Source organism: Momordica charantia, assembly GCF_013281855.1.
Source record: "Momordica charantia cultivar OHB3-1 chromosome 11 unlocalized genomic scaffold, Mcharantia_2.0 BLBB01000011.1, whole genome shotgun sequence".
Classification (NCBI taxonomy): domain Eukaryota; kingdom Viridiplantae; phylum Streptophyta; class Magnoliopsida; order Cucurbitales; family Cucurbitaceae; genus Momordica; species Momordica charantia.
Genome location: NW_028275159.1, coordinates 19,324,706 through 19,396,794, shown reverse-complemented (window position 1 = coordinate 19,396,794; position 72,089 = coordinate 19,324,706). Strand labels below are relative to the sequence as shown.

At 33.7% G+C, this 72,089-nt stretch overlaps 2 protein-coding genes and 1 pseudogene across 4 annotated transcripts; 1 reads left to right on the top strand and 2 right to left on the bottom strand.

Annotated features, from left to right (window-relative positions):
* Positions 1-44,038: 44,038 nt before the first annotated feature.
* Positions 44,039-49,995, top strand: PUM24 (pumilio 24). Its single transcript, XM_022300330.2, has 17 exons — positions 44,039-44,426; positions 44,572-44,625; positions 45,269-45,330; positions 45,426-45,507; positions 45,600-45,723; positions 45,832-45,915; positions 46,334-46,448; positions 46,527-46,677; positions 46,802-46,915; positions 47,007-47,078; positions 47,534-47,584; positions 47,675-47,725; positions 47,831-47,938; positions 48,037-48,210; positions 48,749-48,823; positions 48,911-49,164; positions 49,438-49,995. The coding sequence occupies exons 1-17, from the start codon at positions 44,157-44,159 to the stop codon at positions 49,571-49,573; spliced, it is 1,977 nt and encodes a 658-aa protein (XP_022156022.1). The 5' UTR covers positions 44,039-44,156; the 3' UTR covers positions 49,574-49,995.
* A 5,831-nt stretch (positions 49,996-55,826) lies between these two features.
* On the bottom strand, positions 55,827-60,478 carry LOC111022992 (sugar transport protein 12-like; annotated as a pseudogene).
* Positions 60,479-63,386: 2,908 nt separating this feature from the next.
* On the bottom strand, positions 63,387-68,938 carry LOC111022989 (transducin family protein / WD-40 repeat family protein). Of its 3 annotated transcripts, XM_022300327.2 has the most exons (13): positions 68,742-68,938; positions 68,206-68,299; positions 67,262-67,405; positions 67,041-67,156; positions 66,674-66,828; positions 66,180-66,268; positions 65,541-66,084; positions 65,215-65,367; positions 64,701-64,858; positions 64,527-64,606; positions 64,307-64,418; positions 63,804-63,878; positions 63,387-63,695 (listed from the first exon to the last, which is right to left on the bottom strand). In XM_022300327.2, exons 2-13 carry the CDS (start codon positions 68,293-68,295, stop codon positions 63,540-63,542), a joined length of 1,872 nt encoding a protein of 623 aa, XP_022156019.2. In that variant the 5' UTR covers positions 68,296-68,299; positions 68,742-68,938; the 3' UTR covers positions 63,387-63,539. The 3 variants fall into 3 exon arrangements, with proteins under 3 accessions (XP_022156019.2, XP_022156018.2, XP_087976224.1); XM_022300326.2 differs by having other exon boundaries at positions 68,206-68,938; XM_088120098.1 differs by having other exon boundaries at positions 67,041-67,176; positions 68,206-68,937.
* Positions 68,939-72,089: the final 3,151 nt, after the last annotated feature.

Sequence of the window (72,089 nt, the reverse complement as noted above, 5' to 3'; positions counted from 1 at the left end):
GCAACCTCCATGATTCTGATGACATTCCATAGTCACCGACACATGCATCAAAGTCGAGAGAGGAGAGAGTAGAGAGAAGAGAGAGAGGGACGGAGGGAGAGAGCGAGAGGGACAAAGGGAGAGGGGGAAAGAGAGATCGAGGGGGGAGAGAGAGCTTGTTCGATCTCTCTTTCGCTCCCTCTGTCCCTCTCGCTTTCTCCCTCCGTCCCTCTCTCTTTCTTCTCTCCCCTATCTTCTCTCCCCTCTCTTCTCTCTTGGTTTATTTCGATAGATTATATCCTTCCCTTTTCCTCTCCTAAACCTTCTTCTCCAACGAACGACCTCTCTCGTCGGCTTTGATGCATGTGTCAGCGACTATTGAATGCCACTGAAATCATGGAAGCTGCTAGTTAAAAAAAAAGGAAAGAGAAATCCGAAGAAAATTTTAGAGAGAATGAAAGAAAAATACTCATAGTTTTTCAAAAGAGAGAGAAAGAGATAAGAATGACAAAAGAGAAGAAAATAAGGAAGAGAAAACAAAGAAATAGGTTAATGGAAAATGAGAGAAAGAAAAAAAAATCTAGAAAAAGAGAGAGAGGGAATAAGAGAGAGAAATCTGGAAAAATAGACAAAGGAAAATAAAAGGAGAAATCTAAAAAAACTAATGGAATGACAGCAAGAGTTATTTTGTATATAAGTGATGTAGCGAAAGATTAGAAAACATGAGTTTTGATCAAAGTAAGTAAAAATCAATCGTTGTGGAAATGGTTATTCAGTCCAAAACCCTTTATTTATTCGAGATATTTTGTGGAAAATCTTTATTAAAAAATGATGTAAAATCTTTAGTTTCCCAAATGAAAAAAAAAATAAGTTAATTATTATTTTACAAAATTTTTTATTTTCATGAAAGAGATATTGAGTTTTATTTTAAAATTATAAAATATATTTCACTCAAAATATTTTTAGCAAGAAAGTAATTACTTTAGACTGCTAATTTTTAAATTTCTATTCAACTTTTAGTTTTTGAAAAAGAAAAATTACCTGTGATTTTTAATTTTTTTATGACTACTTATTTTCAAAGATTATCTTCTATTATATTTTAAAATTGTTAGTAATATTTTATTTAGTTAAAGAAATATATTAAACAAATTGAGAAAAAAAAATAATGATATTATAAAATTTTATCATTATAAATTTTAGGAAAAATAAATCATATGGACATTATACAAACATTTTCTAAAAAAAATGTTTGACCTAATGACATTGTTGTAGAATTAATATCTATTAAAATCTATAAAGGCAAAGTCTAAGCATGCTATGTAAAGACAATACCTCACGTTACAGAGGTTGATTACACAGTAGCCATGGTAGTCTTCGAAGCAATAAAAGTGGCAAAAGACTTGGGTCTATGCTCGATCCAAGTTGCATGTTTTTCACCTCATCATTTCGAAAGAAGAGATCCTTAACAAAATTGGGGACCTCGTGAAAAAGATTAGATAATGAATTGAAGATTTTGTAGTAGTATGTTTCAAACATACAAATCGTGATGGAAATATGGCGCCACATCTTCACATGCAATCATGGTTCTTGTAAACACTAGGGTTTGAGAAAATTCAATATAGTCTATTCTCACTAGTGAAGTCTATGTATAGACAAATATACAAGGTTGACCTAATCCTGTAAAAGAAATGGTAAATGACAAATTAATACGTATTAATACAATAATATAAAATATACTAATATAGACTCTAACACTCCCCCTCAAGTTGGTGCATATATGTTAATCATGTCCAGCTTGTCAAAGAGACAATCTATTCGTGCTTCATTCAATGCATTTGTAAAGATATCTCCTAAATGCTCTCAAGTCTTCATATTTCCTGTAGCCACCAATCCTTGCTATATTTTCTCACGTACATAATGACAATTGACTTCGATGTGTTTGGTTCATTCATGAAATACTGGATTAGATGCAATATGGAGAGTTGTTTGATTATCACACTAAAGTTTCATTGGAGTGGTAATGTCAAATCCTAATTCAGTAAAAAGTTGATATATCCATACTAATTCACATACCGACTGTGTCATAGCTCTATATTCTGATTCAGCATTCAAACGCGACACCACATTGTATTTCTTACTTTTCCAAGAAACTAAATTATCTCCGACAAATACACAATATCCTGAGGTTGATTTTCTATCTTCCTTAGAATTTGCCTAATCAGCATCTGAAAAACATTCAAAAGATGACCGTGATCTTTATATAACAAACCACGTCCAGGAGCACCTTTCAAATAACATAGAATATGTTATCCAATGCGGCCAAAGGTTTGTCATAGGATAACTCATAAACTAACTCATAATACTAACTGGATAAGCTATGTATGGCCTAGTAACTGTAAGGTAATTCAGCTTCCCTACTAACCTCATATACTTCTTAGGATCTTTCAACAACTCTCCTTCCTTTGTAAGTTGTGAATTAGGTATCATTGGGGTACTACGTGGCTTAGCAACTAACTTTCATGTTTTTGTTAATAGGTCAAGTACATATTTTCTCTTTGATAAGAGAATCTCATTTTTGCTCCTTATTACCTCAATTCCTAAGAAGTATTTCAACACTCCCAAATCCTTAGAATGGAGTTGACTATGAAGAAAAGTTTTGAGTGATAGGATGTTTGATGAATCATTACCAATAATCACAATATCATCAACATATACAACTAGTAAGATAACATCATACTCATATTGTTTATAGAAAACAGAATGGTCCAACTTACTCTTCTTCATTCCAAATTCCTCAATCATCTGACTGAATTTTCCAAACCATGCTCACGGACTTTGTTTCAACCCATATAAGGATTTACGAAGACGACATACCTTTCCATTATCCCCTGAGCAACAAAACCTCGTGGTTGCTCCATGCACACTTCTTCTTGAAGAACACAATGGAGGAATGCATTTTTAATATCAATCTGATGCAAGAGCCAACGGTGAATAGATGTCAAGGAAATGAATAACCTGACAAAAGCCAATTTAACAACCGAAGAAAAAGTATTAGAATAATCAATTCTATAAGTATGCGCATATCTTTTAGCAACAAGACAAGCTTTCAAACAGGCAATTGATCCATCAGGATGAACTTTAACAGCAAACACTCATTTACAACCGATAGGTTTCTTTCCTATAGGAAGAGACACTAAATCCCAAGTACCATTGTCATCAAGGCAGTCATCTCCTCCAACATGGCAACCCGTCAACCAGGATGAGACAAAGCATCATGAACAGTTTTAGGAACAAATACAGACTCAAGGGAATCAATAAACGAGCAATTAGGCGATGACAAATGGTTATATGAAACAAAAGAAGAAACAGGATAAGTACACTTACGCTTACCTTTTTTAAGAGCAAGGAAGATCAACACTCGTTCCTAGATCCACTGACGATAAAGCTGCTAGTATAGAGCATGAGTTCGAAGGAGGTTGCCGTCAAGAATAAACTTGAGTAATAGGTGGGAGAGAAGGATCAGGCACAATGAGAGATGTATCGCTAGGAAGTATATCAGTAGAAGTGGAGACAATGGAATAGACAAGAAAGTCATCATCATCTTGTGAATGCTCCCCCTGACTGGTACTTGAGGATGTTTAAAAATGAGTATCTTCAAAGAACGTAACGTCAGGAAAAACAAGACATCTATTTAGATCGAGATAATAACATCGAAACCCTTTTTGAACACGAGAATAACCAAGGAAAATGCATTTCAACGACTTAGGATCCAATTTGGTGAGCTAGAGGCGAACATACTGAACGAAACAAGTGCAACCAAAGATTTTAGGTTTAAGAGAAAATAAAGGTTGCGTATGACATAAAGTACAATAAGATATCTCACCCTTAAGAACTAATGAAGACATGCGATTAATCAAGAAGCAAGCCATCGAAACAGCATGGGCACACCAATATTTTGGAACATGCATTTCAAACATTAAGACCCTTGTTGTTTCAAGAAGATGTCTATTTTTTCTTTCTGCAACTCCATTTTGAGACAAAGTATCAACACAAGAGGATTGGTGAAGACTACCATATTTACTAAAATAGGGGCCAAGAGCACCAGAAAAATATTCTTTAGCATTATCACTTCGTAAAACTTTAAGAGAGCCAACAAATTGAGTTCGAACTTCAGCATGAAAGTTACGAAAATGAGAAAGTAACTCATAACGATGTTTCATTAAATATAACCAAGTTACACGAGAAAAATCATCGACAAAGGTAACAAAATACCAAAACCCACTTTTGGACTCAATAGGACAAGGACCCCAAATATCATAATGAACTAATTCAAAAAGAGTAGTAGCTCGTTTATTGACTCTAGGATACGAACTGAGACGATGAAACTTAGCAAATTGACATGACCCACAATCTAAAGAATGCAAACTATGAAATTGAAGATGAAGACTCTTTAACACGGAAAGAGATGGATGACCAAACGACAATGTTCTTCGAAAGGAGATAGTACTCGAGTGCAAGCAGTAGCTGTAGGTATTTGTGCATCAAAGGTGTAAAAGTCATTGGATTCACGCCCTTGACCAATAGTCTTCTTCATCGAAAGATCCTGAAATAAGCAATAATCAGGGAAGAATAAGACACAACAATTGAGATCACGAGTAAGTTTACTGACAGAGATCAAATTAAAAGAGAATTGTGATAAATTTAAAATAGAGGTCAATGAAAGAGATTTGGAAAGATGAACTGTACCAGAGCCAAGAACAGGAGAAATGATGTCATCTGCTATGGTAACATCAGGCAAAGATGTAGATGAGGAGAAATTAGCAATTAAATTAGGGTTACCTGACATATGATTTGTCGCACCAAAGTCAATGACCAATTTTGACGTAGAGGAAATAAGATATTTACTGGTGTTACCTAACTCAGTGATAACGGTAATCGGATTAGAAGATGATGCCGTCAATAACTATTGATACTGTTGGAACTTAGCAAACTCTTCCGTAGGAATCGTAACTAACTTGCCAGCATTATTAGGAGTATATACAACATGTGTAGACTGTATTCTCTTACCTTTATTCAACTTTCTACATTCTCGCTTTGTATGACCAGGCTTATGACAATAATTACATATAATGATATCTCCTGAATTTGATTTTGGAGCACTAGAATTCCATTGTTGAACGTTCAAAGTCGTGGAATTCCCTTGGTAGGTATTACATCGGTATACATTTGTACTACGTCCAACCAAACCACTGTTAGACTGAGATGACATGACGCGTTATGACTTCTCTACGCGAAGTACTCGAGTGTATGCCTTCTCTAAAGATGAAATTTCTAAACCAGAGAATAATTGGTCTTTGGCCACATCAAATCTAGATGGAAGACCAAGAAGAAAACTCATAAACTTCTAGCTAGTTGTTCGCGTTGGGCAAGCCGAATTTGCATCAGTACTATCTCGAAGTAATAATGCATTAAACTCTACATAAATTCTTTTATGTTCCATAAAGTAACTTGTAAGCGATTGGCCACCAAACTCAGGTTGGTAGAAGCTATTGTAGATTTCAAACATTCGACTAACATTTCCTTTAACAGAATCAAGGAATTCCAAGTATTGAGCAACTCTTTAACAAATTCACACTCGTTGACCATGCCAATAATGTCACCCTCGATCGAATTCTTGATCTATAGAATCAGTCGAGCATCGTCCTGCAAACAAGCTTTCTGGCTCTCATCCTTAGGAGGATCTTTAGTTATGTGATTGTCCATATCAATACTGAACAAAAAATGACGAACATTGATTCTCCATGAAGAATAGTTTGATCCATTCAATTTACGTTCCGTGATTTTTTGTAGCATAAGGATCATCTCAGATGCTACAATTGACTTCTTCTCAGCCATAACAAACAAACGACAGATTCAAACCAAGCCAAATAAGCAGAACCAGTTGAACCAGACCAAACTGAAAAGGTTGAACCGAACCAAACCGAACTAAACCAAATCGGTTGAACCAAACCACACCAGTTGAACCAAACCAAACAATGTTTCTGAAATGGAGAAACCCTAATAACTAAAAAGAAACCCACGATGTAGGGGTGCATAACGAAATCGATGAAACCGACAAAACCGAGTCGAATTTTCAGTTTGGCGGTTTAACAGTTCGGTTCGATTAAGCAAAATAGTAAAACCGAATTTTTCGGTTCGGTTTCGATTTTAATAAGTACAATTGAGTAGTAAACCGAACCGAACCTCATCCATTATTTTTGTTTAATTTTACATATTTAGTTACATATATAATTAAAGATTAAAAAAGAAAAAAACTGGCCTTATGATGTGACTACTGACGCATGTGGCAGTTGCAGTGCACACTGCACAGTGCAGTGAATGCACTGCACGACAGCTATCAATTTATATATATATTTTTTATAATACTTGTTTAATTTTAAATAATATTTCAATTTTTGATTTCATTTGTTAATTCTTTTATCTTTTTTATTTGTTTTCTTTCTTTCTTTCTATGAAATGAATTATGTTTTATTTATAATTTATATTTTATTTTTACAAAGTGATAACTATTGAATTTGAAAATAGGGTTGGTAAGTTGTCTTATTTCTCTTCCATTCTCTTCCTCTCCTCTTCCACACTCTTCCTCTTCTCTTCCATTCTTTCTCTTCTAATCTTAGACCTAACTTTCTTTCTCTATTCCAATCGCAAATTTCACCACCACATTGGCTCCACTTCTACCCTTATCTGCTTGCCACCATCCACCCACGCCACTGCCTTCGCCGGACTGCCACTACCTTTGCTGGACCATCGCTGCCACTACCTATTATCGTGAGAGCACTTCAACTTCAAAGGTAAAATCAATCTCCTACGATCAAAATCCCAAACCGCAGGAACCGAACCACACCGAACCAAATTGTCGGTTCGGTTAAGCTACACACTTCGGTTCTAGAAATTTTCTTTTTTAAAAATCGGTTTCGGTTTCGGTTCAATCCTCAAATCAAACCCAACCGAACTGTGAACACCCCTACCACGATGAGCAAAGGGGAGAAAAACACAGAGACAGATGGCGACGACGGGCGGTGACGGACGATGAACAACAACGACGATTGCGACGATGAAGGCGACAAGCGGACCCACAATTCACGAACACGAATCAGAGACGACACTGGGTGCAACAGCAGCGAAGGTGGATAGTGGCGGCGACGACAATAGTAGCAGCGACGCAAATGTTTAGGGCGAGGGTGTTTCAACAAACCCTAATGGGCACAAAACCTAGTGCTTACATGGTATCAGAGCCTTAGGTTTTTTTTTTAACCTTAGGATTTTGTGCCTAGGGTTTGAGAGAATCGAATATAGTCTATTCTCATTAGTGAAGTCTATATATAGACAAATATATAAAGTTGACCTGATCCTATAAAAAGAATGTAAAAGACAAATTAATACATATTAATATAATAATATAAAATATAAAATATACTAATCTATACTCTAACATCGACATTTCCATCGACATGTCCATATTTTCATGAATGCGACATCGACATGAGGAGTAAATCGACATTTCCATCATAGTACAAAAAAATCGACAAAATTAAATATGAAAAATATCAACACAATGTCACTAATATATACATAATATCAATATTAATTATTTTTTAACTTGTTCAGAAATATGAAAGTGTTTATTTGTTTATTTATATATTTTTTAGGATTTTTTTTAATTTTTATAACATTTACAGAAAAATCCATCGAAATTGACATTTTATTGATATTTCCATGAAATTGAGACATCGACATTTCCATTGACATCTACATTTAAAACCTTGCATGCAATCGAGTTAAATATGGAGGAAGTGCTAGTATGGATTGAAGAATGGGGGATTTGTGTTGATCAAATTGTGAGAATGGAAATAAAGGCTAACAAACATGAGTTAAGGTTGAGAGCAAATGAAAATACAAAAACAGATTTTGTGGCGGAGAGAAATAGAGGGAGGTTTAGTGGTGAGTTGGCCTCCACTGGGTTATTTGACCACAGTGGTGATTGTATCCCTCCAACTTTTATTTAATGCAATTGATTTTCTAATGTCAAATACAAAATATATATCTATTAAAATCTAGAAATATACATATGATTTTAAAATTAAAAAAAGTTCAATATAGATCCAATAATAATAAGTTAGTTTGAAATTAAAAAGAAAAAATTTGGAAACTTGTTGGTACGAAAAAATTAAGAGGTTGTTGAAGATAATAGAAGGAAAATTAATTAAAAAGATAAATTATAAAATTTCAAAAGAATAAATTAAAGAATACAAATGATCGAAGACTTACTTTTCATATAATCTCGCATTTTTGTTGATATTTTTATCAACGAGATTGGTAGGACTTTCAGTTTGTGTTGATTTTCGTGTAAGAATATGATAAGATCTCAGGCTTTGGGTGATTTTTCTTCTAGAAGATGATTTAATTTTCCTTTTTTTTTTGTTGGTTTTAGTACCAATTACACCTAAATATGATCATAGTACACAAATTGTTAGTCAGAACTGTCACATCAGTTTAGAAACTCAAGTTAATTAATAAAAAAAATATTCTAAAAAAGAATAAAAAAAGTATAAATATTACATAAATAGAATCCATAAGTAGTTAAAACCACCGATAGAGAGCCATATTATAATAAATACCAACATTCAAAGTAAAATATAACATGAATATTTTATAATTTAAAACTTAAAAATAACAGTAACTAAATATGAAAGCTTGAAGATAAGATGAAATAAATCTATGGATTCTCAAATCTTCATTTGACACAATTTTCCTCGCTAATTTTCATTATTTTGGAATGATATGAATTATTAGATCAAAGAAAAGAACTTTCATAGACATTCTCGACGAAAAAAAAACAGTTTTTATGTATGACCACTTTTAGTTTTCTTTTAATTTATAAATGGTTTGCAATAATACCTATATGGGAATGGACGCATCACCTCTATTGTATTAACTTCTCATTTGAATGTGTGAAAGGATGTGTAACACAATTCTCTAATATTCATCACACCTATATGCAAATAGGCATAACTCTACAATCTTATTCGCACCGTTTCTCTCATTAGACACCTAGATCCAAATAGTCGCATCTCATAGAAGTCTGAAGGGCAAAATAGACATTTGTAAGACATACATATTAAATCAACCAATTTCATCCCTTAAAAGTTTGAAGGGCAAAATATGTATATATTAAAAAATTGAGGACAAAATAGGTATATATTAAAAATTTGAGGGCAAAATTGATAGAGAAAGATTCTCGTCTGATATGAACAAAATTACCAACAAGAAATGGACCTCACAAGAACTCCCTCACATGTTTCCACTCGGTAATGAATTTCACTTGTGTTTAACACTCAAACAATGAATCGCTCTCTCACAAACGCTCAATCTCACCCTCTCAGCAAAGTACACTCCAATATTGAAAGGTAAGTCGATGAGCAAGACTGCAACTCAAGTGATTAGATAAGACACACAAAGAAAACACTCAAATAACTTGATATAGAAGTAAATTCAAAACTCAAATCAGAAACAAGCTTAAGAAAGAAAATGACCAGAATAATTAAGATGGAACAAGATGAAAATGTAAAAGACCAGAAAATGTAACTCTTGAACAATTAAGGATACTAAGAGATTTTATGGAGTTTAATTCAGCTTTTTATAACAGATATGAGTTACACAAGAAAAACATCTTGAGCATTTGAACAACAAATTGCTGGAAATTAATTGAGACAATTGTAACCGCCAAAAATTTAATGAGTGACGGTTAGTTGTGGAAATAAATCAAAACATAATTGATATGGTTTATTACCAATAGCTAGATTAACAAAAATAGGCAATTTCAACAGCACAACTTAGATCTCGTTATGGGTCCTTGAGGCATGACAATGGTGCTTCCTTGGTTCACATCATCGAAGATGTTGGAGAATCCTATGTCCAAGTTGACAACAAATCGGAGTTGCATTAAATGCACTCTAGTTTCATTTATGGCCAACTCAAGTTGCATTCATGGAAGTCAAAGTTGAACTCAAGATGCATTCATGGAAGTCAAAATTGAACTCAAGTTGCATTCAATGAACTTAAGTGCATCCCAAGCTTCATTTATTGCAAGTCATACATCAATTAATGGAACTACACTTCAAACTACTTCGAGTGAAGTTTCATTTACAATCGGGAGGTTATAAAGACTTTAAAGGGTGACCAAGACTTCAATTCTCGGATTTAAACCTATTTTTATTATATTTTCAGTTTTAAACATTTCATTTATGTGTTTTAAGTTACATTTTAGCTAGTGGATATTATGACCATCATGTAATTTAGAGTTACAACCTTTCAAATGCCTTTAGGTTACTTTTAGGGTGGTTTTGGAGGCTATAAATAGCCTAGCTTGTTTCCTTTGAAATACAAAGATTTTATGATTGAATGAAAGTTGCTATTTTGCTTCAAAAGCCTAGAGCTTGTTTTTCTTTGCAATTCTTGGGTGTTAGATTTGCATGCTAGAATCATTCAAGTAGTCTTGATCAAGCTATCTTGTGAAGTGGTTCGAACCTTGAGTTTAGAAACAAGTTTTCTCTACTCTTGATATTGATCATCAAGGTAAATTCATTCTAACTTCTTCCTTGGGTTGACATTATCTCGATTTGAGGGTTTTAGCATTTGTGATCTAGGGGTTTGCATAACCATAAGGGTTTTTAGATCCAATTGGCTATTGTTTTCTTATCATCGTCTATAACCTCATTTATATATAATATATAGATAATATAGATTTAAATTTTGTGAAATTACACGTAGCCCCAAATTACCTTCTTTTCCTAAGCTACACTCTGTTGTGTTCTCTCTTCCCGACCCAACTCAACCCAAAAAAACCAATTTCTCCGTTGAGAGTTTAGCAAGACTAACTCTTTTACCGAGGCAAAAATCATTTTTGCCCTACTTTTTAAAACTCAAAATTTGTATTCTTTTGCTTACGTTAGTTTATGTGAAATTATGTATTTGTCCTTTCTAAATATTTTTCTTTTCCAATTTCTCTACTCTCTCTCCTCTTTCTCTTTCTTCCTATTCTTCGTATTCTCTCTCCTCTCTTTTCCACTTCTCATCTTCCCTATTTCTTTTTATCTTCCGTACAATTTTTATTAATTAAATTTTTGTACAAATTTCACACAAAAATGACATAAACAAATGTCTAGATCGAAAACATAAGTTTTTAAAACTAGGGCAAAAAACACTTTTGTCTTGAGAGGAGGGTTACCCACCCCAAATTCCCCCATGTCATTTTCTTTCTCCCTATTTTTGGTCGAAAAATACTTGGCTCCTCACTATTAAGGAGAAATTTTGTTCACACCACCATTTAATATTTGACAACTCATCATTTTTTAAAAGCACTTTCTGTTTTTGCATTTCTCTCTCTTAGTTGTCAAATATTTAATTGTGGTGTGGACAAGATTTTTCCTTACTAGTGAGGAGCCAAGTATTTTTTGTTTTGGTCTTCTTCTCTCTTCCTCTCTCTTCCGTTTCTTTCTACATCTCTTTCACCATATAATTTTATTTCCCAAAATCAAGAACGAGTACATGCAAGTTTTAAGAGCAGACCTCACTTAATTTTATTTCCCAAAATAAAAAACGCGTACATGCAAGTTTTAAGAGCAGATCTTATTCGATTTTGTTTCCCAAAATCATAAATGTGTATATGCAAGTTTTAAGAGCAGATCCAAAGTCATGAAAGTAGCGAAAGCCATAAGAGCGGGAGGTTCGACGGACGATTGTGCCGCAACAATGGAGAAGGCAGCGAGCAAAACAGCCACCATGGCCATCAAAGAAGCCCTCGCTCTCGGCACTCTCGATCTCACTTTCGCTCTCGTTGGTCTCGGTCTCAATTTTGGTGCTCTCTATCTCACTCCTACCGGAGGCCAATCGTGGAGGGCTACTGGTTTGTAAAGAAAAAGAAAAGGGTGGCCGTTGAAGAAGGATGAGGAGAGAAAGAGATGAGAAAATTTATGGTCTTTTTTAGGTAAAAAAGAGAGAGAACGTGAGTTTTGCTTTCTTTATGGTGAGTAAAGAAGAGAAAAAAAAGTGAATTTTGAGCTTTTTTTGTTGTATGTATTTATTGTGTGTTCTCGTTGTTTTTCTATATATATGGATAGTAAACAAGTTAGTTCAATTTTCTATATTACGTTCTCTTCCCTACTCTTTTCCTCTATTGAATTTCTACCAAACTATTATGTGATTTAACAATATCGAGTTATTTGAATTTCATAATATAAAATTTGCCAATGAAAAGTCCATATGTTCAATACAAATTAATTAGAGTTAATGTCTTCGGATGACTGTTTTAAAAGCTTATTTTCACAAATGTCTAAAGTTTTTCAATTTTATACTTTTAGATTTTTGCAGGTACCCTTATTTATTGCATTTATATTTATTATTATTAAATTTTTTGTTGAAATCTAAGACATTTAAATCCCTAAATTGTAGAAATAATCTTTTAATTATTGTGGGCCCACACCAATTTTTTCCTCAATCCCTTAATTCACTCATTCATATATTAATGAGATTAGTATATGGATAGCCTATATTAATTACAAAAAGATTATTATGATTTCAATTTCTAAATTAATTAATGTGTTGATATACACATGATTTCAAATTCCAAATAGTTGAAAAATATACCCACAATTTACCCACACTTTAATGATGTTATGAAGTATAACATTAAAAGTTTTCAGTAGCAACAAAAAGCAACAAAATTGGATTGTATCTTGCAATTTGGTATTTAATAATAGATATAAAATATATCCAGATATAATCTTTAACTATTGAAGTCTCAATCTCATATAAACTTATATAGTGTAGATATATCTTATATTTGCATATAACATTAACCTATTTTATCAATTTAGACACCCTAGCACATGCTTCATTATTATGAATTGCTCTTATTAGCATTAACCTAGCAAATGCAATCCAATACAATTACAAGATAGACCTATATGATAAATATAAAATATATCCGGCTATTGAGTTCCTATAACTACCAAAATGGTACTTAGTTGTAGATATATATTATATCTGCATATATAGAAGAATTCACACCTAAATTTCGCACCACTGATTCACGATGGATTTGCTATGGTCTTTTGGTCGACGACTAAACAAACCTCAGAATAAACAAAGTGCTCGAACGATCGACAGGCGACCGGCGACGAAGAAGAAGCTATAATGGTCTACTCCAACAACGAAGAAGAAGCTTGAATTGACAGAAACAATGGTGTTTGTGGAAGGAGAGCAAACAAGAAAGGAAGAAGAAACCGTGGAAGGATGAGATTTTTTTCGAAAGTTTGCAATAATGGAGGATTTTAGGGATTTCCATAGTATTTTGGGATTTGGTAATTTTTATTTTTAGAAAGTCTAATTAGGCATAAAATAAGGGATTTAAATGATAACCTTCCAAATAACTAATAAGCATAAAAGGATATACTGGTAAATTGGTGATGGATACCATCTTAAATGAGGTTATTTCATGACAAAAATGTAAATTTTGTACATTGAATCATTTTATGTAATTATAGTATCTAAATAGCCTATCAATATACTAATATCAATTAATTAGCATTAGTTAGTTAATATAATACTAAAAAAAATAAACACACCCGGTTAGAGATGGGTCGGAGAGAGAGGGAGAGAAGAAAACAAAGAATGTGAAGAAAAGAGAATAATAGAGAGAAAAAACTAAAGGATTTTGAATTGTAGAGAGAAGATTACAGAAGATAGAACTTTGAAGGGAGGCCATGTTTAATTTCACACAAAAAGTGACATAAACAAAAGTGTAAAAACAAAACTTTTCAAGAGTAGGACAAAAATCATTTTTATCTTAGAAAAATGGTTACTCAGCCTAATTTCACAATTTGGATGCAATGCCCTAAAAAAATTATGAAATATGTACGAGTTTTTTTAAATTGTTTTTTTCTAACCTTTTTTCTCCAGTCAACAAATAGATTTTTTTTAATAATGTTATTTTTAAAAATAATGTAGGTTCGAAATTATTTTTAAAAATAATGTAAATGACTGCGATTTCAAGTAAAACATAGTCAATGGCAACAATTTTAGTGAAAACACAGCCGTTGCCAGCAATTTTCAAATGATGTCGCAGTCATTGTCTACTACTTTAGTTGATGTGGCTTCCAATTGGATGGGAATTGCCTGTATTGGCTAAGATTTTCGTCTGATATACATGTTTGTTTTACCTATAATTTCCAAACTTACCTATTGTCGTAGTGACTGGGTATCATACAATCCTTTCTCGGTGGAAAAAATTAGAAAATTTCATGGAATATATACAAAATTAAAAGTCATAAATGGATCCATTAATAAATATTAAATTACATAGGTGTGAGATCTTTTCTGTTATTATTATTAAAATGTCTAGGGGATAATTTAACTATTATTGTCCAAATTTTTTTTTCCATATCCGTGTATATATATCAATATATATCTATATATTTATTTGTTATAGATATAGATTATTTTGTTAGTCTCTGTTTAATCTCTATTTCACAATTGAGAGATGAGCTTCATTGTTTTGTCCAATTTAATTCTACCTTACGTGCTATACAAGACCAATATTTGAGAAAGGTGATTGGTACGGGTGAGTGAAGATACAGACTTTATTATGTGCGACAAAATCTTACAGTGCAAGCCTAGTTTCTAGTGCAAAGTCCTTGGAGTTGTGGCATCATCGATTGGACCACCCTAGGGGTCATTTGGATAAAAGGTGCGAAATTTATCATCTAGCCAAACATTATCATAGTAGTTTTCCTTCAAGTTAAAATAATTTCACCTGAATATTTGAGTTATTGTGATTTATGGGGTCCGTATAATAAATTCTCTTCTTGTAGGGCACGTTATTTCTTAACTTTGATGAATGATTATTATTGGGTTAGGTGGGTTTATCTATTAATCGATAAAAGAGAATTTCTTTTTCCAGATGTTTATGTCCTTTATTTCCATGATTGACCATCAATTTTCTCAAAATGTGAAAATTGTTCGTAGTGATAATGAAACAAAGTTTACTACCTACACAATTATTTTGCAAACAATGGAATTATAATTCAAACCTCATGTGTGGATACACCTCAACATAATGGACGTGTTAAATAGAAGCACAACACAGGATTGCAACATATTTTGGGGTGAATGTGCATTGGTTGCTGCTCATCTCATCAATCAGACTCCATCTGGCGCTCTCTTCAAAAAAACTCCATATAAGATTTTATTTGGTTGTGCCTATAATTTTGACAAATTACGTATTGTTGGTTGTTTTGCTTTTTCTCCTAATCCAAATACTAAATGAGACATGTTTGCTAGTCGTAGTCGCAAATATGTTTTTTTCTTCTTTTGTTACATGTTTAGCAAGGAGGGCGGTAGTTTATTTGATCTTGAGAAAAATGTGTTTTCATGTCACGAGATGTCAAGTTTTATGAAAATGTCTTTTCTTTCTTGGATGTTCAAAATTATCGTCTTGATACTCTTGTGGGAAGTTATGATTTTTCTTGTCAAGTATTTCTCGAGGATATGAGAATTAATAAGATAATGTGTGATGTGTTCCCTTTAGTGCTGACTCGGGAACTTGAATAAGGGGTCTCATCCTCTCATTGACCTGAGAGGGACTTCCGATTATTGGTAGGACCATAATCGGGTTGTTCATTAGAGGATCAGCGGTACTTAAGGTAGAAGATGTAACACAGGGGTAAAGCGATAATTTGACTCATCTGTGGTTACGAACACTCGTGAATGATTGACTTGCCATTAATGGTCGATATCCATGGACACAGAAATATTATATAGTCAGAAGAGTTCAGTTGCAGGTTTTTAGTGGAATAACCCTTAGTTAATGTATGTTGATTAAGGTGGTTAATGAGTTTAACAAATTAATCTCATAACGTTGGAGCTTTTGATCTATAGGTCTATTAGGTCTCATTGCTAGCTTGTAAAGGGTAATTAAGAACATTAAGTCTTGGAAGGAATTTGAATTGTTCAAATTTAATTAAAGTGAATTTGAGTTAATTGTATCTGACACAATTTAATATAATGTATGATGATTCATTATAAAACTATATATTATAAGAAAATAATATGAATTTGATTCATATTAAAATTATAGGTTAAATATTTAATGTGAATCAGATTCATATTAAATACTACCGGTTATGAGGGATACGTGTATTTGAATATGATTCAAATATTAATTCATTTAATTAAATGTGATTTAATTAAATTATGTTTAATTAACTGATTAATTAAAAAGATTTAATTAATATTAATTCAATTAAAATAGTTTTTATTCAATTAATTATTTTATTTATTTATTAAATTGAATATAATTAAATATATATATATATATATATACCCTCTCCCCTCATCTCTTCAAAAGCACAGTTTTTCTCCGTGTTAGTTTACTTGATTTGTTTTTTGGCTAATTGTTACAGAAAATGAAATCGGTCTCTCTCGATTTTACCTTCAATTTCCTAAAGTTGTTTTCCAAGAAAAGGATCCCACAATCTGGTTCTTAATCTTTAAACATAGCAAGGTAACATGGTGTGGTGTTCAATCGTGCATTCCGGTTCGTTTGTTCGTGCCGAAACAAATTTTGTGCTCGAGAAAGAAGGGTTGTCAACAAACTTCAAATGTAAGTCGTTTTCTTCCTCCCGTGAGACTTAACCTCCATTTTAATAGAACCATTCTGTTTTTTTTTTAAACTGGTATCGTTCCTTTTATAATCCGAGTTGAATCACAAGTGATGAATCGCTTCCGCTCGAGATTCAATCCCTTCAATTGGGTCGTGGATGTCGAAAGAAAGTATCACGGTCAGTTAAATTGCAAGATTATGTGATACATACAGTTACTTAGAAAAGTTCAGTTCTTCTCTCATCTGATCAACACCATCATACTTCCTTAGGTAACCTCTTTCTCATAGCACGTTATGTTAGTTGTGACAAATTTAATGCACCATACTAAGATTTTCTTGCAACTATACTTTAGGTATTAAACCACGACCCTTTAAAAAATCTGTAAAAGATGTTGGATGGCGTACTGCTATGCATAAGAAATTAGCGCTTTGGAAGACAATGACACTTTGACTATAGAAAAATTACCTTTTAGGAAGAAATCTCTAGATAGTAAGTGGGTGTACAATATTAAATAAATTATGATGACAATATTTAGTGATCGAAAGCTCGACTAGTTGTTCTTTGAAATCATCAATTTGAAGGAATTTACTACAATGAGACGTTTGCTTTGAAAGCAAAAATGGTGACAGTTCAAACTTTTCTTGCTGTTGCATTTTCAAACAATTGAGAGTTGCATCAAATAGATGTACATAATGTCTTCCTTCACGGTGACTTGTGTTGGAACAAAGGAGGATTAAATGAAAAAGATTGTTGTGTCATGGATGAAGCCACTGCCCTAAAAGCAATTACGGCACGACCATGGTGCTATGTCGTATGCTTGCCAATTTCTCCCTAAGGTTAACACAACTTCGAAACCAGGCCTGCACTCGCCGGGGTCGAATGGAATCGATAAACGTGCTCATAAAAGTTTTCTTACTCCATTATAAAACAAAAACAAGTCTTAATTTATATAGAAACAATATGCTATTTTTGGTGGTTTAAAAAATAGTAAAGTTAAAAATAGCATACTCTAAATTTATCAAATTTAAAAATAGTTAGAAGACTAAGTCTTTTAAGGACAAATTAATCATTCCCAACAATCCCCCACGAATGACTAACTAGTTCTTAAAAAATACATTTTCTGAGCAATGAAAAAAAAAACTTAAGCATTAATATCTTACGATTTGAATTAATGCATAGTGAAGTAAGGCCAACCTAAATAATGAAAGTGAGTTGCTGCTTGAACTTCCAGTAAGTATGGTTGAGATCCCCTCAACACATCTTATTCCTTGTTTTTTCGATTTCGCGATATAAACCAAGTGCTATTAATGACCATGCACATAAAACCTTGGGTCATCGTGAAAGCTCTAGAAAGATACCTTTTAATTATTTCATAGAAGGTGATCCACTTTCACACACGTTATTGCTTCATTCAACTAAGACGGTGGTTAAGAGAATTTAATTTCACATGATTAAAATCATAATATCTTAAATTAATTATTCTATCATTAACTAATTTAAATTCATATAATCATGCAATAAATCTCACCAAGAAGATAATTTTCCACAGTTTGCTAAATAATTTAAATAGCAACATCTCATCGTTTATTGACATTAGATGTAATTAACCAATAAATTCACAAACTTCACCTTCAAGAATGACTCACAAAACATTCAAAAGGAAATAAAAGCGACAATTATGCACCATATAATTTTACATTTTATTCATATTGAGATCATAGACATACTCACAATAAAAATATTCATAATGAATAATTTTATATTCAATTAAAATAAGTCTATATATTTAACTATAGTCAAGATCTCAAATCACCCATAAATTAAGATAAATTTAAATTGAGATACTCCGTTACTTCAATTTTCTTCTTCATAATTTTAAGCTGCATCTCAAATAATTCACCTGTTTATGTCAAATAATTTATTCATGAAAAATAATATTATCATTTTATTATCGCACAAGAATATAGTACACTAAATTCACCTGTTCAGCTTCCGTTTTTCCATCTTTCAAATTTTTCTGGTGGCCTCCCCCACAATTGTGGCATTTGCGCATAATTATTTCTCTTCAAACGCATTGGGCCAATCAACAATTCTAAAAGAAAAATTGGAAGTAGAGAGATTATAAAATTTAAAGAAAATCTCACATATAGAAGCCACGAAAAGTACAATGATGATATGTTGGTCTGGTTCGCGAGTTGGTTCAAAGCTGGCTCATTTGTAAATAATATGGGTTTTTTTCTTTTATAATAGGACAAAAAGAGAACCTTAGCTTTATTTTCCATCTTCCTTTTTTTTTCTTTCAATTTCTCTTTATTCCAGCTGCAATACATCATCATTCTTTTTTTTCCTTGCTTTCTCTTTCTCTTTCTTTTTTTCGTGCTGCAGAACATCATATTCTTTCTAGTTTTTCTTTTTTTCTTCTTCTTCCTCATCTTATCCTTCACCTTCTCTCACCACCACCTCCACTCACTTATCTTCGGTGAGACCAACGGTGGCAAGACTAGCGATGGTCTAAGTTTTGAAGCAGTGGTCCGACGTCTAGAGACCCGACAACGCTGGCGTAGACTCAACAACGGCGCAATCGAACCCACGAGCAGACCATGAACAAATCTGTTTTCGTTCGCCCTCAGATCATAACGACTCAACGAACACGACAAACGACCATTGGCCAACAGACCCGCCACCCGACCTATGACAATTTCGTTCCAGCATCACGAGAACACCCGAGCATCGATTCAGATCTACGAACACCACGAGTGGCCATGGTGGACAGATCCACGACTCGACCCACGAGCAAACCCAGATCTGCGACACGATCAATCCAACAAACTCGACCCACGAGTAGACCCAAATCTGCAGTACCCCACATGATCAATGCGGCGAACTCGATCCATGAGCAAACCTGGATCTGCGGTACCTCACACGATCGATCTAGCAAACCCACGTCGAACCTCGACCATATTTGAATCTGAGTTTTCTTTTTTTTTCTGATCTGGAGCTTGGACGAACATTCAAGCAGATCAACATACAGATCTGCAACACGACCTGTCATTGTTCGGTGCAATTGTACGGAGTCGCAATCCACAATCAGATCTACAATGGGAGGGAGAGGATGTCTAGATCTGCAACCCAACCGGTATTGTTCCAGCAGCACACGAACATCGGTGACCCAACCAGATATGAGGTGGCATTTAGCGTGATCGAACCTTCAATGCTAATTGCTTGAACAATAAACTGAAACTCCATAAATCCACAGCGGCGACCAAACATCTCATACGTATCATTTTTCTTTTATTCTTCTCTAATATCAATTCGGTATTGCAGAATCACCACGAGATTTTATTTTCATCAAAATGCTATTCACTAATTGCTTTCAGATTTTTGGAACAATGGAGGATTAAATGAAAAAGATTGTTGTGTCGTTGATGAAGCCACTGCCCTGAAAGCAATTACGACACGACCATGGTGCTCTATCGTATACTTGTCGATTGCTCTCCAAGGTTAACACAACTTCGAAAGTAGGCGTGCACTCGCCAGGGCCGAATGGAATCGATAAACGTGCTCAGAAAAGTTTTCTTATTCCATTATAAAACAAAAACAAGTCTTAATTTATATAGAAACAATATGCTATTTTTGGTGGTTTAAAAAATAGTAAATTGATCAAGTTTAAAAATAGTTAGAATAGTAAGTCTTTTAAGGACAAATTAGTCATTCCCAACAATTTGAATGAAGAGGTCTATATAAAACTTTCTCCGAACTTTACATCTAACTATGGTTTGTCTTCTCTGAAAGTCGTTTTATGGTTTACGCCATACTTCTCAATGGTTTTGCCAAGCTTGCGCCAATTTTAAAATGGTATGGTTTTTTTCAATCTTATTATGTTTATTCTATATTTACTTACACTAAAGGGTTTCGTCCAATTTAATGTATTAATGTATGTCGATGATTTGATAATTTATAGCAATAATTTTGTTACGATAACGTGTTTTAAAGCATATTTGAGCAAGTGTTTTCATATGAAGAATTTTGGCATGCTTAAATATTTTCTTGGTATTGTGATTGCTAGAAATAATTCAATTCTATACCTACGCCACCAAAAATATGCTATTGACATCATCTCATATGTTATTTGTTGGGCTCCAAACCAATTTCGTTTCCTATCGAATATAAATCATCAGTTGCGCGTGCCACGAGCCTTTTTCTCTTAAATCCAGAGTCATATCGACATTTACTTGGGCATCTTATTTATTTCGTTGTCACACGTTCTGACTTAACTGACTTTGTTCATATTCTATCTTAATTTATGTAGGAACTAAGACAAGATCTTTTGGATATTGCTTTACGTGTTGTACGCTACTAAAGAAATATCTGATTCAAGACATTCTATTACATTTCAACAGTGATTTGTCTTTGATAGATTGGTGTGATTCAAATTGGGCAATTTGTCCTCTTATTTGTCAATCACTCACTAGTTGGTTCGTTTCTTGGGGAGTTCACCAATTTCATGGAAGACTAAAAAGCAACACATGCGAATTAAAATGATTGAAGCGTCTACTTCTGAGCTTTGGAGTTCATCATCCAAAGACAATACATATTTTCTATGATAATCAATCTATATTACACATAGCAAAGAATCCAGTTTTCCATGAACGCACCTAATACATCTGTTATTAACCTGAAATTAATCCCAATATTTTTCCAACAATTATTTAGTCAAAACAGTAAGTATACAAGCAATTTTCAACAATTTAAATTGTCGGATAGAACTGAAATAAAACAAGAAATCAATATATGCAAGAGATCACACGAGAATTATAGTGGTTCATTCCGTTAAAGCCTACATACACTTGCAAGGATGACACCCTTGCGAGTCAATATTATTAAGGATCGAAATGAACAATATTACACACAACGATATGTTTGTAAGAGATTATTTTGCAAGAAAATAAAGAGAATGGAGAAATACAACCTTTGTAAATCTCCCTTTCGTGCCGATCTTCGAACCTAATGACGAATACCTAACAACACGAACCCGAAATCCTTTTCCAATCAAGATCTCGTCGGATCTTGAACATCCATGCCTCAGACAGCACCTTCATGAATCTTCTACCTACTGTAAATCGATGTCGACGGCTGTAAACAACCTAACTGACAGCTCCTCTGATCTACCCGACGTCGAACCTGCGACCTGATCTACCCCTACGCCAAACAACACAACACCAACCTGATCTACAACAACGCTCCTCTACGGCGGTTGGATTTTCTCAACGACACCAGCCTCTTCGCAATGGTAGTTCACGGTGACGGCAACAGTGGTGGCAATGGGTAGGACTCCTCTTTTTCTCTCTCAAAGCTTCTTCTTGCAATGTGGTGGCTAGGGTTTCTTTTACGCTCAAAAGGAACCCATCTCTTTCTATATACATGGCCACTCAACAAAACATATTAGGTAAAAACAAAAGGTAAACATAATATGTAAAAGGTAAATGGGTAAAGTGAAAGGGGATTGAGTTTACCTTGTTTGGCCCAACACAAAAAGAACAATTAACATAAGTAAATTTGGTAACAAAGATATTAAGAAAATTAATTTAGCAAAATTAGGATTAGTCCAATAAACCATTGAACATAATAAAATGCTAAATTAATTAATAAATTGAAAACAAACTAATTTATAACAATCTCCAGCTTGATTTCTATTCATCAAGAAACCAACTCCAAAGAGCTTGCTACCAAAACAATCAACCTATTTCAATCACCCCATATCGAGTTGCGACAATCTTACACAAAGGTTAAACTTATCACATGGTAATGCTTTAATAAACATATCAACAACATTAAACTCAAAAGCAACATTCTTAACATAAACTAAACCATCATTTATTACATATCTAACAAAATGGTAACGAACATCAATGTGTTTAGTTCTTTCGTGGTGAGAGTAATTCTTAGATAAGTGTAATGCACTTTGATTATCATATAAAACAGTTATAGAGACATTATCATTACAACATAATTCAGACAAAATACCCTTAAGCCATAAGAGCGCTTTCACAGCTTCAATAAGTGTAATATATTCAGATTTAGTTGTAGATAATGCAACTATAGAATATAAACTAGATTTCCATATTATTGTACAACCAAAAAGCTAGTCAAAGACCTACGCTTATCAACATCAGCACAATAATCAACATCAACATACCCATTAATTTATATCCATACACTGTTGCAATCAATTGTACTAGCTCCACCATAAACAAGGAATAAATCAGTATGACATGCAAGATATCTAACTATCCACTTTAGAGCCTTCCAGTGTTATTTACTAGGATTAGCAAGAAATATACTGACAACACTAAGTGAATGTGCAAGGTCAGGTCTAGAACAAACCATATCATATATTGAACTCCCAACAGTACTAGCATATGGAATATCATGCATTTCTTCTATCTCATTAGGGGATTCGAGAGAATCATCAACAAATAACTTGAAATGCTTTCCAAAAGCAACACTGACCGTCTTACTATCATGCATGTTTAATCTTTTGACTAGCCTTTTAACATACTCAAATTGAGACAAGTACAATTTATTTTCTTTTTGATCCCTAATTATGTCCATTCCTAATATTCTTCTAGCATTGCCTAAGTCTTTCATGTCAAATTCTTTATTTAAAAGACCTTTTAACTTGTTAATCTCATGCATGGACTTACAAGCAATTAATATGTCATTAAAATAGAGAAGTAAGTAGATAATATTAACATTGGAGACCTTTTTATAGTAAACACAACTATGATACTTGCTTATACTAAACTCAATGGATAACATACATGGATAAGGTTGGGTACCTTATCCTATGGATACGACCCGTTTTGTAATAGTTACAAACAACTCTATCCAGGTCGTTTATGTGGAGACATGCGAGTGGGGGTATTCTATACAATGAGCTTGTATAAGACTGGACCACACAATAAGTAATCTTTAGTTATAGCACTGTAAACTAACTAGATTAATATTTCATAGGATGACTAGGTAACTCGATCTTAATCCTAAGCTTATGGACTCCTACCTATAAGGGACTGTCCTTTGATTTGTACGGATAAGAGTGGTATGGGTTGCTGACTCAATAATCCTACCATTTTGGGGACGAGACCGAGTGGGAAGCTGGGAACATAACTGTGCAAAATGAAATTTACTTCTTCCCAACTTTAGGGTAAGTAGATAAGTGTTCCCTTAAATGCTAACTTCAGGATTTGAATAAGGTGCCCCACCCTCTCACTAGTCAGAGAGGAACTTCTGTTTAATGGTCAAACCACAAACATGTTTTTCATTAAGGGATCAGCGGTACTTAAGGTGAAAGAGCTAACTCAGGGGTAAAACGGTAATTTGACCCAACTGAAGTTACGAACACTTTTAAATAATTGACTTACTATTAGGGTTGGCAACAGGGCAGGGCGAGACCGGGAGGGGGGTGGGGTATCCCCATCCTCTCCCCGTTGGAGAATTTCACCCTATCCTGGTCCCCGTCCCCGAAAATTTGGGGGCGGGGACAAGGCGGGGAATCCCCGATCGGGGATGGGGTTCTCGGGGGAACCCGTCCCCGACCGACCTCTTTTTTTTTAGATTTATTAATATAAATTAATTCTTTAGAAAAATATAAATTTTTTGTTTTATAGAATAGTGTAAATTTTAATTAAATACAGTTACGATATTATAGATTTGTTGGTTTTTTCAATCAGATGAATCTTTAATTAAAAATGAAACTTTAATCCAACCATTCAAACATCAAAGGTTGAAGCTATACAATCTAAAACAAAGAAAAATAAATAAAATTAACATAATATTACCCAAACATAAAATTAACCTAACATAATATTACAATAGTTCCATCTCAAAAGTCATGATAAAAATACATTATAAAAGTCTATAATAAAAATACAACAATGACAACTATCTTAGCACGACCATAGGTATCCCTCGAAATGACACCAAAATCTTTGTAACAATATTTCCTGTAATAATAAAGATTATTTATTAGTATAATACAATATAAAAATTCAATAAGAAACCGAAATCTTATGATTGGAGAAGAATTTCATATCTCATTTTTCTTAGTATGATTGAATGTCTAAGAAAAAGATATAGAATGGTTATATATCTTAAAGTAAAAAATAATTCGTGAAAGATATTGAAAAATAAACATGATTTTTTTACTATTAAAATGTAAATACAATGCATACCTCATCATCGTAATCCTCCAAAATAGTACCCAAGCGTTTAATCATTTCTTTTCCGGTAGTGGTACCTTCATCATATAACATAAAAGAAATTATAAATTAATATACATAAAAAAAGACATGTTAAATACAAAAAACATACCTCCCATAACTTCATTGATTATCCTATTTTTGGCACACATCAAAGCTTCTAATGTTTTTGGATGGAATTTATTATGATGTGGGCTCACAAGTCGGCCGCTTGTACTGAATGCAAAATAGTGGATAATGGAATAGCCAAGATATCTCTAGCAATTTGTAGTAGGATATTTTACTTCATTCAATTTCCACCAACCCAAAATCTCAGAATCAGATGATTGGGGTAAAACAGGTTCCTCTAAATATAGATCCAATTCAATCTTTGTACCAATTGTATCAGAACTTGAAATAAAATGATCATACTCTACAAAATCATCTCCCAACTCTTATTTTTTACCCAACTAAAATGTGTGGAAGAATCATGACTCTGAGAATAAGCATCAGCTCTAAGATTATGTTTCATTTGATATTCCTTCACCAAATTTGAACAAAGAATTTTAACTTTCTCGACCTCAAAAAAAGAACTATCTCAATAAAGTCGAGGAAAGTAAAACTCAATAAATTTCATCTTGAAACGTGGATCTAAGACTGTTGCTACTGCCATTACTCCATGAATTATCACCCAATACTTGTCAAACTTTGTCATCATTTTTGAAGTCATGCTCCTAATCTCTTCAAATGAAGATTTAGTCCACTCAGAAATAGATAATTTGATTTGATAAATTTTTTTGAAAAATATATTTGCAATAGGGTATTTGGTTCTAGAAAAAGCTTCAATCACTTGATAAAACAGCTTCAACCGCTCACATACCTCTTTTGCCAATATCCAATATTACTCTAAAGGCAAACATCTGTATTTCGACTCTCGTTGTTTCAATTGAGGAAAAACAAGCTTATAATCCAAAGCTGTAGCTAACATGAAGTATGTAGAATTCCATTGAGTAGGACAATCAAGTGCTAACCTATTTCCTACAGGAACATTCAACTGACGAGCAGTTTCCTCAAACTTTTCCAATCTTTTTGGTGATAGATGTCCAAAAAGCAACACTATCACGTACTCTTTCAATACCATCACTTATTACTGCTAATCCATCTTTCACTATCAGGTTCAAAATATGAGCACGGTAATGCATATGAAATAAACTCCCACCCAACAGTAAATTTTCAGAAAGTCTATCCATAAGAAATTCAATCATGGAATCATTTGTACTACAATTATCTACCGTCACAACAGACAATTTTTTATCAATATTCCAATCTAACAAACATTCCAATAATTCTTCATTAATTGTTTCGGCAGTATGTGGAGCGATGACATATATGAACCTAAGACATAAGTAAAACACAAAAATAAATATACAAACAATTCTAAGAATAATATATGTGAAGTTAAAAAGGTTACATGATTATTTTGTTCTGCAAAACCCAACCATCATCGATAAGATGTGTCATGACTGTCATATATCCTTTCTTTTGGTTGCTGAAGTCCACAAATCCGTGGTTATGGCTATTCTACTACTAATGCCATCCAACAAGTTCATTGTTTTACTCTACTCCTTCTTATAAATGTCTAGAATTTCCTTTTTTATTGTATTTCTAGACACCATCTTAAATAATGGTTGAAGCACATATGAGTAAAATATAAAGCCTTCATGTTCAACTATTGAGAGAGGATATTCATGTTTTATGATCGCCTTCGCTAATGCTTTTCTTGCATCTAATGGGTTGAACTTTACTACACATGAATTGTCTTCCTCTTTATTTTTATTTTTCTTTCTATTCAGATTCAAGAGAGATTGTCTAATGTCCTTTTGTTTTTTGTAGAGACATATCTTGATATGATCATGTAAATGTTTTGTCTCATTTTTACTCGAACCTCCCATTTTTTTTTACAATAGTTGCAAACTGCCCCATCTACACCATCAACTTTTTGCTTCTTAAAATGGTTCCTAATAATTGATGTTAATTTCCTTTTTAAAGAACCAACCGCATCAACCATAGCATCGTCATCAAAACTATCATCTATCTCATCAAGAGTATTTTAACAAGTTGGAGTTAAATTTGGAGTTGATTTTGGAGTTGAATTTGGTCTTGAATTTGGTGTTTGGGTAGATTGTTCTTCTTCAATTATGTGCGGTGAAGGTGACGAAGAAATTGTTCCTATAATACATAACAATAATTAAAATAAAAACAACCAATACAATATAAATTAGAATTGTGTAAAATCAGATTAATTGTGTAAAATCATAACAAACTCTAATTTGATTTTAAAGGTGTAAAATGAGAACAAAACAAAATGTATTGGCTTAGTTATAATAAAATGTATTGGGAGGGAGAGTTTGTAGACACCGTATTTGGTCGGGCTTAATTTTAATTATAATAATAATAATAATTATTCTTATTTTTACTTTATTAAGTTTTTTTTGTTAAAATAACATAAGTTTACTTTATTATTAATTTTAAGGTAAGGTTTAGTTACATTTAAATTTTAAAAAAAATGTTAGATCTATTTAAATGTTTTGATTTTTTTTATTAAAATAAAAAAATAAATTAATAAAAAAGGATTTGATTTGAAGTAAATAATTTTGTTTTAAATAAAAAATATTTTGTTTTAATTTAAGAAAAAGAAATTTTTTTTTTTTACTAAAATTAATTTTTGATTCTGTTTGTTATTTTTCATTGTTAAAAGTCATCAACGTGGCTTTCTTTCTTTCATTTCCTACCACTTTCATTTGACCCTTCCTCTGTTACGGCTGCATTCTATATGTATTTAAGAGAGGGCTCTCTACACAGTTGGGGGACACAAGAAAAAACACAGGGAACAAAATAGAGAGAAAAAGCAAAAGTGTGAAGAGTTTTTTTTTCATTTTCGTTTCTCTCACTTCGTATCATTCGCTCTCTAGAAATCAACCACCACCACCCCATTTGTCTTCTTCCTTTTCACTCTCAATCTCCCTCCACCTTGGTGATTAAATCCGCGTTGGTAAGTAAGGTGAGTTGACTAATGTTTGTGTGTTTTTAATTAATTGTGATATATGTTACTTTTGGAACACTTTTTCCCATTATTTGGGATTATTTATCACTGTTTTTCATTGCAAAGTTTGAAGGTTTTCACGAGCTGTTTCACGTTGTTTTATTGTCGTCTTTTAAGGGTTTATGGGCTATTTTAAAAAAAAAATTGTAGATTTTGAAATTGATTTAGGGGCCACTTTCTCTTGAAATTTAGTAGATCTTAGGAGGTTGTTTTAAGTTGGTTTATTGCTGATTTTGAAGTGTTTATGAGCTGTATTAGCTGTTTTCTTCTGAAAATTTGTAGATCTTAGGAAGTCGATTTATGTGTTGTTATTGATTTTTTTTTAAGAGATTGGAGGCTGTTTGCCTTTGGAAAATTGCAGTTTTCGAAAATTGGTAGATTTTTTAGATTAAAAGTTTGTAGATTTTGAACTTTTTTATTGTTTATGTTTTTGGGTTTCAAGTTTTGTATTTAAAATAAAAGATTGTTTTATTGCGAATTAAAGTTTCAAAAAAAAGAAAATGAGCCTTTTAAATTAAGTTTGTAAAATAAATTTTGGAACTTTTTTTACAATAAAATGGGTTTAAAGTAAAATACTAAAAGCTTTTATTTTAAGTAAATAAAAAAAAGTTTAATTTTAAAATAGAAGCATTTAGTTGTTTTTTAAAGTTTTTGAAAATATAAAAGATTTTGACAAATGACTTTTTTAAAACAAAAAATTTCCTTTTATTAGTAAATCAATATGAGTTTTAAAATGAATGATTTGTTTAAAATTTTAAACCTTTTTAAGTCAAAATAAACAAAAAGTTTGTTTTAAAATAAAAGATTGGTTAAATAAATTTTGAAAAATGGATAACATTTCATTTTAAATAAGTTTGTTTTAAATAAGATTTTTTTTAATAAATAAAATAGTTTTATACGTCCAAAACAAAATAAATAGTTTTTTATTTAAATTTTCGTTTATAGTTTTTTTTTTAAATTTTCGTTTATAGTTTTTTTTTTCTTTTTTTAAAATAAATTTCAAAATTTGTATTTTAAAAAGAAGCATAACTTGTATCTTAAGGTGATGGCACATTGGCAATGCACTTGAGTATTGACATAAATGACTCAAGGGAACCTTCCAATATTCTCGAGATGATAAAATTTTTCTAATGGCCTTAGTGCTACTCTTACCTGTGAATTCATATCTTATAACAAAGTGTGAATTAATATAACGTAGGACATTTAAATAAAAGCACAAAAATATTTACTTTTGGACCAAATAACATAATAAGATAATTTATGATAAAATATAGTATTGTTTTCGAACGGGTGTTGTAGGGTGCTAACACCTTCCTTAGCTCAGTCGACTCCCGAACTAAAATCTGTTTTTTGTAGACCAAGTTTTTAAAATAGGTGAGCAATCACACCTCGTAGATGATTGGTGGCGACTCCAACCCTTATCTCGAAAGAGACCCTTCAGGTGATGACGTCGGCTACTCGGCGTCGCAATGACGTTGTGACAAGAGTAATGACAAATTGTGGAACAAACTCAAAATGTGTAAAATCAGAATAAAAAAATTAAAATGCAATATACTAAAACAAAATAAACTATTATGTTAGCAGACTAATTATCAAAACAGGAATTGAAAAGAAGAGAAACACAACTCATACGTCAATTATGTTCAAAACGTTAGCAAACACACTACACATAACAAAAAAAAATTAAATGGGATTAGAAACTTGTAACAAACACACTACACACAACACATATACACAAAATTAGAAGCCTTTAGATAATATAGGAAAAATTAAATAACATACACCAAGAAGCTGCTGGAACTAGGACGCCGCTGTCAGAGCTGAGCCGCTGCCGTCGAAACTAGGTAGCCACCGCCGGTAGTGTGAATATTGAACAAGTTGAAACTTGAAAGAGAGAGCTTTGAGGAAAGAGGGAAGGTTGAAGTCTTGAAGATGGTGGCTAACATAGAATAAGAAATTAGGGTTAGGGGTTTGAATTTTGAAAGAGATGTTGGACTTGAAGTATTAGGCTTGATGGGCTTGAAAAATTATAAAAGTAATATAAAAATTATTAAAAATTATTATTATTATTAATTTATATATATAAAAATAAAAAAAATTAATAGAAAATTAAACGAGGTGGGGACGGGGACAGGTACGGGGCGGGGGCATCGATCCCGTCCCCGCTGGGGAATCCGATTGGGATTCTTGGTTTGACCCCGTTCTCGATCAAACTAGGGAATCCCCAACCCGATCAGGTCGGGTACCCTCGGGTATTTTTGTGATTCTTACTTACTGTTAATAGTAAATTTTTGTAGACACAAAATATTTTGCAGTGAGAAGAGTGCAGCTGCGAGTCTTTAATGGAATGATTCACAGTTAACGAATGTTGATTAATATGGTTAATGAGTTTAATCAATTAACTTCGTCCAATTGGAGCTTCTGATCTGTAGGTCTATGAGGTGCCCTTGCTAGCTCACAACGGGTAAAACGAGGATCAAGATTTTGAAAGAATTTGAAATTTTCCAATTATATATATAAGGGAATGTATATAATGTATATTGATACATTATATGAATATATATTAATTTTGGATAAAGATTCAAAATGAATACTATATATTAGGAGAGAAATATTTGAATAAGATTCAAACAATAATTAATATGAATTGGATTCATATTAAAATTATAGGTTAAAATTAATGTGCATAAAATGTATATTAAAACTATAGGTTATACAAGAGATGCGTATGACTCAAATATATAGTTTAAATTAAATATGTGATATTTAATTGAAAGTTAAATAATTAATTGTTAATTATTTATTTATTTAATTTATATTTAGATTTAATTAATTAACTATTCCTTAGATTAATAATTATTAATTAAATTTATTAAATTAAATAATTATTTATTAGATTAAAATTTATTTAAATTAATTAATTATAAATATTTTAATTATTTTAATTATTCATTAAATAATAATTAACTCCCTTGCAAAATTGTAGGGGAGTGGATAGTGATGACGCCCCACGTCACTCTCTCTTAAATGGAGAATTGGTTCTGCATTTGTTGTTTGTTATTCTCCCCGCAAACGAAACAAAAATAACAAAAGATCTATTTCAAATTCTCTCAAGCTTTGAAAACCTGAAAAGGATCTCACAATTCGAATTCTCGACCAAAAGAATTAGCGAGGAAGATCAAGTGGTGGTGTCTATATCGAATTAAAGAAAGGAGTTCTTCGAAAGGTAAAAACCAATTCCCCTGTATTTTCTATTTTATGTGTTTTTTGAATTTTAAGGAAAATTTAAAAACGCGTTTCACCTCGAGATTAACATCCCATCACTATGACCACGACGAACTTGGTTTGGCCTTTTCACATAAGAAGTGGGCGTATCAGGTTTATTCCCCACTATGCGAATGGCCCGGGGTGACGAGGTGAGTTAGTGGTTCTTACGGTAATTTGGGGATAGCGACTGTCTTTTAGTAATGGTCGCACCTCTATGTCAATCTTTTCGAATCATTTTCCAAGGTCAGATAATAGTATCCCTGATTCAACACCTTATTGGCTAATGCTCGGCCAGCTAGGAGGCTATTGCAGATTCATTCATAGATCTTGCTGAGTACGTATTCTACCTCCTCTGAGCTCACGCATCTAATGAGTGAAAGCGAATATCCTCTCTTGTATAAGACTCCTTCTTTCAGTATATAGTGGGTTGCGCGTCGCCTTGCAAGCTTCGATACGGTCTATCGAGGTCTCCCCACTCTCCAAGTGTTTGATAAGTGGAGGCATCAAACCCCTACCTTCGGGCTGGTCTATATCCATTACTTTAGCTTCTGTCAAGCTTGACTTTTCCATAATTTCAACCATGACCATCCAAGAGGAGGTTGGTTTCATAGGGGGAAGTCAGTCGAGCCAAGGCGTTGACATTCGAATTCTTTGACCAGGGTACCTACTCGACCTTGTAACTATCAAAGACGATTAGCAAAGTTCGTACCTTATAGAAATACTCGACCATCTTTCCATCTTTAACCTGGTACTCTTCGTTGATTTGGTTGATGCCAATTGGGAGTCACTGAAGACGCAAATGCTCCGAGCCCTTATTGACTGGGCTAATCGTAGTCTCGCGATCATCACCTCGTATTTCGCCTTATTATTAGAGGTGCGAAACTTGAACCACAAGACGTACTCATGGCGACTCCCTTTAAGGGTGGTCAATAATATCCCCACCCTACAGCCATGCTCGTTTGCTGACCCATCAACATAAAGTGTCCATTTTCTTCTAAGCTCCTTTTAAGGACCGGCCAATTTGGCAGCGGTGTCATTTATGCCATGAAGTCAGCCACAGCCTACCCTTTTATTGTAGTTTTTGGTGAATACTGTATGTTGTATTCAGTCAACTCGACCGCCTATTTCATGATTCTTCTAGAGGTCTTTGGTTTCTGGAGCACTTGCCGGAAGGAGTAGTTAGTTAGCACTATGATATGCTAGGCTTGGAAATACGGGCAACACTTTCGAGCCGAGACAATAAGGGTGAGTGCCATTTTCTTGGTGTAGTAGATGGGGGACTGCTTCCCCCTTCTTTCTTTATTAATGTCGAGCTGACCATGTTCTCAAATTCTGCTAAGTAAAGGTAGAGGTCATTGCCTAAACCTGGTTTTGCCAGGAGTGGTGTAGTGGTCAGATATGCTTTTAGCTGAGTTAGAGCTTGCTCGCACTCATCCGTCTACTCGAATTTTCCCTCCTTCCTAAGCATCTCGAAGAACAGGAGGCATTTGTCAATCGATTTATAGACAAACCTGTTGAAAGCGACAATCTTCCGTTTGAGACTCTAGATCTGTTTCAGGTTCTTTGGGGATTACATGTCTACGATGGCTTTGATTTTCTCTGGATTCTCCTCGATTCCTTGTTGATGAACGATGAAACCTAGAAATTTACCCGAGGTAACTCCAAAGACACACTTCGCTGGGTTGAGCTTCATCTTATTGGCCATCGTGACTTGAAAAGCTTCCGCCAGGTCTGCTTCATGTTTCTCAGTGGTGCGGTTCTTTAAGAGCATATCATAAAGGGATCGAATCCTGCAGCAGAAGTGCATGAACTCTTGTGCTTCGATCTTGTTTTGGAAATACAACAAAGAAAAGACGTGAACACGATTAAAAGGAAGTTAGTGAAACATACCTTTGAAGATTTTTCTTCAATGTAAACACCAACACTACCAAAAGCCTTCCTCGCTATCCTCTGGATCTTAAGAACTCAGTTTGTGGGAATTGTCTTATAATTGAGAGGGAAATCGAGAGATTGAGAGAACGGTTTCTCGTTAGAGTTTCAGAAACTCATTCAACCAGGGATCGGGAAACCAAACGAAAAACGAGAGAACCTCTCTTTTACAAGGGAAGAAGAGTGAGGGGAAAGTCACTCACCACCTCCCCATTTCCCACCATGAAGTGAGAGGTTTTTCCTACAATTTTTCTTTTTTTATTTAATTTAATTTAATTAATAATTAATTTAATCTAATTTAATTAATTACAAAAAAATAATTATTAATTTAATTTAATTTAATCTAATTTAATTTAACCAAATTAATATATCTCATTGATTTAATTAAATGAAACTTAAATTAATCAACCATATTAGAATTAAATTCTAACATCCATCCCTCTTGGATTCAAAATTATTTTTATTTCATAATGTATCAACATACATTATATTAATTGTATCTCATACAATTAATTTTAATTCCCTTTTACTAATTTGAATAATTCAAATTCTTTTATAGACTAAATGTTCTTGCAAGGGACTTAATGGACCCACAGATAAGAAACTCAAACGATATGAGATTAATTTATTAAACTTATTAACCATATTAATCAACATTCGTTAATTGTCGGTCATTCCACTAATGACCCACAGACCACAGTTGTACTCTTCTCACTGTAGAATATTTTGCATCTCCGGATTTTGACCATTAATAGTAAGTCAATCCTTCATGAGTGTTCGTAACCACAGTTGAGTCAAATTACTGTTTTACCCCTATGTTATAGCTTGGACCTTAATTACCAATGATCCTGTAATGAACAACCCGATTATGGTCCGACCAATAACCGGAAGTCCCTCTCGGGCCAGTGAGAGGATGGGGCCCGTTGTTCAAGTCTCAGAATCAGCACTTAAGAGAATACTCATCTACATACCCTTAAGTCGGGAAGGAGTGAATAACATCTTGTGTAGTAACGTTATAAGCTGTCACTTAGTCTCGTCTCAAAATGGTAGAATATTGAGTCGGCGACTCGGGTCATTCTCACCCATACTAATCAAAGGACGAGCCCTAATAGACAAAAGTTCATAACTCACTCAGGATTGAAATCAAGTTACCTGGTCATCCTATTGAAATATTAATCTATTAGCTAACAGTGTTACAACTAAAAATTAATTATTTCACGGTCCGGTCTTATACAAACTCATTATATAGGATACCCCTACTCGCATGTCTTCACACTAACGACCTAGATCAAGTCATTTGTAACTATTACAAAGTGGGCCGTATCCATAGTGTTACTAGGATAAAGTACCCAACCTTACCCATATACTATAGACCCTTTAGGTTATTACTAGAACATTATTCACCTGTATATCAAATATATTGTATATCAAATATCTATGCTGTGTATTAAATATATAATGTATATTTGTTATATACTGTTATAGTTACATGACATAACCTCAGATGTTAGTTTATTGAATTTGGGTTAATGAAATTCTAAGAGAAACATCAATAACAACTTTATTGAATAAATATTTGTTTAATGTTTACAAGTCACGAGTTTAGGGCATAAAACCAAACATATCGTCCACGTGCACCTGTTCCTCCCTATTTGAGAGGCAAACATTTTACTTATCATTCTCTAGTAAGTTGCTCTGACATTCTTCAGCTCGGATGACATCACTTTATAACAAAAGAGGCCTTGCTCAGTGATGTACGAAGTGCGTTCCTGATCCGGGGGTACTTTTTGATTTCATTATTGTCACAACATGATCGCGACGCAGAGCGACCGACATCCTCTTTCAAGAGTCTCTTAAATAAAAGAATTTTGGAGTCACCACCAATCATGTTGAGGGTGTGATTGGTCACCCAATTAAGAGAAATTAAGGAAAATTGGTCTACGTAAATTAGATTGAGTTCGGGAGTCATTTGTGTGTAGGGAAAGTGTTAGCACCCTACAACACCCGTGAAAACAGTTGCCAACATTTTATTTTTATTATCCAATTTATTAAATTATTGAAGGTCCACAAAAGTTTATTTATTTTATTTTTAAATGTCCCATGTTTATTAATCTACATTTTAGAAATAAACATGGGTTAGTAATTATGGGTCGCATAAATACCATTGAAAATATGAAAAATTATTTTTGGGAGAAATTTTATGTATTTAAAGAATTTAACAAATTAAAAAAAAAAAGAACACTACTCAATCTCCCTTTATTTTGTTCTTTTTTTTTAATTGTGAGTGGTTTTTAAAATTTTATTTTTAATTGATTTATGGAAGACGTTTTGAACTATTAAAATTCATTTTAAAAGAGGAATTTCATGTATTTATGGAATTTATAAAAAAAAACATAAAGAGAACACTACTTTATTCCCGAGAACTTTCATGTATTTGTGAGTTTTAGGAAAATTCACAAAATGAACACTACTAGTTCTCAAATCTGTGGAAGCAAAAACGTTTTTCTTTTTTTTTTAAACGTTTTTTTTTTACTTTATAAAACTAACTTGATGAAATAAATTAGTGTATTTATGACATTTTAAGAGGAAAGAGGGAACATGAAACTATAGAGAGAACATTACAACAATTTCAAAACTTTAATATTTAAAATTAAAAACATTTAAATCTGTTTTGAACTTGGAGGTACAACTTGGAAGATTACATTTATGAAATCTCACGATTATAGCTTTAATATTGAAGATTTGAAAAAAATTAAAAAGTTATACATAATTTCTTAGAAGTAAAATTTAGAAATATTTACCAAGCTTTGCAATCTCAAAATTTTAATATTTAAAATTTCAGTTCCACATTTTTAACATTTAAAAAAATAGAAACATTTAAATTTTTTACATTTTGTGTAAGCAAAATGATTTTTTGGAGATTTATAACAAACTAATTTTGTGGGGAATTAAATGTTTCAAATTTTAAAAGCATTTTGAAATTTAGATGCACGTGATTTTATTGAGTTAAATTGGGTTTAAAAGCTTGCAACACAGTATAGAAAAATATGAACATGGCTCAAGATTAGATAATTATATGGTCTAGAATCCATAAAAATACAGTAAGCCAAAATTCAAATTATCTGCAGATTATTCAAATTACAAAATTTAATGCATATCTCATACATTCAAATTTTAAATAGAATCGACATCGAAAATGAATTAGCAAATCAGTTAAACAAATTCCAACTTTGTTGCAATTTCAATTTTATGGAATTGATTTAACAACCAAAATAACAGAATAAGGCAACAGAATAGACGTGGAAGAAAATATTAACTACATACTAAATGAGACTTTTAAAAGAGAAAAAAAACTGGTAAGAAGATGTTAGAACAATCATACTCCATCCATGAAATTCGTTACCATAAAATAAAAGAAACAGAATTAAATTCTCCTACTAATATCATGACGTACATTTTGTAAATTGAAAGATAAAGAATATCTCAAACCTTTAGTGAAATTCCACCGAAATTTTGGAGGAAGAATAATCCTGCAATCTCACTGGATAAATTTCTTAGAGATATAAGAACCAAACTTAAAATAGAAGAATTGGAGTAACAAAATTTTAGTAATCTTCAAATCTCTCTTTTCTCACTTTTTTATTTCAAGAAAATCTAAACATTTATATAGGCAATATGAAACTTTGGGGAAAAGGAAATGAAGACAACGTGCAAGGGAGGGAAATAGGAGAGAAAAAAAAGGGAGATAGCGGGAGTAGAGTAAACGTGGGAGAGAAAAAAATAAAAAATAAAAAATAATCCTTAACTCCTGTGAAGCGCAGAAGATAAAGAAAGAGAAGGAGAGATAACGAAAAAAGAACGTGGAAGAAAATTAGGGATGAAGAAATGACAAGTTGAGTAGTACAGAGAAAATGGTGGAAGAGTGGCTAGAGAGAAGGGTGGAGAATGGATATAGGGAGAGAAAAGAAGAGAGATATAGAAACTTAGGGAAGTAATTGAGAGAAAAAAATAAAAAAATTGGATTTTGTTAATAAAAGTGAATAAAAAAAAGGATTTTGTTAAATGACGACTTCATATGAAACAAAAAAAAAAGAGTCATCAATTTTATTAATTTTGCTATTTTGTTATTAAATATAAAAATCAAAAGAAACATTGGACTAAAGAAATATGCATGAAATGAAAAATAAGTCGGACAAAGTACGGTATCTACAATTACAACTCGAGTAGGCATCCACGAACGTCACCAGCTCGTGCTCAGCTGTGATGCCAACTAGTTAGTCAATCCTAGGTAGGGGGAAGCTGTCCATCGGGCATACTTGTTCAAGTTGGTGAAGTCGACACACATCTTCCACTTCTCGTTGGACTTTTTGACGAGGATTGCATTGGACAACCAGTCTAGGTAGAGAACCTCTCAGATGAAGTCGGCTTTGAGTGGCTTATCAACCTCTTCTACTGTCGCGGCGTTTCTTGTCACGTCTATAGCCCTTTTCTTTTGTCGAACAGGCTTCATCTCTGGATTGACGTTCAGTCAATGGATCGCGATGGTAGGATCTATTATTGGGGAACCAAGCAAATATGTCACCGTTGTTTTGTAGGAACTTGGTCACTTGTTTTCCTTCTTATCCTTTGTTAACTTGATCCCATGTTAATGGTTTTCTCGAGACCTAGGATTGGAACTGGCTCGAGTTCTTCTATCATGAAATGTTTTTCTCGTTGTCCCAATCGGCTTCCTCCAACTTTCCATCTGCCCCAGGTCCTTACTCTGGTTCGTTCTTTTTATGACTCGACTCAGGTTCTTTTTAGAGGTTTATGATTCTGCTTTGTCACCATGGCTGGTTGCGTAGGCGTTCCTATAGAAGATTTGAGGATGCCCGTAGCCATTTCAGCAGGTAGTGATGGTACACACCTGCTTGAGCTCTTTCATCGCGATCGTGTAACATTCCCGTGAGGCTCACTGCTCGCCTAAGATCACCCCCATTCCCTAGGGCGTGGGAAACTTCATCACTTGGTGGTAAGTTAAAGGGACTGCTCGAAAGTTGTGTATGGCGGGCATTCCGAGGATGGCATTGTACGCTGAGGACCGTGCACTACTACAAACTCCTCTACCCTCGTCACTACTTCCTTTCATTCTTCTAGGGTTAGGGGCAGTTAGATGCTGCCTTCAGGGTATACCATATCTTCCGAGAACTCGACCAAAGGCGTGAGACACCTCTTTAGCTTCCTCGAGTCTCATCCCAAAGTTTTCAACACCCAAGGGTCAGGACATTCGTCGAGCTCCCCATATACACTAGGATCCGTTACGTGGGGATGTGGTCGACGTCAACGACTATGACCAGTGCGTCATTGTGTGGTTGGTGTTGTGAGGTGGCTTCCTCATCCGAGAAGGTTATAGGGAGACCCAGCTCGTCGGTTCTCGTCACCAAGACTTTCTGGGTAGTCAGGCCGTTTCAGGCTTGACTGGCTAGAGCCTTGCATTTATTTCTCTAGCAACCCCTCGTTGGTCCTCTGTAGATTGTCAGGATGGCCTATGGGTGCTTGTCTTTCTTCTGGGACTTGGGTTTTTGGTCGTTGCAACCAGCGTATCGCTTAGTCCTTCGACTAGGTGTCACCCCTTGCCCTACAAACTCTTTTAGATATCCTCGTTGGACCAATAATTCTATCTGGCGTTTGAGGTTAGGACATTCCTGTGTGTTGTGGCCATGGTCACGGTGGAACGTACAGTACTTGTTGCGGTATCGCTTGCTGGAGTTCTACTTCATCCGTTTAGGCCATTAGAGAAGGCTGTTGACTGGAGTTCTGTCGATCCGAGCCAATATTTAATGTACTAAAATATGGGTTTGTGTGTCTTCCTGAACTTAATTGGTCGATCTGCCTTCACCTCAGCTCATATAGTTCCCAATTTTTTGCGCGTGAGCGAGGTGCGATCAAATGCTTTCCCTTTATCCTTTTGTAAAGGGTTAATGCATTTCTTGCCTAAGGCCTACACCTCCAGTAACTCTTCTCCTACGATGTGTCGCTGTATTCAGGGCATATGCTCTATCATGGTGTCATTCGAAACTCTTCCAAGGACTGAATAAGATGCTTATCTTTTATCTCGGTTGTTAGCGCCCATCTGGCCACATTCTTGTTATAGTTCCATACTCTTAGCTACTCCATGGTGAATCAAACACTACGATAGACCTTCAGGCTTTTGTCCAACTTCTGCTTTATAGACATGAGATGAGTCTTAGTTCGTCCGCAGACGCATGAGTAATGAAACTAATCGACGAACTTCTGGGAGAGATCTTGGTACGTCGCGATGGAGTGCTGGGGCAGGTCTTGGAACAACTGCCAGGCAGGGCTGACGAGCATTGCCGAGAAGTGCCGACATTGCTCTGCGTTGCTATATCCAGCCCTCCTCATAGCATCATGGTAAGATGTTGCATGATCCACAGGGTCTACCAATTCGTCATACTTATTGATTCGTAGTCGTTTGAAGCCCTTAAGGAGTTCCATGACCAACACGTTGGCGGTGAATGACGCTTGTGATAGGATGTGAATCCTCCAGCGGAAGCGATGATCGTCGTTCATCAATTTTGAGAAACAAAATTCATACGGTGAAAAGAAAATACAGAGAAAAAATTGTTTCCCTTACCTTTGAAGAACGTTTCTTCAATGGATTAATCCGAATACCACCAATAGAACTTCCTTACTATCCTCTAGGTATGAGAATACGCTTGTGGGAGCGTTCGATATGGAACTAGTGGGAATGGAAAAGAGAGAGCTTGAGAGAAAATCGTCTGGGAGTTCTTTTCTTGTTCAGTTTTTCATAGCAGAACAGTTCTGCATTCAAAACAAAATCAAATGACGTGGGGTATTAAACTCCCCACTCCTGTGCTAAAATGCAGGGGAGTTAATAATTAATAACATTAATTAAAATTAATATTATTAATATGTTAAATAATTATTAATTTAATTAATAATTAATTAATTAAATGTAATATTAAATAATTAACATTTAATTATTTAAAATTTAATTAAATATCCCATATTTAATTAAACTATATTCTCTCTTGTATAACCTATAGATTTAATGTGCATCTTATGTGTAATAATTTTTAACCTATAGTTTTAATATGAATCCAATTCATATTAATTATTTGAATCCTATTCAAATATTTCTCTCATAATGTATAGTATTAATTTTGAATCTCTATCCAAAATTAATAAACACTTATATATAATGCATCAATATACATTATATATATTCCCTTACATAATTTGAACATTTCAAATTATTTCATAATTTTTGATCCTCGTTTTACCCGTTATGAGCTAGCAAGGGGACCTAATGGACCTACAGATCAGAAGCTCCAACGATATGAGATTAATCGGTCAAACTTATTGACCGAGTTAATCAACATTCGTTAACTACGGGTCACTCCACTAAAGACTCGCAGTTGCACTCTTTTCACTGCAGAATGTTTTCATATCCATGGATATACGACCATTAATGACAAATCAATCTTTCACGAGTGCTCGTAGCTCAAGCTGGGTCAAATTACCATTTTACCCCTAAGTTACATCTTACTCCTTAAATACCACTACTACTTTAATGAACAACCCGGTTATGGTCCGACCAATTCGGAAGACCCTCTCGGGCCAGTGAGAGGATGGGACCACTTGTTCAAGTCCCGGAGTCAGCATTTAAGAGAACACTCATCTATTCCCTAAAGTCGGGGAGGAGTGAATTCCATCATGTGAAGTTATGTTTCCGGCTCCCCACTCGGTCTCGTCCCCAAAATGGTAGAAATATTGAGTCAGCGACTCGGGCCACTATCACCCATACAGATCAAAGGACGTGCCCTCACGGGCAGGAATCCATAACTCACTCAAGATTGAGAATGAGTTGCCTGGTCATCCTAAGAAATAGCAATCTATTAGTTAACGGTGTTGCATCTAAAAATTGGATATTTCGCAGTCCGATCTTATACAAACTCATTGTATAGGATACGCCCACTTGCATGTCTCCACATGAACGACCTGGATTGAGTTGTCTGTAATATTTACAAAGTGGGTCGTATCCATAGTATTGCAAGGATAAGGTACCCAGCCTTATCCATATACTATAGACCATTTAGCTTATTCCCGGGACATTATCTATTTGTATATCAGAGGTATATCAAATATATACCTAGTATATGAAGGATATATCAAATATATACCCAGTAATCAAATATGTAACCAATAAATATATTGTCCCGGTTACATGATAATAACCTTGGATGTTTAGTTTATTGGATTTTGGACAATGCAATGCTATGAATTCAACAACAAATTGATTGAATAAAATTTTATTGAATATACATTTATTTTTACATAAATACAAACTACAAGTTTAGGGCAACACACCCAACAACTTGTGCTATCTTCAGAAGCTCGTAGTGGACCTTGGGTCCTTTATTCTCTGTTTCTAGTTCGTTTTACATCTGGTTGAAGATTTGCTCCTTCATTTGATTTAGCTCCTCCATGTCGATCCTAGTATAGGACTCGCTCGGGTGGCAGGACGTTCTGGTGCTAGTCTAGGACTCTACATTCGACCCCGTCATCCCATGCCTGAAGTGTTTGGCATTGATCTTGTCTCGGAGGTCTTTCGCACCATTAGGAAGTCCGATCGTTGTGAGGGGATCCTTTCCATTGAAGCCATCCATGGGTTCCCTTTCAATGGTCCCCCTGGTGCCTCCATTCTCGACTGTAGGGTTGGCTGCCTTCCTAGTAAGATCGATCAAGATGATGTGAACTAGTCTCTCCATTTGGTATGACATTTGGGCGCCCATCGACGTTACCCCAGCTTAGAGTCTCAAGCTTCTTCTATGAGGGTTCACCACTTTTTGCTTTTCGAGGTGACCATCGGGCGGAGTGGATGACCCGCGTCCTTGGCTCCCCTAACTTTGTGGAGAGTAGGAGGGGTGGTGGCTGCCTTAGCGGCATGTTTGTTGTGTCGATGCTTTTCGTCGATGGGAATGACGATTCCTTATCGTAATACATCATCTTGGTGTCCTAACAAGGGAAACGAGCTTTCAACTGGCCTGAAAGTGTCGTTCCTACAAACGACGCCAACTGTTGACGACAAGTTTCTACGAGGTCCACGTGTCTTTCAGAAGTGTGCATTCTCGAAGAGCCAATGAGCCTGAACTAGAAAACTCAATGCCGCTGTGGTGCCCTGCTTAATACACTATGACAATCAAGTCAGTAGTTGGAGTAAAGGAATAGGAGTACACCTTAGGGGTTTTAGTTACAGATTTTTCACTACCATGGTAGTGATTGGGGCTTTCCCTTTTATAGGCACGGGTGGCCGACTAGTAAGGACGGTAGTTGTGGGCACATGTACACGTCGGGCTATATTGGGTTCTGATGGGTGAGGGTGGACGCCTCCGACAACAGGTGGATGGCGGCTCCATTTGCCAGTCTATTCCCTCCAGCTGGAGATCGCGGGCTCTAGTCCTCGATGTTCTTCCCATACAACTCTGGTGGTGACATGCTCTTATGCACGTGCAGTGTACATTCCTAATTGCCTGTGGTCCTATACCTCGCTGCCACCCCCAACGCTCGACACGTATTTTGCTCAGATTTCTCCCTCAACAAAACATATAATTAAACCTAACAAATATCTTTAACCTAAATATAAATAATTAAACATAATAAAAAATTAATCAACATATGTCAAAAAAAGAAGCAATACGTGCAAAGGAAAGAGAAAAAAAACACTACCAACGGCGCGGCGAATGAGGCTGCAAATAAAGCAGCAGATGACGGTGAATGGAGTTGTTAGTGGCGGCTAGAGGAGAGGGTACATACGATGAAGAGGAAGAAAACAAAATAGAGGTAGAAGATGAAGGGTTGTCGGCAGCAGCAAAGGGGGAGGTAGAAGATGGAAGAAACAAAATATTGGAAGGAGGGACCACGGGTGGGACATGTTTTGATTTTTTGTTCCCACGTGAAACCCTAGGAAGTCGCAGCCATCATCAGATGGAAAGTTGTGATTCTCGTCACTCGAAATGTAGCTCCAAGTTAGGACAGCTAAAGCCACGTCACACAAAAGGCATAGCCGATGTTTGCGACTCCAGTGAAATCGTACCCGTTAGATGCGATTTCATCCTAAAATGCATCAAATGACTGCAATTTCAACTGAAATCTTGTAATCGCAGCCATCCTTGCGATTTATTAGAAATCGCAGCCATAGCTAACCTACTTTTGAAATTATTTTTAGACCTATATTATTTCTATCATTTGTTTTTCAAAAAACAACGTTTAGAAAAAAAAATCTAATTTTTCACCGATATAAATAAACACCAACTTACAGATTGTGATTCAAGGTTAAGAAGTATATAAATAAATGTTTAAGATGTTAGGATTTGTTTATCTTTTATTATACAATATTTAAACTAGTAATTCAAACCACACGAATCAACCTAACTATAAATGCTTAAGTTACATTATCAAAAGTCAAAGAGAGCAAATCTCATAGGTAATTGGCATATACTTCCAACAATGAAATTGTGAGTTCGTAAAAAAGAAGTTACATTGTAGAAAAAAAATCATACTTTGATAGCTGCAATATTTGTCAAAAAAAAAAAAAAGAAAAAAAAGTGTCAGAAGACTTTCTTTTATTATTATTATTTTTTCCGAGAGAACTTCAAAGAATAATTATAAAAACTGCAATTTATTGTATGACAGATATTGCCTTTCCGAATGTAAAAGTAAATCAGTACTAAAAAAAACAAAAAAATAAAAGAAAAAAAAAAGAAAAAAAATCTATACAAAATCATCTCGCTTTCCCGGCCGGTAGCCACTTCGTTCCTGTTCTTACCAAAAACCCTTAGAAAAACCCTCGTTTCAGAAAGGCAGCTTCAGGCCTAGAAACAACCTTCAAGTCCTCCAATGGCGGCGAAGAGCCAGCAGAACAGCAGACCCAAAAAGAGGAAGCAAATTTCAGGCAACAAGGCCGCCTCTCATGGCTCCGCTTCGAAGAAACCAAAGTTCGTCGATAATAAGCCCTCCAAGTCCCCCGGCCAGGGGATTGTTGGCAAATCTTTTAAATCATCCAAACAGAAAGAAAATCAGCATTTCAAATCCAAGGTTGAAAAGTCAGAAGCTCGACAGGAGAATCCGGTGCCAACTTCAAAGCGAGAACGTCGCATACAAGCTAAGGTTTGTTTCTGCCATCGTATTTCATACATTGGTTGATTTTTTAAGTTTAGGTCAATCATCTGTTTATTTTGACAGATTTATATTGCATTCAAATGATTCTGTCCAATGAGGAAATTACTCTAGTATTCTTTTGTGATTCCATCAGGAACTTGCAGAGGCTAGGAAGAAGAAAAGGAAACGGCATTATGATTTGGAACATGTAAGTTCTGTAACTTCAATTATTTGCTTTTTCCCCTATCGTTGCTCAACCCTTAAGTTGGCGCCGAGGATTATCTAGGGGCCCCTGCTTAATATATGCCATCTCATGATAAAATCATGTTAAACTATATTTCAAACCGAATCCAGCATTTGGAGAAATCGAACTGGCCTACTGGGTTGGTCAGTTCATCAGTTCAGTTGTTTGGTTTGAGGTTATCAGGTCGGGTTCGTGGACTCAAACAAAAGAGAAAAAAAAAAAACAATTCTTGGGAGGCAGGTGGGGAACTTGGACTGAGGGACTGAGGCAGGTGAGGGGAGGCTGAGAGTGAGGGGAAGGCAGAGAGGATGGGCAACCAAAACCGACTACCAACTTCGGTTTCGGTCACTTTTCCCAATTTCAATTTTGCACCCATATGTGCAGGGATTGTTTTGAAATTTAGTTACATGGTCATGTTTTCATAACATCCATTTTTATTTTATTTCATTAGAAAGTCATGCTATTCGTTGGATGAGGTAATTAAAGTATTCCTTCGATTTGGGTCCACCGGTCCAGTTAGTAACTTAACTGCAGACTTCATGGAGCCAATGATGGATAGACTAAGTTTTCTTTAATCTTTCTTGTCTCTAACTATCTGTATGTGCAGGAGCTTGCACATCTATGGGAGAAAATGAGGGTTCGGAATATTTCCAAAGAAGATAGATCCAAGTATGACATCATAGCTGAAGTTACTTTGTCCTACTGTTTCCCATACTCTCAACATTACTTTTCTTATTTGTCGATTATCACAATTAAATTTTCAGATGGGTAAGTAAAGCATTAGAAAATATGAAGGGGAAGATCCCTGAAATTGCAGGCTCCCATGTATCATCTCGTGTTCTTCAGGTGAATTTTATGTGCAATAGCTCTTTTGCTCTTCGGAAATTTATATTTTACCTGTTCACTTTTAATTGTGGTTATCTGGTCTTTTGCTATAGACTTGTGTTAAACACTGCACAGATGCCGAGAGAGAAGCAGTGTTTGAGGAACTTAAGCCTCATTTTCTCACTCTTGCCTGTAACACTTATGCAGTTCATCTGGTGAAGAAAATGTTAGATAATGGTATGTTCATAACTCACAACCTTTGTGCCTTCTATTGAATTTTGTAATTTGTGCCAGTGATACTATATTACATACTGGATCACTAATTTTATATTCCCGTGTTTTTAGCCTCAAAAAAGCAGCTGGCAGGGTTTATCTCATCTCTACACGGACATGTTGCCTCTCTTCTTCGTCACATGGTTGGATCTTTAGGTAATTTAAAGGTTCCTGGTGCTGCCTTGTTTAAGAACTACTGCATGGCTTATCTTATAAATTACCTGAATTTAAATTTTCAATTTTCAAATCTTCTGCACTGCCCCTTGTTCTTTGGATTTCTCTGTTCAACCAAGTCATAGTTAACGTTTCCCTAACTTTACTGCTTTTTTCTCTTTGCTTTATGAACCAGTAGATGCATTTATTTTAATGAACTTCTTTTAATTTGCCGTATATATATCTAATAGCAAATTTTCCATCTATTTTTTTTAAGATGGACTTCTACCCCCAACCTAAATGGTAATTTGTTTTTTATCAACTGAATCTTTCCTCTGTGTTGTTTCAAGTATGAATTTTAATATTATCAATGTCATTGCTAATCTCCATCAGTGCTAATGTTGTATTTGAATTGTCGCAGTTGTTGAACATGCATACCATTTAGCAAATGCGGCACAGAAACAAACACTTCTACTGGAACTTTATTCAGTGGAACTTCAGCTATTTAAGGATCTGGTTTCGATGAAAGAAAGCAGGTAAAAGAAATTGGCTATTCTGATTATTTTGTACTTTTCTTTCGCAGTCTCCCTCATTGGGAGTATGTTATGTTGCAGGTTAGTGGATGTAATTTCAAAATTGGACATTCAAAAAGCTTCAGTCTCGAGACACATGACATCAGTAATTCAACCAATTTTGGAAAAAGGGATAGTTGACCACTCAATCTTACATAGGGTGCTGATGGAATACTTTACCATTGCTGATAAGGTGTTTGGAAATTATCTATGTTCTTTTCGAGTTCTAAGAACCATTCAGAAAGTTTTTAAGGAGCTATAATTTCTTTCTAAATATCTCTCTTTTTTTTTTTTTTTCTAAATCAATTTGTTGGAAGTCATCTGCCGCAGATGTAATCCAACATTTGTCCAATTCACTTCTTGTTAGAATGATTCACACTAAAGATGGATCAAGGATTGGTATACTTTGCGTAAAGCATGGGAGTGCAAAGGTTTGATTGCTTATATCTTAAATTGAAAAGAAAAAAGACCAATTTGTATATCATATCCTAACACTGAACAAGTTTGTTTGGGTTACCTCAGGAGAGAAAGAAAATTGTCAAGGGAATGAAAGGCCATGTGAAGAAGATAGCACATGAGCAACACGCTATTATGGTAAGCATTACGTTTCAAACCGACTTAGAAAACACGATCTGCTCTTGGGCCATGAAAATTAGACTGATTTCTCAATATCTTATTTAATATGAAGTTTATAGATACTATCTCCTTGTATGTTTTGTTTTTTTCTTGAGAATCAACCGTATTAGTGAGCCTTATACCCAAGAAGACATCAAGGATCTCCATTTATTTCTCCCAAATATCCAATCCTTTACCACTGGGGCTTCCCTTGGGAGCATTATCACAAATGTGGTCGAAATTACTTAGAATTGTGATATTTATTCTCTTATTACTTTGGAACTGAAGTAAAATTATTTTGATTCAATTAAGAACTTTGGAGTGTTCAAAGGTGCCATCACACGTACAAGACTTAGGCACTGTTTTTTCGAGATTACACTTCCTTAATGGTTAACTCGGTTGTTCTCATCAGGTTTCTCTTATGTTCTTTTCAGGTGCTTGTGTGCATTATCTCAGTTGTTGATGACACAAAGCTCATTAAGAAGGTTACTTCTTAACTATCCGTTACAGACTATGTTCTACATGTTTATTGCATTCTGCTGTACATATGATAATTAGATTGTCACGTGTTTCAGATTATCATTAGTGAGCTTGAAAACGATTTGAAGGAGCTTATTTTGGACAAGGTCTCTATTCTTCTTGCCTACAATCATATCAAAGTCATCATTTCTCCATATTGAAATGTATCACCTTCATATGTCTAAATTTCTTTACTTCAATCTAATTGTCAGAATGGAAGGCGTCTATTACTACAACTGCTACATCCAAATTGTTCCCGCTACTTCAGTCCCGACGACCTCGCTTCTTTAAATTTATCAATACCTTCTCTTTGCAACAAGGTATCTTGAAAGATATTAATATTTCCATTTTGTTCAACTAATTTTCTTATTTTTGATGCAGCCACCAACATTATAACTAAAATTTACCTTCTTCTCAGAGTGAGTCAGAGGTTGAAAAAGCTGAAGAGAAAGTGGAGAGTGACCTGGGCGAAGCAGTTGGTGAGGTTGATGGAAGCAAAGTTTCTGGGGAGGGCCCTGAAGTTGTTGAGTGTGGTAAAAAGGATCCTCTTGTCAGAAGGCATGAGTTGTTGGTAGATAGTGGGCTTGCTGAGGTTTGTTGTTTTTACATTGTGATTTTGTTATATTTCTACTCTCTCTATCTTTGAGTAAATAAAAAAATGGGATACGAAACAAAATGAGGAACACTTGATGGCTGGGGGTAGAGAAAGCCCCCTCCGAGAGAAACCGAAAAAGCATCTCCAATCCAAGTTAATCAAATAAATGTTGTGAATATAAAAGAACTTGTGAAGGGCTCTCAGAGACCGTATACTACACAATATCACAAAAAGCAACAAAATAATTTTCCTGAAGATCCTATGATCTCTTTCTTAACTACAAAATCTGCACACTTCTTAAACACTTTGCTTTGTCTTTTAACTACCATCACTTCCAATTACCAATCTTTTCTAGAAATTTCGAGGATATTTTGAAAGTTTCACAATACCGGTTTCTGCTGTGTTGTCAACTCTCTAATGTTACCGTTTCATCCAGTTGTTACCATTGCTTTAATCCTGCTCGCATAAATTTAGTTTGCGTAATCACAATCAGTGACCTATCTATTTATAACTTGGAGAGCTTTGCATCTCACAGAAGCTCGTAGATATATGCATCAATGATGCTGGGGAAATATTAAGGTCAAATTTTGGCCGAGAAGTGATGTACGAGGTATATTTATACTGAAACTAAATAAAGTTTTCTTGTTCCATCTGTCCTTCAAGCTGTTCCTGATCCACTGTGTCTGTCTGCATTCAGGTTGCGACTGGGGGTGCTGATGGCATTCTTCAACCAAAATTAGGTGAAAAGCTGAGTGCTTTGTATGAAGCTATAGCTTCACTAGCAGCAGAGCCTAAATCTGAAGAAGCAGCCTTGGGAGAAGAGCATGTCCTCGAAAATTTCCACTCTAGTAGGACTATAAGAAAGCTAATCTTGGACTGCCCTCCCTTTGCCCTCACTTTGTGGAACAAAGCAATTGAAGGGAAATCCAAAATTTGGGCCCAAGGTCACAGGTTCGTCGTAAATTTTCCATATTTCAGGCTTCGAAGTTAGTTTACTGGAGACTTGGGGGGGTGTAAGCAAGTTGGTTCAGACCTTTTTCTCCCTCAAAACCAACCATGAAACTGTTTTTGAAAAACCAAATTGATCGAAACCATATCAAAACCGAACCAATTATTTGTTGGCCTAGTACTTCAGAAAACTGAACCACTAACAATGATGCCCATTGCCGGATAGTAGGTTTTTCAGTTGTTTATAACTCATTTTTTCAAATTTTGAAATTACAGTGGTAAGATAGTTCAAGCTTTCCTGGAATCCTCGGACTCTGGTGTACGTGAGATTGCAAGAGTAGAGCTGCAGTCCATGATAGACGAAGGTACACTCAAAATCCCAGACAATAAGCAGTCTGCCGACAAGAGCTAAATAAATGTCAATTTTGGTCGATGAAAACAGAGCTCAAATCTCCACAAAACGTGCACATCCCAGAGGTACTGTTAAACTACATATCTGTTTAATTGCTGTCTCTGGACTCGGGTCTGACTTATGAGGTAGAAATGTACCATAAAAGTAGACCCTATTTCTCAGAAACCATTTTATGTTTTAAAGTTTTCAGCCAGCTTAAATGTTGTCTTTTGCTTTGTTGTTCTATGCATTATATAAGTTATAGATTTTTGTCCAATTCTTTGAAAATTGTGCTCTTTCCAATCCATTGGAGAGATTAGATTAGGTAACATACTCAGCATATCAGTCGTTGGCTTTTCGACCATCGTTAGATGTAGATTTGAAATTTGTATGTTCCTCGAGAACCATGAGATATAGTAATGCGTTTTGTAGTTTCTCTCTTATACGTCCAACGATCTGCCACATTATTCCAGCATGCTCCGATCATTTTCTCTAGTTTTTGGCTATAACAAACAACTCTATCTAAGCCGAGGTATCGATTTTTTCATTTGTTTGTTTTATGGATTTGGCTTCCATCTTACGTATTGACGATGAGTTATTAGGTTGGATTTAAGTGTTATTTTAAACTTAGTTCAAATGATTGGATTGTTAATTTGTGATAAAGCAGTGGGACCCAAGTTTGGGTAATCGCAGGTACAGACTGGAAAATAATTTATGAAGCAGTTATATGAGAATTTTTCTATTAAAAACTTTTTATTTTTTTGAAACGCTATTAAAAACTACTCTCCTTTATTATTTGTCAAAATCAATAATATTTAAGAATGATATAGGGCTCATAGAATAGAATAATATACTATTGGTGGTCTATATGCTTTTAGATTTCATTTTGGTTTATGTACTCATCAATTTTGGTTTTTATATTTTTAACTTTTGTTCATTTTAATCTCTGTAGCTTCGAAATGTTCTTTTTAGTCTCTGTATTTTTAAAAAAGGGATAATTTTGGTTCTTTTATTTTCATTTTTATCTTATTTATTTTTTTCATGACGCTTCACAAATTAAATTTAGCTATAAATTTGTAATAAAGAGTTTGTGTAAAACAAATTTAAAGAGTTTGTGTAAAAATTTGTGTTGAAATTTTAGAAATAGGGATCACTTTTCAATGTTTTAATAGCATAATTATCAAGATTTATAAAAGTTAAAAATACAAGAATCATAATGGACCCCACTAAAATAGTATTTAAAATAGATAATTTAATGATGTGTTAGATGGTAAATGAGAAAATTCTGTATTAAAATTTCCATGGTGGGAAATATGGTTCCAGTGTTACAGGAGTCTACTAGTGTTCAAAATGTTGATGTCGATGAAAATATTGAGGTCTCGATTTTACTGGATATTTTGGAAAAAATAATGGAAATTGATGGAAATTTTTTAAATTAGTAAATAAAATTTGAATTATAACTTAATTAGTCTATAATTGATCACCTTTAACCATTAAATATGTAAGAATAAGACCATTTTACTTATGAAAATGTCGATGTCGATGGAAATATCGAAAAAAAGATTTTTTCTTTTAATGAAAATTGATGGAAATTATTTGAATATGTAAAGTGAACTTTTGACTTCTTTAGTGTTTTTCATAATAGGATTCATTTGGAAATTAGATAATTACTGATTTGGTTTCCAAACACATTTCTAAATTCTAATTAATTCGCATTTACTTTTTGACTACTCCTCTTTTCAAAATCAATCATCAATCTAATGTTCCAATCAAATTGACATAATTTTCAAACACCTCAATCTCATGATTGTGTCATTCATCCAAATTATCTACTAATGGGATCCATATGTGCTTCATATTCTACTCATTTGAACAACTATTTTCAAAACTTTCAGTCTAGGATAGCCGAGGAGAACTATTGTAATTTATATCAAAATTATCAAGATAGTGCACTAGATCCTTCGAGATCATCTTTTTGGTATTAATTAAATTACCTATTCTACTCCATGTTTCACCACTATTTGTATATAATAATATTTTATTTTTTTAAAAATTCTAAGATTAGTTCAATCTTTATATATGTCAATATTTCACACATATTGTTCAATTGTATATTTAAGGACTAGATTGGATTAGAAATTATCAATAAAACAAATTCCAAATCTTATTAGTTATACTTTATACAGTATTAAAATTCGAATGTTTGATTGAACAGACTAAGATTACAAGATCGAAGTTATGAGAAGTTATAGACTTTGGTGGCATAGTAGGAAGATGATGAAAATAAAATAACCTTAAAAGAAGAGAAAAAAAACATGTCGACATTTCGACATGTCGACGAGATAGGGGGAAAATAGACTTTTCTCCCCTATGTCGATGTCGACATGTCTCTCGACATTTTGAACCCTAGAGTACTCCTTTTGTTCATCCTATAAATTTTTCTTTTATAAATAAATCTTTAATGCTAGTAAATCTCATATTATTTATAATATAATGTTAATGCGTCAGAAAGTGGATAGGAGTATCATCAATATTTGGATAGCACTGATTTTTTTTTCATAGTACAACTCTCGTGGGTGGCCTATGCTCAAATAGAACCTTCAACCTTACGAGGCTCAAGCATCTAAAAATCATTTTTAAAACTTACCTCTAAACATACAAACTATAGTGTTTCTTCATCTAGGTGCTATAATTGAGCACCAAACAAAGCTTCGAAATAATATTTCGATAGAGGACGAAAAAATTATCTTATTACCAATAAATAGAGACATTTTTTAAAAAACTTTTATTTTAGGGATAAGTACACATATAGCCTCTTGAAAGAACGTAATTAAACAAATAGATTAAATCTTTGTAATTTACATATTTGTCACAAAAGAGATCCGTTTAAGATGACACCAAAGTGAAAATTAGCAAGATACCAATGTTCATATATTTTTAATAAACAAAGAAATATATTACAAATATGAAAAAAACAAAAAATTAAGTCACCTCCACATACCCGAGCCCGACCCTCAACTAAACATTCGATTTTCACGTAGACGAAGCATGCACCCGACCTTTGGGCAACCCCATGGTAGAAGCACATGACTGGGAGAGGGATGGACAGCAGATTGGAGAAGAAAAAGGGAGGCTTTTACTTATTTATTATTTAAAAAAAAAAATCATGACATCAAGGTTATATTAACATTTTAGTAGGAAAAACTCCAAATTTTATAGAGTATATGTTGGGTAGTTTATGGTATATGTTTATCACAGGGGTATATTATTATCATACTAGTATATATTATATAATATTTTGGAGAAGTATATTTTTATCATACTAGATAAAAATAAAAAACGGAATATATTACATAATAATAGTGGTCGGAATATCGGAATATTTATATAACCTAAAAGTTTAGTATTAACCAATAAAAAATATATATTATATAGTCTTTGTGAGGAGTATATGTTATCATACTATTAAAAAAAACGACGGAAAAAGAGATGCCCAATAAAAAAATGCCATAAAGAAAATAATATACACCACATGTAGGAAGAAGAAATTCGGAAATTAGATAAGAGAGATTTTTCAAATTTTGATTACAAAAGGGATACAAGAAAAATATGGAATTTTAAAGTTGGGGAGAGATTTGAAATTCAAATATGGAAAAAGTAGATAAAAATCAAATCTAATAATTTAAATAAAAAATAAATTAAATTGAATAAAACACAAGCCATTCGTAAAATATAGTTTCACAAAATATAGTTTGTAATTTGACCTAGGTTTGAGAATTCCTCTCTATTTTATTTATATGTTCTTTTGTTAGGCTCGTAATCAGCTATTGGCCTACGTCTGTGAATGTCAGTTCAATTATATGCGCATATTGAGATTTGTCATTATCTTTCTGTCCACCTTCAATAATCCCATTAGTCAAAGTAATCATAATTCATCGGTTATTACATATATCTCCAACTAAGGGTTGTGAGTTCGATCCTCCATCCACATGTTGTACTAAAAAAAATACTAGTATTCATGATGGAGACTCAACTTTGTTGGAGTTTTGTTTGGAAGTTATTTTCTTAATTGAATTGTCGTTTTCGTCTAACTGTGTTGTTTATGTTTGTGTCTTTATGTTGTTTGTGTTGTTCTTCTCTATATTTCGATTTTTTTCAGCGTATGATTTATTTGTTTATGTTGCGCCTTAATCTTACATGGTAAGATCCATATTTTTCCGTTGCAATAATACATATATATATCCATTTATAAATAATAATAATAATAATAAAACTCGTAAATTTGAGCGTTTAATAAATAATATATTTATTATTTTCACTAAATAAGACATTTATTATTTTCAAAAACTTTGATCCCTCAAAATGCCACATCATTTTTTTATTGTCACATCATCTAAAAATTGACACCTCAAATGCCACGTCATTTTTTCATTAGTCAAACAACGATAAAATTGATTCAGGGACCATTTGGGGATTAAAGTGTCGCTTTTTGAACTTCAAAAACCACATTGACACCGAGCTCAAAACTCAATGACTAAAAAGTCTATTTTACCCTAAATTATTTTATATTCTAAATTATATTTATAATTAAAAATTAATATATATATATATATATATATATATATATATATGATAAATACAAGGTCTTTTAGATTTGGGACCTTAGTCAATCGCCACACTCGTCCATAGCTTAACCTGACTTTGAGAACAAGAAAAAAGAGAGAGAGTATTAAAGTAATTTTTTTTTTCAAATCTAAGATGAAATAACTCGGGGTAGGTAACCTTTTCGCCCTATATTGAACACATTTATTTATAAGATTTCTATGACAAGATTTTGAATGATTTTTTTGTATAAAGAGTAGATGTAATATTTAAAAGTAGATTTTGAATTTTTTCTTAAACGTAGAAAATTAATATGACAATCACTAAAATAGAGACGCGGGAAACTAAAACAAAATTTTTAAAAATTAAAGTATAAAAATGAAGTTTGTATGTGTTAGATACGAAAATCTACCAAGGCATGGAGGACGATCTGTCAAGTCGTCCGTGAGGTCGTCGAGCTTCACTTGAGAATAATCCGGAGGTACCTGCAAGGAGGTAAGCCACTATGACGCCCAAGTTAGTATATAATTCGGGCTCAACAGATCAGCGTCAGATAGATTTCGTACTTGAGCTAGCGGTATGGTGTATTTATAGCGGTCAATGGGGTAGATAGTCGACCCATCGGGGTTTTCCCCTACTCGTGCTGGGCGCTCCTGAGCCACCTCCGGTCTTGCTGTTGACCCTTCCGTTTCCTATCGCGCTAGGTAAGATTGGGATTCACATCACATCAATTGGTGCTTTCGAATCACCCCAGAAAATAAAAGGAAAATAATAAATGTTATGTTGGCTCTGTTTTCGTGACTAAATAGCAGTAAACAAACAATGAATACTTGGCGCTTAGAACCTTACACACCCAGCAGCAGCTGTTAAATGAGGTTAAAGAAAAACGTGAGAAATGCGATTGAGGAGTAAATCGGGGAAGAGGATTTCTACTTGCTGCCTTCCTTATCCGAAAGAATACTATCTCTCATCACTTCAAACCACTACTGCCCAAATATTCATGGCTCTCTCCCAAGATACCCTAGGTATGCTTTAGCCCGATTCCCACCGTAACCAAAACATGCATTACCATCGATTTATAGGCTCTGTAGGATGAACCCCATCCCTGGATATTCATCCTCCTACTTCGACGAGGAATACTACAGCTAAAGGAAGTAATGCTACTTAACAGGGACTCTTCCGAGCCTCAAGTAAGTCAACACACTAACCAAGTAGGCCAAACAAGTCTAGTGAGATGGAAAAATTAAGGACACTTTCATTTAAACAACATTTGAAGTTTTGAACATAGTAAGCAACGAATAATACAAGTGTTAAGAGATTCCCCTCTCCGAAGACGAGGGTTAGTTCATATTAAAAAGGAACAAGAAAATAACGAAGAATGAAGAAGAAATCATTGTCGAAGGTGATAACAGAGAATAAGAAGCTTCCTCAGGTGTACAGTGTAAGCCGCGAGCAAGACAGGTACCCTTCAACTCCTTCTTTGATGAAAATAGCCTCTGTCAACGAGAGAATGTTCCCTCAAATTGATGCTACCTCCCAAAATGGGTCAAGAATCTCCCTCCTTGTCGGCTAGGGCATCATTTTCTTAGATACCGGGTCCTTTAAAATTAGGGCACCCCTTGGATGCTGTACGGACGCGGTAACATTTTCAGCTCAAGGAGTTACTACACTGTTATACGTTCTGGAACATCCAGACGAGTTGAAGGCTGCTGAATAGTACTTCTTTTTCCATATTCAGCATATCTCTCGTGAACTTAGCAGCACACCTCTCATCCTTATCTGAATTTAGCTACTTTTGCAATAACTATCAACTATTGAGCATTTAATCCTAATAAGAGAAAATTAGAAATTGCAAGAGCTTAGAGCCCGCTCGATGTATTCTCACTTTTTCTTAGGTTTATTGCTAATGATCCTCACGTTTTCGCACAATAAATGCCCCAAATAGCCTGTTAAACACTATCTAAATGAGAGTTATCAGCTAGAGGTTGAGCGATTTGTTTGATCAGGCTACGACAGCGTTCTTACAGACGATGCCAACTGTTGATGCGAAAATCTGCCAAGGCACGTAGGGTGACCTGTCAGGTCATTCGTGAGGTCGTTAGGCTTCACTTGAGAATAATCTAGAGATACCTGCAAGGAGGTAAGCCACTCAAACGCCCAAGTTAGTATATAATCTGAGCTCAATAGATCAGCATCAAACATATTTTGTACCTAAGCTAGCGGTGTGGTGGTGTATTTATAGCGGTCAATGGGATAGATAGCCGTCCCATCGGGCTTTTCCTCTGCTCCAGCTGGGCTCTCTCGAGCGACCTCCGGTCCTTGCTGTTGACCGGTCCATTCCCTGTCGCGCTAGGTAAGATTTGGCATTTTGCTTATCCTACCAAGTTACTAAGGCCAACATGTTAGGTCGGTCCTTCCAACTTTGCTTGAACAGGTCGGCTGTGCACAGTGACTCCCAACCATATGAATGGCAAGAGCTACAATAATTCTATTTGATCAATGTCCAACGAAAATGTAACCAGACAAATTTTAAGATGACATGGTTACCAATATGCCATATAATAATTTGAAACAATTTTTTAAAAATATAGTGCTTATTTATTTATTTATTAGTATTATTATTATGGGAAGTCAACAAAACTAGGTATACAGTATGAATAGATCTTGAAAAAAATAATAATAAGAAGAAATTAATAAAAAAAAACCAAGGAGTGCTGAGGAGTAACCTACATTTTTGTAAGGTTCTTCGGACTTTTTCTGACTCAGATTGGGTTAGAGACCCCTTATCGTGGTTCTATGACAGAGTTTTGTTATATTTTGGGTCCTAAGAAGTGCTATGAAATAAACTACATTTCTCTAAGGTTCAAGATATTTAGCTAATACTTCTGTTATTTTTATGACTCAAGTATATCACAGCAGTCTTTGTCAAAGAAGATTGGGCTTGACCTTTTATTTTGTTAAGGCCCAAATCTCTATTGGAGAATTTTTTGTTATGTTGGTGTGGCCCTTAAACCCTAATATTGCCGTGGGATTCAACAAGTGCAGCAGAAAAAGCAAGTTGGGAGTTTATCTTCTTCCGTGCAACACAGCAACGGAGGGTGAAAAATACAGAAGTCTCATTCTTGTATTTTTTTCCATTGTTTTTACCTTTTTCGTTAGTTGCTTTGCTTAGAGTTTGGGTTTGTTTTTCTCTCCTCGTTCCGTTTGTACTGTTATAAGTTTGCTCTCACCTTGCACGGTGGATGTAGACCACATTGGTCGAACCACTATAAATTTTTGGTGTCGTCTTGTCTTTCCGTATCTACTTGATTTAGTGTTAATATTGCTTGGTGGATTTATCTAGATGTTGAATAATGCTGTTTGATAAAATAAGTAAGTGGTTATTGGTGCATTTTTGCACAACAACTTCAACTAAGCTATTTTGGTTTGCACCATCTGCTACAAGACTTACATAATTTTAGTTCTAAATCTTTTTTGCTTTTACTTGGTAATGTTTCACCTATTCAGCTCATTCTTGTAACTTAGTGTTTCATGGCCGCACGAAGCACATTAATAGACTCTCATTTTGTTTGTGAGAAAGTTGTTCGGAAGGATCTTCAACTTTAAGTTTATTCCTGATACCCGCTAGCTGGCTGATCTATTCACAAATTTGGATAGAGAATATAGTCATCTGCCTCAAATTTGGCTGTGAAAGCCAAATCAATTTCATTTTAATTGATTTTAATTAATTTGGCATCAATTTCGATTAGTTAAAAAATTTCCGCTAATTTTTTAAAATTTGAACTTCTTTTATCTTTTTTTTGTCAAGCGAAAATATTTTGAATGAATAAGACAGCTATTTCAACACAATTTGTATTGTACTGCACAATAATTTTATTTTATTATTTTTAAGTACCATTGTCAATGAGTTATCGAACAGCTATTTAATTTGTTATTTTAGATGTTAAAAAAGGCCACCTAATAACTTTTGAGAAGTATAATTTAGCCCCAAATTATCAAAAAGTTCTTTAAAATCTATTGTAGCAGCCCAACAAATGTTTAAAAGCATTCATCTTTTCTAAGAATTAAACCATAAATGCCAAATTAAACATGGAAAAGAAAATTAATTTTAGTCCATGACATTTAATAAAAAGAATCCTAACCAAAACTACTGAATACAAGAGAAAAGTTCTGTAAATAACAAAAATAAAAGGAAAATAAAAGGAATACCCTATTAAACAGAAAATGTAATGTGGCTAATAGGGTTGGAACTCCCATTTTTCATATCCTAAATTTGAGGTCGAATTTTAGTAAGTTGTTGAGGCACATATCTACTCCAGAACCAATGTTGTCTCCAAACACACGACATGTCTTCGATAGGGATGCCCTTTGTCTCCGGCAAGAACAAATAAATGAATATGGTCATCACAGCCACGAAAAAAGCGAAGAAGAAGAACAACCCAAATTTCATATGGCAAAGCATGGTGAGGAAGATTTGGGCAATCAAAAAGGTAAAGAACATATTCACCGATGCTGTTACGCTTTGAGCAGCTGATCGAATTTCAAGTGGGAAGATTTCGCTTGGAACTAGTCATCCCAAAGGTCCCCAAGACCATGCAAAGACTTGAACATATATGCACATGAACAACACCACAACACCATCATACCACTTGGGTAAATAAGCAACCTCACCAGAAACTCCAAATTTCCAAGCTACGAAGATAGCCACCAAAACCTACAAATGATCTCACATCTTTATTAGAATCAAATCAATCCGGAGACAAAAATCTTTTGAAAAACTATCATTTGTTGATCTTATTTTTGGCTCAGTTTTGTTCTAGAAAACAAAATAAAACTTATTTGAAATAGTAAAATTTTAATCACCTGACAAATGAACATGATGGTTCCACCGAGCAAGAAAAGAATCATCCTTCCCCACTTATCAGTACCATACATAGATACAAAAGTTGCCAAAACATTAATACCACCAGTAATGACGGATGAAAGAAGAGAAGCATTGTCTCCAAAACCAATAGTCTTAAATAGCACCGGAGCATAGAACATGACCACATTGATCCCTGTTAATTGCTGAAAAATGGGATTAAAACGGACATTACCAATTGTGGTCTGTTTTGTCTCTCTCTCAAATTCCTCCATGGATGTGTCACTGCTTTAGCAGCAATACTTGCTGTCACTATATCTTGAAATTCTGCATCTACATCCTTCAAAGACACACCGCGAATGCTTTGGAGCATTACTCTTGCCTTCTCGATTTCGCCTCTTTCCAACATTGAAGTTGGAGTATCGGGAAGAAATAGAGCCGAGATTGTGATGAACAATGCAGGCACTGCCGCACCACCTAGACTCACGCGCCACCCCCATCCGCCATGAATCTTGGCAGTACCAAAATTAACAAGATTTGCCACTAGAATGCCAATCGTAATCGAAAGTTGAAAAACAACATTTAGAGAGCCTCGATATTTAGAAGGAGTCATCTCTGAGACATAAAGTGGAACAGATTGAATGGAAAATCCAACACCAATGCCCAAACAAATACGACTGATAATTAGCATTGCAAGGTTCTGAGCAGCAGCATTAATGGCGGCACCAACCAAGAACACAAAGCCACCAAGAAGCATAGACTTTTTACGACTGAAGGTTTTGGTGATCCAAGATGCTACAAAAGAAGCCAAAAGTGCAGCCAAATAAAGAGAGGAAGTAAACATGGTGAGGGCAACACTATCAAATTTGCAGTACTGATTGGTTGAAGTGTCCAAAGCTTCTTCCTCATAAATAGATGGGAAAAATCTCTGTAAAAACGGAGCCATAGACGTGACGCCACCCAATCAGATCAACAAAGCAAAATAATAATTAATAAATTATAAATTATAAATTATATGGGTCGTCTTCTAGGGCCTTTTCTAATAAATAAATTTAGTACATAAATTTTTACTCTTTCATGTATTATTTTGTATTATTTTTTTTTATGGGTACGCATTATCAAACTTTCATTTATTTTAATTTCCAAATTTTTTTTACCTATCAAAATTATTTATAATATTGAATTAATTTATCAAATATATATTTTAAAACTCTTTAATATTTTCTACCGGTGATGGGCTTCCTAATCTTTCAAAACGAACTTTTCATTTGTCTATACCTTAAGTTGGCCTTACGTGACCAAACAACCCATTTATTACCTGAGATACCGATGTCATAACCGAAGATAAGCCCACCCATAGCAGCAACAATGCAGGTTATCAACACATAAGAAGTTAATTCTCCGGGATAGTTTTTAATCGAACCACCTTGATTACCATTTATCTCGAAACCGCCGCCAGCCATCTTAAGAATCAAAGAGAGGAAGTAGGGAATTTGGACCGAGACTAATAGAAGAGAAGAGATTGCAGGATGTGAAAAAATAAGGAGTCGGTGGGGGAATGGAATATATAAGGCAAACATTTCCCAAGATAATTAGAAATCTATTTCCTAGTGAATTACTAAAATCCGTGTGTATGAAAGACTTCTTTAATGAGATAATTAAGTCATTCTAAAATTAAAATAGTATTTGTGTGTAAATGCCTCTGTAATATCTATTCATAAATAATTCATAAGATAATTCAAATTTTTGTAGTAAAAGATTAATATAAGTTATTTGTGGAAGAAAAATTATTTATTTAGGCTATTCTAAAACCATAAATTACATTGGGGTAAATTCTCGGTCCAAGTCCTGATATTTCGGGCTGAAAATAAAATTGAAATTTTTCTTAAAAAAAAAAAAATAAATTGGGGAAATTTAAATTTGAAGTTCAAATGCAAAATGGAAAAAGAAATCTGTAATTTTGAATCCAACTGGAAAGCATAAAACACATTTTTCAAATTTCGAATCTATTAAATTTCCTTCGTTATTGGTTTATCATCTATATGCAATTGCACACACGATTTGATTAACAATAAATTTATTTTTTACGTTTAAAACAATACTAAATTTATTTAAAAGTTTCTCATTTGCAAGCTCCAACACGGTGCAAGGTTCTTGACCAGTTGAGTCGTTCGATTCGACATCCCGTTTGTTATTTATTCACTTTTAGAACTGTAAAAAAAATTTAACGATGGGGATTAGATCATTAGCCGAACGTCCCGTTTCTTGGTTTTAGTTTACAATTTTATTGAAAAAATTTCACGAAACATTCTCAAAATTATATAGAAATTTTGAAAGAAAAAAACGAAATCAATTTTCTTTCTTGTGTTTGTTTTCAATTTTTTTCCAAACATAAATAAAAATATTATTTTACGATTCCCAAACATGTGTTTTTTTTTAATAAAATAGAAAGAATTAAGAAACAATATCAAATGTAAGTTTATTTTTCTTTGTTAAAAAAAAAAAAGAAAACAAGAAGTATAAAGTAAGAAACAAGAAACAAGAATGTCACAAAATAAGTTCTTAATGGCAATGTTCGTGGAGTTTCATCACATAATAGAAGAGTGAGGGATTTTTTTTTAATAATACTTTAATTCAAATTTATTCCAAATATATATCAACCTTCAAACTATTTCTAAGAATAATGCTTGGAAAGTTATAGGTCGTAGCCACTTCACAATTTTCGAGTTGCATGGCACTTTGTTGGCGCCATGTGTATTTTTTTTTTTAATTCTGGCATGTCGTCTCTTCAAATAGACAACATATGTCTAAATTGGCAAAATTACTACTCTGATATAGTTGTTGTAAGTTTGCTTTTTAATCTGAAGTTCATGATTCAAGTCTCCATTATATCACTTTTTCTTTTCATTTTTAGTAAAAAACATATTATTAAGAAAAATATAATTAGTGTTTTTACTGAATACTATAATTATTACATTAATATAATTCATTTCATTTACTTTAATGGTAAAATAAAATCTATCTTTTATTCTAAAATATTTTAAAAACAATATATCTTTTAATAGTAATTATTTTTTTTAGAATTAGTACTGGTTTCAATAATATATGTTTTTACTAGTGATTTTTTTTTATAATTAGCAATCGTTTTAGAAAATTAAATTTTAATAAGTAACATTTATTTAAATTTTTTTAAAAGAGAAATAATTACAATATAATTTATTTTATTTATTTTTATAATATGAGTAGGTGCTAATTACCATTGAGCTACGTTCATGTAGGTAAATATAAATTCTATCTTTTCTTCTAAAAGAATTTTTTAAAATGATATTTTTTTAATTAGTAGTTATTTATTTTAGAAGAGAATATAATTTCAATATAACATTCTATTGAATAAAAAATAAATGAAAATGTAATATAATAGAGACGAATCCTACGAACTAACTTCTTCCTTGTTAGTTGTCCGGCCTAGAAACAACCAATATCCAAAATCAATCCTTTAAAATTCAACCAATTACTAAGCAAATCTTATCTACCCAATTTTTCGATTCAGAACACCTTTTTTATGCAAAACAATTAAGAAAGTATGGATTTGGGTTACAAAACCAGATCTGTAAACTCGATTAAAAAACCTCTAAATTCAACAATAACAAACTTTAAAATTACAAAAATCGTTATAAATCAATATGGACTAAATTTACAAAAAGCTTCTCAACAAGCTTAAAAACCTTCAAAACAATTGAAAATTTGGGGATTTTAAATCTGTAAAATTTTCTGTTTTATAAAATAAAACTAGGGCCTCCAAATTGAAAAACAAGCTTACCATCACTATACCTGATTTTGCACAATTTTGGCATATGTCAACATGCCAGATTAAAAAAAGAAAAAAAAACACATGGCACCAGCAAGCGCCATGCAACTCGGGAATTGTGAAGTGGCATAGAGAGACGATCTATAATTTTCCAAGCATTATTTTTGTAAATAGTTCGAAGGTTGATATATATTTGGAATGAATTTGAATTAAAGTATTATTAAAAAGAAATCTGAGTGAGCCTTATTTTGCTTTTCGTATATGTAAATTAGATGGAAAATTGTGAGTTCGAATCTCCACCCCACATGTTCTACTAAAAAAAACAAAAAACAAAGCAGAGATAACTAGAATTAAAGCAAGAAAATATCCTTTAACTAAAGAAATAGGAAATATGCTACTGTTATTACGTCATAATTATATGCTCCTCAAATTGACTTTTACATTAATTAATGGTTATTTAAAAGATCCAAAAAAATATGTTATGTAAATGAATTATGGATAGGGTGGTTTTCCCCTCCTGCATGTTTTTATAAATTTTTCAAAAGTCCAAACATCACAGAGCATGAATAAAGAAGAGTTAATTTTACTTTTACATGTAAAAAATTTGACTCACATTGCCAAAATTCATCATCAATCGTTACAAAATAACAGCCAAGCATATAATTAAAGCCTATTTGATTACCCAAAATTGATCATTACAACATTACAAAAAGAATCTAATTCTCACCATCACTACTCAACTCAGATTCATATTCTTCTTCCCCGTAAAGAACATCATCGACTTCTTCATCATCATCGTCACTCTCATTTTCATCTATTACGGGACCGCGTTGTATCGCTGGATCGGTTATGTTGGCCGATGCCCTTTCAATCTGTCAAATATGAAAAACAATGCAACCCAACATAAGCTTTTCAAAAAAAATATATATATATATAGATACATATGAAAAAAATTGCCTAAAGAATGTAAGATCACTCACTTGTGCCAATACCAGTTGCAAGCGACCTGATAATTGAAGTAGAGGCTGAACCGCAGTTTCTTTGGATTTAGTAATCTGGAAGAGGAAAAGATTTATCAACTCTTGCATTGCCTTTTAATAATATTAGCAATCTTCATTTCTCAATTGGTTTTCCTTATTTTCATTTGGTTTGTATTCTCTTTTACAACTCAAAGACATAGTTGTAGATTTATAGTTGTACAATCTATAGAACAGATCCAACTTATGGCATGTATATTCTCGTGAATGACTTATTTTTCCCAAAAAAAAAAGGTTACTATTCCTTCTAAAACAAGGATTTGGGCCACTCAATCACAATTTTCTAAAACAGAACTGATTGCAAGACAGTTCTCCAAAGTTCAATATGAGAACTTTTAACACTTTTTAACTCTTTCCACAATGAATGCAAGACAGGCAAATCGAGAAGAGAAGGCATGCGAAAACTAAATACCGAAAGCGAAGGCAAAGGCAAAGCGACAGACTACCTTAAATAGAGAATCAAGTATCTGATTCGATTGTTCTTGAGACAAGACATGTTGGCTGTGATTCAACAATAAACTATAAATCCATGGTAGAACATTCTTTCCGCTACGCAACCTGGGGCAGACGAAACAAATCATTCGGTTACCCAAAAAACAGGATTATTTAACAAGTTGAAAAGAAGCTACATTCAAGTTAAACACAAATATCTAAGCCTATTTTTACCTGGATTGCCAGATGTTAACCAAGTTTCTGAGTAACTTGCATGCATCGACTGGTGCCAATGATAAGACTGCCTCTCTTAACTGAATAATAACATTGTGATGAGTGTTATAAACTAGAAACTTAAAGGAAAAAAGTACAAGGAACAGTTGTTTGAAATTGACAGTCATCACAGACTTTTTTCTGCGACATATTAGCTTCGAGATCGATGCCCTTGAATATTGTAGACTTCAGGATGGATTCAGATGTATGATCATCTGTAGTGTTCAGTATGCCTAGCGATCGAAGTTGGTCCTCAATGCAAACTGCTGTAGAGCCCTCTTCTCCAGCATCGTCTGGGCAAAGTTAAATTGCAACAGATAAGATCAAATTGTTTTCAAAAACTCAGTTTCAAAGAATATCAATATTAAACCATATTTGGTCTCAGTCTATCACAGAAAACTCAAGTAAGATTGTTTGCTTGAAGAAAAAAGTGAAGGTTTTATAGGTCAATGCTTCTGGAGCAATCTTATTGGAAGTTTGATTAGAAGAAAATAGAAAAAATTGTTGGAAATGACTATAATAAGATCTTGGTATCATGAGTCCTCATTGGAGCACTTTTGTAAGCCTTTTGGAGTAAATTTCATCTATCAATTTTTTTATAGAACAATATAAAAACCGCAAATAAGATAGCTCGAATTGTTGTTTGTACCTTCTGATCGGCTCCTGTTGTCGACTAATTGAGTCATTACTTCATTGCGGCCGACTTGCAAATCTTGATATAAGGTGCTTTTCTCTTGAGAATTGAAAACCTTCGGAATGGGACGTAAGGCATCTTCGACATTAGCTCGATCTAATACAACCACTGCAGAATATAAGAGAAGTGGTTAATGACCAAAAAGAACTTACGAGAATAGAAAATAATTCATGTTTAAAGGAAAGCAGCAGTATAAAATAATAAAGCTTATAAATACAGTTCATACACAAGACTTCATGATTTAAGCAATAGTGAACGAAAATTTCCAAGTAAGGTCTCACCTCCACCCTGTACATCTAAGCCCTTCTTGAACTTTCCAATCGATTGATTTGGTAGAAGAATTCCATCATGGGAGCTGCTTAAGATAATGTCAGTTCCAGAATGCACCACAACAGTCTGAAAGCATGGTTTCACTGGCAACCCATGTGCAAGGAACACTTGCACCGAGCCAGGTTTAGGAATTCCGTGTAATTTTGCTGTGTAAATTGCAGGTATCGCCCATTTTTTACTCTTGGAGGAAATATCATTATCAGATATTGATACTTTAGTAGGCTTGGCATTTCGTAACTCCTCAAGATTCTGTCCATACCAATAATAACAAACACCAATTTCTGATATAGCCAAAATGTTTAGAGTAGTTTCACCGGCTCCGTTCTTCATGCACCTACTGTCCACAAAGACAGCAGGGTGCTCCATTGCAAGAACACAACTAGCTGACTGCTTTTTCTCTCCACCTAAACTCCAAATCACAATATACCTTTCACCAACAGCGGACGAGAGGATGTATTTCCCATCTTCAGTAAAAACCATACATCGAACTGCTCCCTATTGTCAGAAGAGAAACAATTATCCAACAAGAACTTGGCAGTCATAAACAACAATGAAATACCAACAGAGAAGGTAGAGAATATAATACTCACAGGATGACCAGAAAACTTTTGTATCTTTTTGTGGTCAGAACAATTGAAGATCTTCATTTGTGCAGCTGCAGTTGCTATTATCTTGCCATCTAATGCCAGCCAAAAACCAAACCAAACATGTACTCAGTCAAATATCTCCAAATGCTTTTTGCTTTTCTTTTTTTCTTTTTAATAACCAACGTACTACAGAGCTCTCACTAACCTGAGAAGGCTTTGCCTACCCCAAAACCAGTTCCGAGAGACAACAGAGTAATAAAATTATAAAATTTTCACTCAAGGGCTTGAACGTAGAACCTTTCAAGAATCTCTAACGGTCCCAAGCCCTTTCCACTAGTGCCACCCTTGGCAGTTATCTGATACTTATTTCTCTTCCAAGTTTATTTTACTCATCCAAGTCTGATCATTGTAAATAAGTGACAGCCAAAGATTGTTTTGCTCTAGGGAAAAGAGGAGATTTGGAAATAAAGCAACAAGATAAATGTGCATGTGAATACCTGGTGAAACAGAAATACAAGATATTGGCTTTGTGGAAGCCTTAAACTTCCTCAGCAGGTTTCCCGTCAAAGAATCAATTTCGCATAGCATTCCATTGGCACCAGCGGTATAAATGCATTGACCATGAGTAGGAAATGAAATTGTAGTAACACCCCTGCACAAGAGAAAGATGACTGAATGCAAGACAACTCTGACTCTTTTTTTCACTTTCCCTTTTTTGGCAAGTACGTGGGATTGGGATATAGTGGTGGTTCATCCGACTGCATTGTTAAGAAAATACTTACAACTTCCTAAAGAATGTTGTCTACTCAGAGAACTGTGAAGAGACAAAACAAGTGGTACCATAAAACAGATTTTCGATCTTACCCAGGATGACAATCACTTATTTTCCACTTCAATTCACCAGCTGATACATCAAGAGCCAACACATCCCCACTACCAGTTCCTAACAATAACAACGAACATTGGCGCTTTCTTTTTCTCTGTATGGAAAAAAGAACACCTACAATAATGACATACTTAAAACACTCGAGAAAATTAAGAACCCATAACAAGAAATCTATTAATCTAGTTTACAAATGAGAAACCTTTTTTTCCCATGACAACCACTTCATGCATTTGTAATCAATTGATAGATGCCCTTTTTCTGGTTTCGTGAGTATGCTCGTTGAATTAGATGTAAAGAAATCTGCAAATTCAGCCTGTATCTGGCCCTTCAATGTGTCCCATATCTAATGACAAGAAGAGGCAAAATAATCATAATTTGAAAGAAAAAAAATGAAAGTCAAACAAGTTGCTATTACTGCCCAAAAACAACACACCACAAGTAAACATGTGAATGAGACAACTAATAGTTGAACCTTAATGGCCTAATGTCCCATATTCTGAAAAGAATTTACATTTTAAAAATCTTCTTGAAAAGATAATACTTAGAAGAAAGTTCCTACGGTCTCTATTCTCCTAGCAAGTAAATCACACATACAATTCTGAAACTTGCCTGAAATCATCACAAAACCCAAAGGTATGAGCTGATAAATTGTGATATATTTAGTCTTTTATATTCTTCACTCTCCCTCTCATGGATGGGCTCAAATATTAATTTCGTTCACAAAACAACACATGGACTATTAATATCAATTAAATAGAAACTGATATTATATAGTTCAAAGCTCAAACTCAAACCACCTACTTCTTTAATATCGATTTGAGCCAGCTTACGTCCACCATGACTAACCTCATTAGACAACCGACTAACCCTACTACATTTAGTGAACAATGAAACTCGTAGAATATTAAATCTTAGGGAGGTGGCCACCATAGTTTTAACTCATCCCCTTTAAGTCCATTACATTTTTCATCTCATGCCTCCTACTTTGATACGATATTATATCAACACTTAACCGATAAGTTACCTAACAACTGACCATGGTAAAAGTTTTGCAAAATAAATAAACAGTCAAGAAATAATGTACAATAGCCCCAAATAATGTTCTCATAATCGGCATTTGGCGTACAGTGAAAAAAGAGATACCTTAATTCGACCATCTCCAGAGCTGATAGCAAAGAAATGCAAATCAGAGCTATAAGATGTCAGTAGATCTCTGATATTTGACAATCCCATGATTCTGAAATTTAGAATAATAAAAAAATAAAAAAATAAACACATGAGGAAATGGAATAATCATGAACCATATACCTTCCTTTATTTCCCTTGAGAGGTATAACAAGATAACAATGAAGTTATTAACACAAAATAAACTTGCTGAATGAGTAAACTGAAAAAAAAGGAGAAATAAATAAAATAGCATGAAAATCACTAAAAACGAAAGAGAAGATTATAACACCCTAAGAAGCACGGAGCGAGTTGGGAATACGTCTATTTTTTTAAATACATTTTAGGATATATGTAAATTTAACACAAAAAATGCTAAATACAATAAAATGCATAAATATGAAGTGAATTACATCCTTCAACAAAAGTTACGAAACAAAGTTACAAATGATCAATACAGTGACAAAACAAAGAAGGAAGTGACGTAAACGAGGATTGTTTTTATCAGAGCTTACCTAACAAAAAAGAAAAACAAAACAGAGGCAGGGGAGTTTATCTAAGAAAAAAAAAAAAGAAAAACAGAGGCAGGGGCGTCGGTGGCGGCAGCAAGGGCGGGCGGCGGCGGCGTCGGCGTCGGCGGCAAAGAACAGCGGCGTCGGCTTCGTGGGGGAGGAATGGTGTGTTTTTGTTATCGTGGGTGGGTATTAGGTTTTTATCATTTATTTGTTTTTTTTTAAATTACTATGGGCATTGGCCTTTTTATTTGGGCCCAGAAAACTTATGCCCCTTCTCATTCTCATTATTTATTTTTATTATTATCTGGGACTTAGAATCATATTGCATAAATCTCCGTACCTTGATTTTTTTTAATTTGGGTTATGACCAATGACCATGAGCTTAAATCTCACCCGAGTATAAATCTCGCTAAACATTCATAAATTGAGACTTGTACAAATTCGTTCAAGATTCAGGCAAAATTCGAACGAGTTCGAAGAAAATACGTCGAAGATTCATGTAAAACTCGAGCGAGTTCAAAGAAAACTTGTCCGAGAATCATACAAAACTCGGCGAGTTCGAAGAAATTTACGGATTCACAAGCGAGTTTCAATAATTTGGAATAAATTTCAAATGAAGTCAATGTTATTATAATATAATATGCACAACTTGTTTGAAAACAATGTTAGCATGTGCTTTAAATTTAGAGATGTTAAATCTATTTTATTATTTACAATTAATGAAAATGAATTGAAGATACGAAATTATAGTGGGAGGGAACTAAAAAATTATAAACCTTTTTAACGTTCCAAAATATTCCTATTCTACAACTAAATATCGTTATGTATAAATATTTAATTATACAAAATGAATACAAAACTTTTTACATTCTAATTTTTCAGATTACATTCACCTCATATACATAATTTCATACAATATTTGTAATGACATTATTTTTAATATAACAATTAAAAATATATAGATATTTTTAAATTTTAATTTTTAAAAAAAATACTTTTTGCCTCATTTAGTCCTTTCTTTTTATATAATTTCAACCTCATTAAAGAAAAATTATTTTACTAATTATATTTATAATTATACTAATTATTTGAAAATTCTATAAGTTCCTGTGAATGAAATGAAAAAACTTTTTTGTATTATAATTTTTTAGATTAATTACCTAATATTATTAATTAATTAATTTACTATTTATTTCTTTAAAAAATATTGTAATTATGATCAATAAGTTCACCAAACATTTGAAATAAAAAAAATACACTAATTATAAAATAAAATAAAAACAATAGCAACAATTAGACTAAAACCTTAGCTATAGATTCATATCACAAATTGGATTTGTAATGTCAGTACCTAAGATCTGAGACATAGATCTAACATGTAATCTTGTAACTTGAATATGCCACCAACATCTTGAGACGTATTTGAAAATTGATGAATTCTCTAAGAGCAACTCTAGGATTCGAGATATAGATCCAACATCTGTTTCCCTTGAATATATCACCAACATCTTGAGACATCTTTGAAGATTGAAGAGGTTTTTTAGAACAATGAATTCAAAACGCTAAAAAAAATGAATGGATCTCTAAGTGTTTATGAACAATAGATGGTTAAAAGTTACAAAACATTAGAAATTCTATTATAAATTATAATTGAATGAATTTTTTAAAGTTGTATAAAAGACCTTTTGCATTCCAACCTTTTATATTCCATTATTGATAATTAATTATTAACTAATTAAATTGTGTGTAAAAGACTTTTTGCCTTCCAACTTTTTTATATTCCATAGAGTAATTATTAACTAATTTCCTTTGAAAAACAAATTATTAACTAATTAATTTACTATATTTAGATAAAGTGATAAAATAATTAATTGATTTTTTAAAATTAATTAGTAGTGGCATGTCTAGTAATTTAGAAATTGAAAGAGGGTCATATTAGTCTAAAATATATTTTGATAGGATTGTCCATTTTTAATATAGTATAGATAAATGAATTATTCATTGTATTGTCCAACCGACGAAGGTGGTGAAAGATTTTTAACCTTTTTAAATTATAAAATATAAAAAAAATTTGTTTTATTTTATTTATTAAACAACACCCATCCCAGAAGTAACTCATATTTTCAGGTTTTTCTTTTAAGTTTACCATTATTACTATTTATTTTTATTCTACAAAGAAAAAGAATGGTACAAGGCAGTAAAGAGAAAGGTAGTGATCTAACATGGGCTCATTGTGTGAAAATTGAAAAAGGGAAAAATATAAGACTCAAATTAAGATGTAATCATTGTGGAAATTCTTATTGGGGAGATATTTTTAGGATTAAAAATCATCTAGCACATACTCGAAAAGATATTTCTCCATGTAGTAAAGTTTCAGATGAAGTACGAGATTTTTCAAAAATTATTGAATGCAAACAAGAAAAATAAAGATGGAGGTGATTTTCATGATGAAGATGAAGGTGATATTGGTAGTAGCAAAAAAAAAAAATGATGATAGGTGCTTTTGGAAAGGGCATACAAAAATATAATTCTATTAATTTGAACACAATATGGAAGAAAGGCGATAGAGAAAGTGTTTGCAGAGATGTTCGTAGATTTTTGTATTCAACTGCCATTTCTAATTTTAATTTAGAGATAATGTTTTCGGAATGGTTGTTTTAGAAACTTATTTTAAAATTTTAAAATTTTACATTTTTAAATTTCTACCGGTAGGATTTTATTTTAATTTTAATTTTACCCTTATTTATTACATTTACATTTATTATAGTTATTTTTTTTGAAATATAAAAGGTTTAATTCCATAAATTATTATCATAATCCTTTAATTATTGTGGGGTCCATACCAATTTTAAACACTAATCCCTTAATTCACTCCCCTTAAAGATTGATTCTCTTGATTTACCAATATTATTAATTACAAAAAATCAAAATCATTCTCTCCCATTTTGCAATGGCCCAACATCTTCTCACCACTGAGCTTCGTATCCCATAACATTGAGTGTAAAATCCAACTCACTCTCCAACTACAACCCTAAGATAATCCGAATATAAACTAAAGTTCATATAAACGTCATTAAATCACTGTTAGCAACTCACACTCCAACTACAACCCTCGGATATATCCGGATATAAACTAAATTTCATATAAACTTCCTAAAATCACTGTTAGCAACTAGCTCTCCAACTACAATCCTCGGATATAACCGGATATAAACTAAATTCCATATAAACTTCCTAAGATCAATGTTAGCAACTCATTCTCCAACTACAACCCTCGTATATATCCGGATATAAACTAAATTCCATATAAACTTCCTGAAATCACGGTTAGCAACTCACTCTCCAACT

What these genes read in the sequence shown, in the direction of transcription:
- PUM24 (XM_022300330.2), top strand. Translation starts at nt 44,157, where the DNA reads ATGGCGGCGAAGAGCCAGCAGAACAGCAGACCCAAAAAGAGGAAGCAA. An exon ending in TCACATGGTTGGATCTTTAG is followed by an intron (nt 45,916 to 46,333) that starts GTAATTTAAAGG and finishes GAATTGTCGCAG; the next exon opens with TTGTTGAACATGCATACCAT. An exon ending in AGGAGCTTATTTTGGACAAG is followed by an intron (nt 47,726 to 47,830) that starts GTCTCTATTCTT and finishes TCTAATTGTCAG; the next exon opens with AATGGAAGGCGTCTATTACT.
- LOC111022989 (XM_022300326.2), bottom strand. Translation starts at nt 68,340, where the DNA reads ATGTGTTTATTTTTTTATTTTTTTATTATTCTAAATTTCAGAATCATG. An exon ending in GGTTGTCATGGGAAAAAAAG is followed by an intron (nt 67,157 to 67,261) that starts GTTTCTCATTTG and finishes TTTTCCATACAG; the next exon opens with AGAAAAAGAAAGCGCCAATG. An exon ending in TACTTGATTCTCTATTTAAG is followed by an intron (nt 63,879 to 64,306) that starts GTAGTCTGTCGC and finishes TTCCTCTTCCAG; the next exon opens with ATTACTAAATCCAAAGAAAC.